General features: G+C 51.6%; 1 protein-coding gene and 1 non-coding gene across 16 annotated transcripts; both read left to right on the top strand.

Annotated features, from left to right (window-relative positions):
• The first annotated feature begins 12,331 nt into the window (after window positions 1-12,331).
• On the top strand, window positions 12,332-69,158 carry CARS1 (cysteinyl-tRNA synthetase 1). Of its 15 annotated transcripts, none has more exons than XM_074012907.1 (25): window positions 12,332-12,407; window positions 14,834-14,936; window positions 16,973-17,187; window positions 21,651-21,899; window positions 27,984-28,075; window positions 29,258-29,346; window positions 30,317-30,413; window positions 30,955-31,053; window positions 32,161-32,310; window positions 41,441-41,581; window positions 41,798-41,886; window positions 43,071-43,192; window positions 49,828-49,940; window positions 50,887-51,015; window positions 51,396-51,525; window positions 51,631-51,734; window positions 52,199-52,296; window positions 52,869-53,058; window positions 54,279-54,347; window positions 57,705-57,786; window positions 63,213-63,293; window positions 65,078-65,145; window positions 67,482-67,541; window positions 68,033-68,116; window positions 68,841-69,158. In XM_074012907.1, exons 6-25 carry the CDS (start codon window positions 29,333-29,335, stop codon window positions 68,973-68,975), a joined length of 2,055 nt encoding a protein of 684 aa, XP_073869008.1. In that variant the 5' UTR covers window positions 12,332-12,407; window positions 14,834-14,936; window positions 16,973-17,187; window positions 21,651-21,899; window positions 27,984-28,075; window positions 29,258-29,332; the 3' UTR covers window positions 68,976-69,158. The 15 variants fall into 15 exon arrangements, 10 of the variants coding, with proteins under 10 accessions (XP_073869008.1, XP_073869006.1, XP_005576976.3 ...); XM_074012905.1 differs by having other exon boundaries at window positions 29,211-29,346; XR_012422910.1 differs by lacking the exons at window positions 14,834-14,936; window positions 16,973-17,187 and adding an exon at window positions 57,252-57,294.
• LOC123568978 (U1 spliceosomal RNA) lies at window positions 21,129-21,291 on the top strand. The gene has a single exon (XR_006692520.1). It is a non-coding gene; the product is annotated as a U1 spliceosomal RNA (small nuclear RNA).
• Window positions 69,159-69,703: the final 545 nt, after the last annotated feature.

The following is a 69,703-nucleotide window of genomic DNA, read 5'->3' as shown; positions in this document are numbered from 1 at the left end:
CATCTGTTTTTGTGTGTGTGAAATTCCTGGCCTTCATGTGTTTTTACTTCAAGTGCATTCATGCACAACAGCTCCTGAGAAGTGTGCTCAGCTCTCCGGGCTGCTTGCTTCTGAATGTGTACTTGCTGGATTACCGCTTTCAAGGTAGAACCGGAGGAACTTATTGAATCACAGTGGAAAACACAACTACTTAGCCTAATTAAGGAGAGAGGGGTACTGTCTACTTCCATGGTAACTGGACATGGGAAAAGGGCCAATATCTGTCATCTCTTTAGGGACCTGTTTTGCATGCCCACCCCTGTCCCCATCTTATTGTTTGTTTGTTTGTTTGTTTTGAAATGGAGTCTCACTCTGTCACCCAGGCTGGAGTGCAATGGTGCGATCTCACCTCACTGCAACCTCTGCCCATTGGGTTCAAGTGATTCTCGTGCCTCAGCCTCCGAAGTAGCTGGTATTACAGGTGCCTGCCACTGTGCCCGGCTAATTTTTGTACTTTTAGTAGAGACGGGGTTTCACCATCTTGTCCAGACTGGTCTTGAACTCCTGACCTCGTGATCCACCTGCTTGGCCTCCCAAAGTGCTGGGATTACAGGCGTGAGCCACTGCAGCCCAGCCTTATTTATTTATTTATTTATTTGAATGTACAAAAAATAAATAAATAAACAAAACAAAACAAAACAAAACTAAGGTTGTAGAATTATAAAATTGCTTCAGCCTCAGAACCTTAAGTAGGATGCCCTCGAATTGACTTATGTTAGTCCTTAGGGAGTCAACATGTGTGCTGCTGCTTACTTAAATACAGTTTAGTTGGAGCCCGAGATGCAATGTCTTCCCCAGGCTTCTTAGACGCCTTCCTCTTCCCGAATCCTAGAAGAGGTGGGCACCTGAGTGGGGAATCTCAGGTGACTTAATTGAGTTTGCCAGGGCCTACTCTATTGAAGAACTGGGTTTTCATTCTTGAGAAGAAACTCATGGAAGGGCGTGTTTCCTATCAAGGTTCACATACTAATTTTGTTGTTGTTGTTTAGTGCTCTGTTGCCCAGACTGGAGTGCAGTGGCAGGATCTTGGCTCACTGCAACCTCTACCTCCCGGTTCAAGCAACTTTCCTGCCTCAGCCTCCCTAGTAGCTGGGATTACAGGCACACGCCACCACGCCTGGCTAATTTGTGTGTGTGTATGTGTGTGTGTGTGTGTGGTTTTTTGTTTTTTTTTTTTTTTTGAGATGGAGTCTTGCTCTGTTGCCCAGGCTGGAGTGCAGTGGCCGGATCTCAGCTCACTGCAAGCTCCGCCTCCCGGGTTCACGCCATTCTCCTGCCTCAGCCTCCCAAGTAGCTGGGACTACAGGCGCCCGCCACCTCGCCCGGCTAGTTTTTTGTATTTTTTAGTAGAGACGGGGTTTCACCGTGTTAGTTAGCCAGGATGGTCTCGATCTCCTGACCTCGTGATCCACCCGTCTCGGCCTCCCAAAGTGCTGGGATTACAGGCTTGAGCCACTGCGCCCGGCCGTGTGTGTGTTTTTAGTAGAGATGAGGTATCACTATGTTGGCCAGGCTGGTCTCCAACTCCTGACCTCAGGTGATCCACCCGCCTCATCCTCCCATAGTGCTGGGATGACAGGCGAGATCCACTGCGCCCAGCCAACATACTAATTTTTTTGTTGTTGAATTTCCTTGGTGCTACTTATGCCAAGCAATTATGAAGAATTTTCGCTTTTCTTACGGAATATTTCATGAAGGCAACAAAGTTAGAACAGGCAAGTCCAGAGTGGGAAAGCTTTATCTACCTCATTTATTTTTTATTTTTTGCAGCCATAGAATTTTCTATTCTAAGACTGCTGAAGTAGTCCCAGGTCCTATCTAAAACCTAAGAGTTGGCCAGGCATGGTGGCTAACACCTGTAATATCAGCCCTTTGGGAGGGTGAGGAAGGCAGATCACCTGAGGTCAGGAGTTCCAGACCAGCCTGGCCAACATAGCAACACCCCATCTCTACTAAAAATATAAAAATTAGGGCTGAGTGCGGTGACTCACACCTGTAATCTCAGCACTTTGGGAGGCTGAAGCAGGCGGATCAACTAAGGTCGAGTGTTCGAGACCAGCCTGACCAACATGGAGAAACCTCGACTCTACTAAAAATACAAAATTGGCCAGGCTTGGTGGCAGGCGCCTGCAGTCCCAGCTACTGGGGAGACTGAGGCAGGAGAATTGCCTGAACCTGGGAGATGGAGGTTGCAGTGAGCCGAGATCGCACCTTTGCACTCCAGCCTGGGCAACAAGAGCAAAACTCCATCTCAAAATAAATAAAATAAAATAAATAAAAATTAGCCAGGTGTGGTGGCACACTCCTGTAATCCCAGCTACTTGGGAGTCTCAGGCAGAAGAATTGCTTGAACCCAGGAGGCGGAGGTTGCAGTGAACTGAGATCAGGCCACTACACTCCAGCCTGGGCAACAGAGCGAGACTCCATCTTAAAAAAATAAATAAATAAAACCTAAGACTTGATGTATTGGTGGGAAGAGCTGAACGTTCAACATGGTTTTGTGAAGGCTTTTTTTTTGTAATCTCCTTTTGTAGGTGTAATAGTGAACAAGTGAAACATTGCTGTCACGGTTTAACAAGGAGAAAGAGCCCAGGTATGATGGCTCACGCCTGTAATTCCAATACTTTGGGAGGCCGAGGCCTGTGGATTGCTTGAGTCCAGGAGTTTGAGACCAGCCTGGGCAATATGGCAAAACCGCCATCTCTCCCAAAAAGACAAAAATTAGCCCAGTGTGGTGGCATGCACCTGTAATCCCAACTACTCAAGAGGCTGAGGTGGGAGGATCACTGGATCCTGGGAGATCAAGGCTGCAGTGAGCTGTGATCATGCTACTGCACTCAAGCCTAGGTGACAGAGTCAGACCCTGTTAAAAAAAAAAAAAAAAAAAAAAAGCACAACAATAAAGAAAACAAATTACCAATATCATTTTTCACAGAATGAGTAAAACTATTCTAAAATTCGTATGTAATCAAAAAAGAGCCCAAATTGCCAAAGTAATCCTAAGCAAAAAGAACAAAGCCAGAGGCATCACATTACCTGACTTCAAACTATACTCTAAGGCTACAGTAACCAAAACATCATGGTACTGGTACAAAAATAGACACATAGACCAACAAACAGAAATAAAGCCACACACCTATAGCCATCTGATCTTGACAAAGTCAACAAAAATAAGCAATGGGAAAAAGACTCCCTAGTCAATAAATGCTACTGGGATAGCTGGCTAGTCATATGCAGAAGAATGAAACTGGACCCTTGTCTTTCACCATATACAAAAATTAACTCAAGATGGATTAAAGAGTTAAATGGAAGACCTCAAACTATAAGAATCCTAGAAGAAAACCTAGGAAACACCATTTTGGACATTAGCCTTGGGAAGGAATTTATGACTAAGTCCTCAAAAGCAATTGCAACAAAAACAAAAATTGACAAGTGGGACCTATTTAGACTAAAGAACTTCTGCACAGAAAAAGAAACTAGCAGCAGAGTATATAGAAAATCTACAGAATGGGAAAAAGTATTTGCAAACTATCTGTCTGACAAAGGTCTAATATCCAGACTCCATAAGGAACTTAAACAATTCAACAAGCAACAAACAAATAATCCCACTAAAAAGTGGTCCAAAGGCTGGGTGTGGTGGTTCACACCTCTAATCCTAGCACTTTGAGAGGCCAAGGTGGGTGGATCACGAGGTCAAGAGATTGAGACCATCCTGGCCAACATGGTGAAACCCCATCTCTACTGAAAATATAAAATTAGCCAGGCATGGTGGTATGTGTCTGCAGTCCCAGCTACTCAGGAGGCCGAGGCAGGAGAATTGCTTGAACCTCGGAGGTGGAGGTTGCAGTGAGCTGAGATCATGCCACTGCACTCCAGCCTGGTGACACAGCAAGACTCCAGCTCAAAAAAAAAAAAAAAAAAAAAAAAATACATGAACAAACATTTCTCAAAAGAAGACACACAAACAGCCAACAAACATGAAAAAATGCTCAACATCTGATAGGATCTGGCTGTGTCCCCACCCAAATATCATCTTGAATTGTACTCTCATAATTCCCACATGTTGTGAGAGGGACCCAGTGGGAGATAATTTCAATCATGGGGGTGTTTTCCCCCATACTGTTCTTGTGGTAGGAATAAGTCTCACAAGATCTGATGGTTTTATCAGGCGTTTCTGCTTTTCCATCTCTCGTCACTTTCTCTTGCCGCCGCCACGTAAGAAGTGCCTTTTGGGAGGTTGTAGTGAGTGGAGATCGAGCCACTGCACTCCAGCCTGGGCAACAAGAGTGAAACTCCATCTCAAAAAAAAAAGTGCCTTTTGTTTCCCGCCATGTTTCTGAGACTTCCCCAGCCATGTGGAACTGTAAGTTCAATTAAACCTCCTTTCCTTCCCAGTCTTGGGTATGTCTTTATCAGCAGCATGGAAACAGACTGATACAGAAATCGGTACCAGTAGGGTGAGGCATTGCTAAAAAGATACCTGAAAATGTGGAAGTGGCTTTGGAACTGGGTAACAGGCAGAGATTGAAACAGTTTGGAGGGCTCAGAAGGAGACAGGAAAATGTGGGAAAGTTTGGAACCTCCTAGAGACTTGTTGAATGGCTTTGACCAAAAGCCTGATAGCGATATGGGACAATAAGGTCCTCTGAGGTGGTCTCAGAGGGAGATGAGGAACTTGTTGGGAACTGGAGCAAAGGTGATTCTTGTTATATTTTAGCAAAGAGACTGGCAGCATTTTGCCCCTGTCCTAGAGATTTGTGGAAGTTTGAATTTGAGAGAGATGATTGAGGGTATCTGGCAGAAGAAATTTCTAAGCAGCAAAACATTGAAGAGGTGACTTGGGTACTGTTAAAGGCATTCAGTTTTATAAGGGAAGCAGAGCGTAAAAGTTTGGAAAATTTGCAGTCTGACAATGTGATAGAAAAGAAAAACCCATTTTCTGAGGAGAAATTCAAGCCAGCTGCAGAAATTTGCATGAGTAACGAGGAGAGCTGAATATTAATCCCCAAGACAATGAGGTAAATGTCTCCAGGGCATGTCAGAGGTCTTCACAGGCCTGGAGGCCTGGGAGAAAATGGTTTTGTGGGCTGGGCCCAGGGTCCTGCAATGTGTGCAGCCTAGGGACTTGGTGCTCTTCGTCCCAGCTGCTCCAGCCATGGCTAAAAGGGGCACTTCTTACATGGTGGCAGCAAGAGAAAATAAGGAAGATGCAAAAGCGGAAACCCCTGATAAAACCATCAGATCTCGTGAGACTGATTCACTACCACAAGAACCGTATGGGGGAAAACACCCCCATGATTCAAATTATCTCCCACCAGGTCTCCCCCACAACACGTGGGAATTATAAGAGTACAATTCAAGATGAGATCTGGGTGGGGACACGGCCAAACCATATCATTCCACTCCTGACCCCTCCAAATCTCAAGTCCTCACATTTCAAAATCAATCATGCCTTTCCTACAGTCTCCCAAAGTCTTAGCTTATTTCAGCATTAACCCAAAAGGCCACAGTCCAAAGTCTCATCTGAGACAAGGCAAGTCCCTTCTGCCTGTGAGCCTGTAAAATCAAAAGCAAGCTAGTTACTTCCCAGAAACAACGGGGGTACAGGCATTGGGTAAATACAGCTGTTTCAAATGGGAGAAACTGGTCAAAACAAAGGGGTTACAGGGTCCATGCAGGTCCAAAATCCAGAGGGGGAGTGGAATTTTAAAGCTCCAAAATGATCTCTTTTGACTCCAGGTCACATAGATGCAAAAGGTAGGTTCGCATGGTCTTGGGCAGCTCTGGCCCTGTGGCTTTTCAGGGTACAACCTCCCTCCTGGCTGCTTTCACAGGCTGGTGTTGAGTGTTTCCACTCACTGCAGCCTTGACTGCTGGGCTCAAGCGATCCTCCTGCCTCAGGCTCCCAAGCAGATGTCCACGACAGAGAAAGGGCTGTGAACAGCTGTGAGTTCCACAGCAGCACACTGCACAGCTGTGAGAGAGGACTGGGGGTCCCTGCACACCACGAGGGGTCCCACAGAGGTGAGGGCATGCCACAGGACGGTATGCACAGCATGACCCCCTTGATGTCAGCTCACGGGCATGTGCTGTTCGACACGTCTGCTCCAGGGCTGTTCAAGAGGGTGGTGTAATTATAGACAGAAGACGAAGGCTGACGTGGGATGTGAGCTGTGCATGGTCAAGTTCTTGGTATCAAGCCAGGAGAGACTGGTGCTACTTGAGCCAGGGAGGTCCTCGGGGGAGCTGGGGGCTTCCGGGCTGGGCACTGACAAAGCCCATCCACTCCGTGTTCTGCCAGATGTTCAGCAATGGGTTGACAAGTTTTTCAAATATAAGTAGATTTCTTGGTTATGAATTAAAAGCATTTTCATTCCTTCACAGAAGTCATGGTCCCAGTTAATAGAAATTCATTTCATGTCTCCTCTTTTTGCTTTCAGAAGAGGCAAATGAGCCCGGCAGCCCTGGAAGGACCGTGCTGGTGTTTGGGCACATCCTCCTGGAAATGCCTGACGGTGTCTCAGAGCCCCGGCACAGAGCTGGGCGTTTAGGCCTTCACATGGGCAAAGCAAAGTCCCCAAAAGTTCCAGGAGTGGGTGTGGGGCAGCCCCAGGCCTTCCCGCCTGCACCCCCAGTTTTAGCCTGTGTCATGGTGTTTGCATTCACCTTATTGTAGCCCCAGGTGTCTGTGCTGGAAGACTGAAATTCTGGTTGTTTAGACCACTGAGTGGAAACTGAGGCACAGGGAGGAAAAGGGCTTCATCCAAACGTCCCAGAGCTGCAGTAATAAATGACAACAAACTGGGGTGTTCAAACCATCAGGATTTACACACCCACCATGCACTCACAACAATTAAACATTAAAATCAGGAACAATAGGAATTCACACATCAACCATGTACATTCCCACAACAATTAAATATTAAAACTAAAAACAGAAACAATCGGGATTTACACAACCACCAAGCACCCACAACAATTAAACATTAAATATAGGCCGGGTGCAGTGGCTCAAGCCTGTAATCCCAGCACTTTGGGAGGCCGAGACGGGCGGATCACGAGGTCAGGAGATCGAGACCATCCTGGCTAACACGGTGAAACCCTGTCTCTACTAAAAAATACAAAAAACTAGTCGGGCGAGGTGGCGGGCGCCTGTAGTCCCAGCTACTCGGGAGGCTGAGGCAGGAGAATGGCGAGAACCCGGGAGACGGAGCTTGCAGTGAGCTGAGATCCGGCCACTGCACTCCAGCCTGGGTGACAGAGCAAGACTCCGTCTCAAAAAAAAAAAAAAAAAAAAAAAGCAAAAAACCAATAGGGATTTACGTGCCTGCCTACCACATACCCACAACAATTAAACAGTAAAAACAAAAACAGAAACAACAGGGATTGATTATTTCACAGCTATAGAGGCCAGAAGTTCCAAATCAAGGCGTCCGCGGGTGGGTTCCTTCAGGGCCTCTCCAGGAGGTCCTTCCTTGCCTCTCTCCTGGCTTCCGGTGGCCACTTCGTGGCTCCATCACTGGCTTCTGGTTTCTGGTGGCCACTTCGTGGCTCCATCCTGGCTTCTGGTGGCCACTTCTGGTTTCTGGTGGCCACTTCCTGGCTTCTGGTGGCCACTTCGTGGCTCCATCACTCCAACTGCTTCCCCCTTCACATCTATCTCTGTATCTCTGAATCTCTCTTCCCATAAAGACACCAGGCATTGGCTTAGGGCTCATTCTAATCCAGATGACCTCATTTTAACTTGATTATATCTGCAAGGACCCCTGTTTCAAATAAAGCCAGCCAGGTACAGGGGCTCATGCCTGCAGTCCTCTCACTTTGGGAGGGCAAGGTGGGAGGATCGCTTGAGCCCTGGAGTTCAAGACCAGCCTGAGCAACATAATGAAACCCCACCTCTACAAAAATATAAAAAATTAGCCAGGTATGGTGGTGCACATCTGCAGTCCCAGCTACTCAGGAGGCTGAGGTGGGAAGATCACCTGAGCCCAGGAGGCTGAGGCAGGAGCTGTGACTGCACCACTGCACTCCAGCCAGGGTGACAGAGTGAGATCCTGCTTCCATAAATAAATAAATAAATAAATAAATAAATAAAAATAAGTAAAAAGCAAGTCACAGTCACAGGTACCAGGGGCTAGAACATGGGCATAATCATTTTGGGGGGAACACAGCTCAACCCACAACAGGCTTGTCTTGGGACCCCCCAGGAGTTGGTAGCAGAGCTGGGAGCTCACCCATGTGTGTTCATCTCTAACCCTGTGCTGCCCCGGCTTGCAGGCCATGCGGCATTTCTTTCCCTAAAAGTGGTTTGGGTAGGACCTGAGCTGCTGGCTGTGCCAGCAAAGAAATGACTCTGCTTTAGTCACCTCAAAGCGGTGGGCCCAGCGACATCCTCCTGCCCATGGACACTGAGGGGGACCATCCATCCTCTGGCATGGAAAGAGCAGTGTTCTTGGAGAAGAACTTGGCCTTGGCCCTTAGGACACTCAAGGGAGAGCCCTGCATGGTGGCCACTGGTGGCCGAGAAAAGCCCAGCTGCCCAGGGAAGGTGCTGTTCACTCACCCACTGCCTGTGGCCCAGGGCCAGACCAAGGCATCAGCCCCTCAGCCATTCAGAACAGGCCAATGAAGCTTCAGGATGGGTCTGCACTTGTGGAATATTTAGTAGGCAGGGTTCTGTGTTACGTCCTTACCCTACGTGCTCTTGTGAAATCCTCATTATTAGTTTGCTGGGGCTGCCACGCTTGGGGGCTTCAATAAGGATTTTTTTTTTTTTTGAGACGGAGTCTTGCTCTGTCACCCAGGCTGGAGTGCAGTGGCCGGATCTCAGCTCACTGCAAGCTCCGCCTCCTGGGTTTACGCCATTCTCCTGCCTCAGCCTCCCGAGTAGCTGGGACTACAGGCGCCCGCCACCTCGCCCGGCTATTTTTTTGTATTTTTTAGTAGAGACGGGGTTTCACCGTGTTAGCCGGGATCGTCTCTCGATCTCCTGACCTCGTGATCCGCCCGTCTCGGCCTCCCAAAGTGCTGGGATTACAGGCTTGAGCCACCGCGCCCGGCCTCAATAAGGATTTATTGTCTCACAGTTCTGCAGGCTGGAAGTCTCAGGTCAGGGCATCAGCAGGGTGGGCTCCTTCTGGGGCTGTGACGGAGAATCTGTCCCAGGTTCTCCCCTGACTTCTGGTGAGTTGCTGACAATGCTTGGTGCCCTTTGGCTTGTAGAAGCATCGCCCTGATTTCTGCCTTTATCTTAACATGGCACCCTCCCTGCTTGTCAGTGTCCAAATTTCCTCCACTTAAAATTTTTAATTAATTGGCCAGGCACAGTGGCTCACGCTTATAATCCCAGCACTTTGGGAGGCCGAGGCGGGCAGATCACCTGAGGTTGGGAGTTCGAGACCAGCCTGACCAACATGGAGAAACCCGTCTCTACTAAAAACACAAAATTAGCTGGGTGTGGTGGCACATGCCTGTAATCCCAGCTATTCGGGAGGCTGAGGCGGGAGAATCTCTTGAACCCGGGAGGCGGTGAGCCAAGATTGTGCCACTGCACTCTAGCCTGGGCAACACGAGTGAAACTCCACCTCAAAAAAATTTTTTTTAATTAATTTATATATGTGTATTTATTTATTTATTTATTTATTTATTTATTTATTTATTTTAGAGACAGGGTCTCACTCTGCACCCAGGCTGGAGTGCAGTGGCACAATCATAGCTCACTGCAACTTGAAACTCCGGGGCTCAAGCCATCCTCCCTCTTCAGCCTCCCAGAGTGCTGGGATTACAGGCGTGAGCCACCATGCCCAGCTGAAATTTTCCGTTTTTTTTTTTTCTTTTTTAGAGAGAGTCTCGGTCTGTCGCCCAGGCTGGAGTGCAGTGGCGCGATCTCGGCTCACTGCAAGCTCCGCCACCTCCCGGGTTCACGCCATTCTCCTGCCTCAGCCTCCTGAGAAGCTGGGACTACAGGCGCCCGCCACCACGCCTGGCTAATTTTTTTGTGTTTTCAGTAGAGACGGGGTTTCATCGTGTTAGCCAGGATGGTCTCGATCTCCTGACCTCGTGATCCGCCCACCTCGGCCTCCCAAAGTGCTGGGATTACAAGCATGAGCCACCGCGCCCGGCCAATTTTCCCTTTTTACAAGGGTATCAGTTATGCTGGATTAAGGTCCACCCTAATGACCTCATCTTACGACTTTATCATCTGCAAAGACCCTATTTCCATATAAGGTCACATCCACAGGTCCTGGTGGTTATAGGACTTCCACATCTTTTGAGAGAGACACAATTCAACCCATAAGAACCTGTGACCCAATGTGCTGCCCCAACGAACTACAACACCAGAGGGATGCTGAGGTTCAGAGAGTGTCCTCGCCCTGGTGGTAGGGCTGGGACGCAGCAGGACCGAGGAGGCGGGACCCACTGCTGCTGGACACTGCAGCACTCTTAGACACAGCTTGGCCACCTGAGCAGGTGATCATTTTCCAGTTCTGCTCTGCAGACCTTTTTTTTTTTTTTTCCAGTAGAGATGGGGTTTCACTATGTTGGCCAGGCTGGTTTCGCACTCCTGACCTCAAATGATCTGGCTGCCTCGGTCTCCCAAAGTGTTGGGATTACAGGCATGAGCCACCGCACCCGTCCCCCCTTTGCAGATTTAAAAACAAGACATCTGGAAGCTCAGAGAAGTTAAACTCACCCCAGGTCTCACAGCCAAACTCTGGTTTGCCTGACCTGATGTCAGGAGGCCTTCTCAGTGCGAGAAAGGAAGGGCGGGGCAAACCTTAGCCGACTGTTTACCTCCAAGAGGCTTCTGACTCTCCTGGGCGCCTCTGGTTCCTTCTCCAAGGAAGGCGTGTGGCCGAGCCGGGCTTGGGTGATTCATGGTCCTAGAGTGATGAGTGAGCAACAGGCACCATGAGAGTCATGGTAGGACCTGGCCAGACCTTCATCCCCTAAGTCCTGGACCTGGCCCCTTCTTTGGGATCAGTTGGGATCTCACAGAGCCTCCCACATCCTGGGCAACAGTTACGGCACATGCTACAGGGGCTTCGCAGAAATGTAAACGAACTCTTCCCTCGTTTTTTGTTTGTTTGTTTGTTTGTTTTTTGCCACCAATAGAATTTAGAATTAATTTATTATTTATTTATTTTTTATTTTTTTATTTTTTTGAGACAGAGTCTCGCTCTGTTGCCAGGCTGGAGTGCAATGGCGCAGTCTGGGCTCACTGCAACCTCCGCCTCCCGGGTTCAAGCGACTCTCCTGCCTCAGCCTCCTGAGTAGCTGGGATTACAGGCAAGCGCCACCGCGCCCAGCTAATTTTTGCATTTTTAGTAGAGACGGGGTTTCACCATGTTGGCCAGGATGGTCTCGATCTCTTGACCTTGTGATCCGCCCGCCTTGGCCTCCCAAAGTGCTGGGATTACAGGTGTGAGCCACAGCGCCCGGCCTCAGAATTTATTATGAAATTAGACATGAGGTTCCAAAAAGTAACTAGAAGATTTTTGATTTTTTTATTTTTCGAGAAAGGGTCTCACTCTGTCGCCTAGGCTGGAATGCAGTGGCAATCATAGCTCACTGCAGCTTCAAAATCCTGGACTCAATGATCCTCCTGCTTTGGCCTTCCAAGGTGCTGGGATTACAGGCATGAGCCACTACTCCTGGCTAATAATTTTTATTGACATACTAAAATTCTGTTTCTCAAATAGCATTTCCTCTCATTTTGGGTGGGTGCACGAACCTTGGGAGGGATATCCTTGGGAGATGACATCATGCACACTGAGGAGCCCTAACGGGGTTGGAGATGGCTCCAGAATGGGGTCTGAGAAGGAGATGGAGAAGCCTGTTCACGGAACACTTCATAATGGCTTGCTTTCCGCAGGGTCACTGGCAGGACGGTCCCTAGGCCTGGAGCGCGCTTCCCGTCCATCCCCAGGCCCTGCTCCAGGTCGGCCTCCTGGGAACCATCCCGTCTCACACCCAGCCCCGAGGCCGCCTCTGACCTCCAGGCTGGGCCTGGTCCTCACGGCGCTTAGTGCAATGGTGACTTAAACACCTATTACAGGACACTCAGTCTTTAGTGCCTGTCTCCCCGCGGCTGGGCTGACTACTCCCAGCACGGACACCGAACGCTTTGCCGCGCGATGCTCCAGAGAGCGGGTCGCCGGGGGTTGAACTACAGCTCCCAGCATGCTCCGGGCCAGCGACATCCTGAGCCGCTGGTGGTTGCCTAGCGACCGGGCGTGTCCCGGAAGACGGGCCCGGCGCGGGGCGGGACTTCCGGGGCGGTGATTGCATCAGATTCTGGGAAGTGTCTGTAGCCGCAGCTGTGGGTCCGGGATTCCCAGCCATGGCAGGTTCCTCCGGGCAGCAGGGTGAGCGGCGCGGCCGGGCCGGGCTGAGGGCGGCTGGGGTGCTCGGCTCGAAGGGCGGCGAGTCCTTATGTCTGAGGGGCCTGGGTGCCTGGGGTCTGAGGGGCGTCAGTGCCCGGGGTCTTAGGGACGGCACGTCCTTGGGTCTGAGGGGCGGCAGTGCCCGGGGTCTGAGGGACACAGCAAGTCGTCGGGTCCAAGGGGCGGCGGGTCCTGAGGTTCGAGGGGTGGCACGTCCTAGGATCCGAATGACAACGGGTGCCCGGCTCCGAGGGACGGCCACTGGGACCTCTGCGTGAGGGTCTGCCCGACCCGTGGCTGGAGCACAGACCCGCGGTGACCCGAGCCCGGCCGGGGAGCTGCCCAAACCACCCAGCCTCAGTTTCCTCACTTGGTTCCTGCAGAGGTCCCCTTGCATCCTCACCCCGGGAGGTGGCCCTGCATCAAACAGCCTCTCCCCAGCCGGTGCCTGGGCGGGCCCTCGCCCCCTCTTGCCCCAGCTGAACTTTGGGGGGGAGACAAAGGCCCAAGGGTTGTTTTGGTTTTCTGCCCAGACCTGGCAGCTTCCGGGAGGTGGGCGGAGGGCACCTGAGGTTGGTACTTAGGGAAATGGGGCAGAGGACGCCAGGGGTACGCGTACACACAGTAAAAGGGCTTGGGGCTTTACGAAGGCTTTCATCTCCAGTTCCGCAGGCAGTCCACTGCAAGCTGATTGTGAGAGCATTACTGACCCACTTTATTGCCAACCTGGGAGGTTCCCCAGGGACACAGCTGTGTCAGCTCCCCCAGTCACTCATGTCACCAGCGGGTAGACCTCGAGAGACCAGTGGGTCTTCTCTCACTGTCCCTCCAGCAAAATTTTAGGTGCTGGAAAGGCAAGAGACTGAATCAGAAAGCCCAGATTCCTAACAATCTGGAGCAGGCTTTCCAAAGGAAACATTCTCAGTGTCTAGTTTTTAATTCTCTTGGCTGCAAAAATTAGATGCAAGCTCTTTTAAGACACCTCCAGGCCCCATCGTCAGTTTAGATTGCACCAGGATTTCCTTGGCATCCGGTGGTGCCCTTTGCCCCTGAGGGTTTATTGGGTTATAGATAGGTAGTTCTGACAACCTGGGTAATCTGGCAGCGTGGGGACACCCAGATGACAGGGCTACACTCTTGTGCCTAGTGGCAGGAGGTAGTCACCTTCCAGGCACGCCACCTACCACCCTACCTGTGTGCCTGGATTCCAGCACCATCTCCACCCGTCCCACAGCCGGGCAGTCCTCAGAAATCACCCAGATTCCTGTAAAACAGCATCATGGTTAACAGCACCAACTCTGGAACCACGTTGACAGGGCCAGGGTCCCAGCTCTGCGCCCCCCTCACAGCAAACCATGGGTAATGGCTCCTACCTTGGAGCATGGAGCGTAGATGAGTTAATAGATGGGAAGGACTTAGAACAGTGCCTGGCACTCAGTAAGTGCTGTGTCCATGCTGAAAACTAGAGCTTTTTTGTTTTCAAAGTAAAAATGTGTTTTTGTTCATTTGTGAACATAAATGACATATTAGTAGTGTTTTATATCTTGTTTTTAAAAATAGCTTCAGAATTTTAGGTTTTCAGAGCCTTGTAAGAATTGCCTTCTTTTTGGAGCTTGCCAGGTAGCTTGGGATTGCCCACTCCTGGCTCTCAGGGCAGCAGGCAGATTGCCCAGTCCTCAGCCTGCTCACAACATCTCCAGCCGGTGTTCTTCTGCCCCAGGGCATGGCCCACCTGCCCTTTACTATCAGCTCCTCCCATCACACACACACTCTCAAAGATGAGAACAGGAAATAAAATCCAATCGTAAATGCTTTCAGTGATCATCTTCCTAGATTTTTCAAAGAGGCCCTCATTTTTGTACCATCTTCCCTAAGTTGACTCAGAACGTCTGTTTCTTCTTCATGATCTCATTGGGTGTACAGCTTCTCCTTTGTAGTCTTGAAGGTGCATAGGCTTGGTGCCCGTCCAAGGGCCCGATTATTTCAGAAGGATGAGTTTCATTTCTGAGATTTCTGGGGTAGACGAAGCCTACCTCAGGGCCTTTCCATACAGACTTGGGATACCACTTGGGTGACTGCTCATTAGGTCAGACTTATAGTTTAATTTTTATACAGTTTAATTCAAGGGTCTTCATAATAACACAGCCAGCATTTTTTCAGCATGAGTCTGTGCCAGGCATTGCTCTAAATGCTTTACCTCTGTTATCTCCTGCCACCCTTGGAGGAACCCCTTTGAGGAAGATCCTGCCGGCATCTTGTACAGATGAGAACCCTGAGGTTCAGAGAAGTCAAGCAATCTGTCCACCATCATGACTAGCCAGAGGCACAGCCAGGCTCCCAACCTGGGCAGCCTGACTCAATAGGGACTTTAACTACTGTGCTGTGCTGCCTTTGATGATTCTCTTCAGACTCAGAGTAACTCAACCGAGTTAAGGCAGATGAGAATGAAGCTGATGCCCTTCGATGTGTTCCCCAGAGCCACGTGAAATGTTTGCTCCTCTATGAACTCAGGTACCATATTTCCAGATATTCGAAGAGTCTTAGGCAGTACCCTTGGGATAGAGATCAAGCCATTTCCAGTGTGGGTGCTCTGGGTGGCAATATGGCTGTCTGATCGCCCCACAGGCTCACTGTGAGGGATGTTGGATTTCCCTAATAATGAATAACCTCCCTGCCAGTAAGGAGGAAGATGGAGGTGCCATTCTTGGGGGTGAGAGAGGATGCCTGGGGGCCAGCTTTGTGAACGAGTGACAGCTGGACCTCTGGGGCTGGTGATCAGGAGAGATGGAGGCAGGGCGGGTGAGTGAGCCCTCACCTGTGAGAGGAGGCTCTGGTCTCTGGGAGTGGATGGTGTTGGCTCCTAGTTGGTGAGAGCAGGGGTGCATGCGCCTCTCTCCTCCCCACGATTCATGTCTGGGGCTTTTTCCAGTCCTCTTTCTGAGCACTTCTTTTTTTTTTTTTTTTTTTTTTTTTTGAGACAGAGTCTCGCTCTGCCGCCCAGGCTAGAGTGCAGTGGCCGGATCTCAGCTCACTGCAAGCTCCGCCTCCCGGGTTTACGCCATTCTCCTGCCTCAGCCTCCCGAGTAGCTGGGATTACAGGCGCCCGCCACCTCGCCCGGCTAGTTTTTTGTATTTTTTAGTAGAGACGGGGTTTCACCGTGTCAGCCAGGATGGTCTCGATCTCCTGACCTCGTGATCCGCCCGTCTCGGCCTCCCAAAGTGCTGGGATTACAGGCTTGAGCCACCGCGCCCGGCCTCTGAGCACTTCTTGGGTAGGGAGTGGGTCACTGGGAAGGACCCAAGAGGAGCCACTGTAGAGGGTGGGGGGCGGGGTGGGATCAGGGAAACATTTGTAGAAAGGGCGTAACCTGCAGGGTGAGGTGTTGCCTGGACACCCACAAGATGAGGACCCTGGTGGGACCGTAGAAGTAGCAGATTCAGAGGGCAAAGGGTCAGGGTGAGTGTGGGGTGCAGACCCCACCAAACCGAGGCACTTCTTAGGAGCTCAGACCTGCTGTAAAAGGGTCTGCGTTTTAGCGAGCTGCCCACCCATAGGGAAGGTAGTTTAAACCTTACTTGCTGGGCCCACCCCAGAGATTCTGATTTGGCAGGTCTCTGGTGGGTGCAAGAAGGTGACTTCTATGGAGCCCCCAGATTCTGCTACTGATGGCAGACCAGGACTATGCCTGGAGTGGAGCTGGGAGAACCTCAAGGGAAGGCAGGAAGAGAAACAGGGCAGCCGGGAGAGGTTTAAATGCCGATAGGAGGCCAGGCGCGGTGGCTCACACCTGCAATCCCAGCACTTTGGGAGGCCAAGGTGGGTGGATCACCTGAGGTCAGGAGTTCGAGACCAGCCTAGCTAATATGGTGAAACCCCGTCTCTACTAAAGATACAAAAATTAGCTAGGTGTGGTGGCAGGCGCCTGTAATCCCAGCTACTGGGGAGGCTGAGGCAGGAGAATCGCTTGAACCCGGGAGACAGAGGTTGTGGTCAGCCGAGATCATGCCACTGCACTCCAGCCTGGGTGGCAAGAGCAAGACTCCGTCTCAAAAATAAAATAAAATAAAATAAATAAATAAATGCTGATAGGAAAGAGCCAGAGAGAGGGAGAGGTCGCACTGGCACGGTTGTTCGACGTGTCTGGGATGTGGTTCATTTGGTGTAGATTTGTTTTGGTATCTGTGCTGAGTGATTGCTTGGTACTTGCACTTTATTTCAATAAATGTTCTGTAGAGACTCCACCTTTGTAGCCAGTGATAACCGCCCTCCACCTTTGGGACATTGCCATGTCCTTCAATGTGTTGATGAACTGAACTGCAAGGTCACCCGGTAGTGGACATTCCTTCCCATGGGGGCAGAGCAGGAGTTTCAGCACGGAGTGTGCAGGCTCTACAGTGAGGGCCAGTGTCGAGGAACAGGTCCCTGGGAGGTTTTCCATCTGCTCAGAAGTGTTCTCATCTGATCTCAGCATCAGACTGATAGACCACAGCCTGGCTCAAACCCATGACCACTTGATAGCTAATCTATTTTTATTTGTTTCCTCGAGACACACTTAAATGCAGCTACCACAATTACCCAAATGACTGACTGCGTCCATCTCGTGGAAGCCTGTTGTTCTCCTCTGCTTCCCTGGGCACCAGCACCTTTCTGCTCTGAGAGGATCCTTCTCAAGCGTGGACTTGGTTCCCTTTTGATGAGTAGTCTAGGCTGCTCTAGACGGTACATTTAAGAATGATGTGGTCCAAGATCAAGGCAGATTTGGTAATAAACTTTTAAAATAATAAAATTAATTAAATAAAAATGAGTGCATGATCCCCAGGAAAACTCCAGGAAATTCTCTATGTGTAGCATGCGGCTATTACCATAACTCTAATAATACCAGAGCGATTATGATAATAATGATGGCAAATGGGGCCCCTGACTCTGTGCCAGGCAGCTTTTAAACATTTTACAAGTGTAATTTGACTTAATGGCCTGCAGCTTTACAAGGCGGACGTTCTGAGTGTGTTTTACCATGAGGAAATGCTGCTGTGGGTGTGAGTGTAGGCACTCAGCCCTGGAGGGCGTCAGGGCCGCCCCTCGGGTCTCCAGAGAGCGGATCTGCAGCAGCTTCAGTTCCCAGACTGCTTCCTCAGCACTCAAAAGCCACTGCAACCGTTAGGACATATTATGTTTTTCTCATTTTAAAAATAGCAGATGCTTACCGCAGAAAATGTGAGCAATGAGGAAAAAGGGGGAATTAAAATCACCTGTAACCCCCTCTCATCAACCACCATCACTGTCAGTGTTCAGGCCGTTGCTGGTGGTCTGTTCATCAGAATCGATTCTGAGTGTGAGAGGCGCATGCCTGTCAGCTCGCTGTCGGAGCTGGAAGCCGACGCTGTGTCACTGTTTCTCAGGGTGCTGCTGTTGTCTAGCCCAACCCAGGCATGAGCAGTTGCAGAAGACCAAGGCTCAGCGAGGGGACAGGAGAGGAGTGGGGGGGGTCAGCATCGGGGAACAGCTTTCGAACTGTGGCCTGACCTGTGAGGGTCACCTTCCGGCTCTGTCCATCCCTCTGGCAGGTTCTCTAATCTTTAGTGAACTTCATTTTCTTTATCATGAAATGGGACCGCTGCTGGCGGCTGCAGAGCTGTTGGAGGGAAATGTCCAGCTAAACTAGAAGTCTCCCGGTTGGAAGTTGCTCTGCAAAAGAGTTTGTAGGAGTCTGATATTTATTTAGAGTTAGTTTTCCAGGACCTCGCTTTGGGGTGCTTGGAGCTGCCATGGTGGGTCTGCCTCCGCCTCCGTCCTCCCTGATCTCATCTCCAGCTGGGAGGAGAGCGCATTTCCGTGTGAGCAGCCTCCTTCCTTTCTCAGAGGGAAGCCCCGGCAGTGCCAGTGCTGACACCGGGCCTGTAACTGTGGGGATGGGGCAGGTGAGCTCACAGGCCCTCAAGGGCTCCCAGCACCCCCCTGGCATCTTCAGCAGGGCCGGAGTCCGCCCCTGTGTTTCTCTTTCCTTGGACTGTTGGAAGAGCTGAAGTGAAAAGTGACTTGTTCTTGTGTCTCTGGTGTCTTCGGGCAGCAGGGCTCCTGCTAAGCAAGCCCTTGGGGGCTCAAAGCAGCAGAGGCTGTGGCCGGTTCCCAGCACTGGTCCTTGTGCAAGTGTCCTTCTGAGAAGGGTGCGTGAGGCCCAGTGCCATAGGGGAACGCCAGCCCACCACCGGTGGCAGGCACTCTGTGGTGCCATTCTGCTGTCCACTCATCTGTTCCCTCAGCAACTTTCGCTGGTATCTGGAATGTCACACGCTCAGTTGTAGATGCTGAAGATCGAGCAGTGACTAAGGTAGATGGAGCAGTGGGGCAGATGGTGAAGGAAAGAAATGCGTGCATATGTTAGACGGGGGTGCTGCGGAGAGAAACAGCAGCCAGACTCGGGGTCTAGAGGCGGGCACCATATGGACCAGGAGTCCTTGAAGACCTGGTGGGGAAGCCAGCACCCAGCAGAGCTGTGAAGGATTAAGGGGCCTACTGGTGTCTGGGGAGCATTCCCCCTAAAAAAGGAGCAGCAGGTGGAAGGGCCCTGTGACCAGGGTATGGAGAGCCAGGTGGGGGTCCATGGCCAGCATGAGGACAGGCTTGTGTTGCTGGCGAGGTGGGTGTTAGGGGACAGTAATGTGAACTTTCTCTTTTCAGCAAAGCTGCAGGAGCCCTGTGGCTGTGAGGGGAGAGCCATGCTCTCCAGGTGGCGGTGTCTGGCTTACAGGAATCCAGGTGACAAAGGCTGGCTCTCAAGTCCAAAGCCTCTTGAGTTAGTGGCCCTGGATCCTCCCATGGGTTGGCTATCAGTGCTCATAAGGATAACTCATAAAGGGGTGTGATTCCAGCTTTGGCTAGAGAGCGTGCCCAGAGCTTTGCTTCTGGGTGCCTCTGGCTGCTTGGAGTGGGTGGCCATCTTATTGGGGTCAGATGGGACGGTGGCTCCGTGCAGGGGGAGGGAAGCAGGGCAAGTTAGAGGGACACTGCACTCATCATCCCACCAGCGAGAGTCATCCCAGGAAGTCATTTTAAGCCCTGCATCCATGTTGAGACTTCAGGAAGGCTTTCTCACACAGTGCCCACCCCTTTACTGCAGGTGGCTTCAGGATATCCTCTCCGGCGGCCACGGAGGCCGGGCCCTGGGGCATCACGTGGCTCCGTGGGCTCCCTGGCGGGTGAAGAACTCGACCCAGGGGGGCATTCTTGCTGCTGCAGCTATGCACTCCGTTCTGACTCATCTTTGCTGACACCACAGCGTTGTGGGAAATGCCAGTTATTGGCCTGACACTAAGGGTTTTCCCCACCCTAGGCAAAGCAGGAAAGGCATTTGTGTGCAGTTACCCCCACAACACACTCTGCTCTCCGTTTTCAGAAGCTGCGTGGGTCTGGTTGGGGTGACTGGCTCTGTGCCAGGGAGTAAACACAGAGATGGGGGACAAAAGGAAATGGGAGAGGGCAGAGAGGGGGACTGTGACGTGCAGGTCATCCACCCCCATGGCGGTGATGTCGGGCAGCTTGTGCCCAGGAAGGGGTGGCCAGACATGTGCTTTCCCACCCTGAGTGAACTCGGGTGGGAGGGTGTCTGCGTGGAAGGAGCAAGCACTGGGCCTTTTCCCGCAGTCCTCTCAGCAAGCACAGTCTCTGGTTCAAGGTTTGGATGCACTTGTGCTCATGGGCTCAGGGACCAGACTCCCTCCCCTGGCCGGAAACCTGGTACCATCTGCCTGCTCTGCCCCCACTTTAGGGAGGCAGGCTGTGGACACAGCACCTGGTCCCCAACTCTCATGTCGGAGGTAATTGCAGGCAGATATTCCTTAGAATGGTGAGACAGATTTTATTCCCTAATTCCTGGCAGTAAGGGAAGGAGCTACGTTCCCTGCTGACTCAGCAGAGGTGACTTTTGAATTTAAAGGGAGAATAATTAGCTGGGCCTGGTGGCATGTGCCTGTAGTCCCAGCTACTCGGGAGGCTTAGGCTGGAAGGTCACTTGAGCCCAGCATTTTGAGGATGTGATGAGCCTTGATTGCACCACTGCACTCCAGCCTGGGCAGTAGAGTCAGACCCAGTCTCTAAAAAATAAAAATAAATAAATAAAAATAAAAAATAGAGGGAGAATGAAGGAGGAGAAGGAGGGTGAGCAGGGGCTCAAGTGCACAATGCCATGGGGCTGGTCAGCGTGCATGTGCCAAGGTAGCTTTGTCTACAGCTGGCAGTGGTAAAAGTTAGGGTTCTGCTGATCCTCCCAATGGTGACATGCGGAACAGCGGCTCTTGGGTCCTTGAGTGACACACCTGAGTGGTGGAGGTGCATGCTTACTACTTTGAAGGCTCTAAGGAAGGAGGCTGGGGCCTGGAGCCAGGGGCCAGGGGCCAGGGGCCAGGTGAGGCTGGCTGGAGCAGCCACGTTATCCTGGCAGCCCTGTGCTTTCTTGGGCTGGTCCTTTGAGGGGGCTCAGTCCTCCTGAGGCTGTGGCCTTGACCTGCAGAAGGCACGCTAGAGTCCAGCTGTCTCTTGGTACAGGGGTGTAAATGGCACACATTGTCAATGTGGGGTTCTCCCTACCCCTCATCCCCCAGCACCCAGAGGGAGAGGGTGCCACTGCGGCAAAGAGACTTGAAGTTGGTTTGGTTTGGGAGATTTTTGTTGTGAGTTTTAAAACATTGAGGTAAAGTTCACGTAACATACTTACCTGGCAGGAGGGATACCACGATGGTGTAGGCAGCTCTCCCAAGGCGAGGCTTATCCTTTACACTCCAGATGGGCTGACCCCGGTGATTTCCACAAATGTCAGAAACTGAACTGCACAATTTGTGATAGTGTGGAACTGTGTTTGTGCTTTCCCTGATAGAAAAAATAAATTAAAAACTTAAAAACTAATTTCTATGACATAAAATGAAAAGTGCACAATTCCGTGGTATTTGGTGCACCATGTTGTCATGCAGCCTAGTTCTGTCTAGTTCCAAAGCATTTCATCACTCAAGAGGAAACCCGTCCATACCTGTTAGGTAGTCACTCCCCCGACCCCAGTGGACGCGCTGCCCCGTCCCTTTGCCTGTTCTGGATGTTTGGCGTCCAGGGAAGGGCTTGAGCACCTTTTTCCTTGGTTCTGCGCCATCCCCTGGTCCCTGTCTTTCTGAGTTCTGCCTGGCGGCCTCTGGGCTGCCTACCTGCTGCCTGACGCCGTGTGCCCTCTGTCTTTGCAGCTCCTGACTACAGGTCCATTCTGAGCATTAGTGACGAGGCAGCCAGGGCACAAGCCCTGAACGAGCACCTCAGCACGCGTAGCTATGTCCAGGGGTACTCACTGTCCCAGGCAGACGTGGACGCGTTCAGGCAGCTCTCGACCCCGCCTGCTGACCCCCAGCTCTTCCACGTGGCTCGGTGGTTCAGGCACATAGAAGCGCTCCTGGGTAGCCCCTGTGGCAAAGGCCAGCCCTGCAGGCTCCAAGCAAGTGAGTAACAGAGTGGGTTCCCTGGCCATTAGAACCTCTCCCCGCAAGGTCAAGGGCTTTCTCCATCACCCTGGTGCTTACCTGGCACCTGTGGATACCTCAGAGGGAGCCTCGCCCAAGTGTGTCTCGAGCAAGTGGCCTGGATGGGCAGATCCAGCGCTCGCTGGGTGGAGGTTGGGATAAAGTCATACCCTGTGGAGTTGGGTATTCAGGAGCAAGATGTTCACATCACTGTTGTGGCAGAATTGCCTGAGGTGGTGGGGTGCAGAGCTGCTGCGGCTCTGGGGTTCCATGTAGCATGCCCAGGCCACGGGCCCTAGCCTTGTGATTTTTAGCTAAGACTGTGCCTGGCTCTGGTTGACTCAGTTCTTTCTCTTTATTTTTTCCATAAGATTGCAGCGTGTCTATCCTCCAGCTTTAAAATCGTTGAATCCTAAAGTTTTTTTGTTTTTGTTTTTGTTTTTTTGAGGCGGAGTCTCGCTCTGTCACCCAGGCTGGAGTGCAATGGCGTGGTCTCGGCTCACTGCACCCTCCGCCTCATGGGTCCATACCATTCTCCTGCCTCAGCCTCCCAAGTAGCTGGGACTACAGGCGCCCGCCACCACGCCCAGCTAATTTTTTTGTATTTTTAGTGGAGACGGGGTTTCCCCATGTTAGCCAGGATGATCTGGATCTTCTGACCTCGAGATCCACCCGCCTCGGCCTCCTGAAGTGCTGGGATTACAGCTGTGAGCCACCGCGCCCAGTGAATCCTAAAGTATTAATTGGCATTGAACTTTTAAAAAATCGGAAATAAGTCATTTTTTCTCTTTGAGATGATGTCTGTCCCATAGCTCCAGCCTGTGGTTGTTGGTTGTGTCTGGGAAACGTGGCTGTGGTTATCTGAGGGAGATACTCCTGGGGTACCTGCATGGCTTTGTCACTGTCTGTGGCAAATCTGAGGGGGCTCCATGTCATCATCACTGAAGTATGCCTTTGGGTGGCTCAGCTCCTCCTGTGGCTGTGGGCACTCCTCCACCTTCATGTGGGGGTAGGTTTTGTGCCCTGGTAGTCCTGGCTGTACCTGGTGGCCTCCTGGGGGCTTCTCTAAACTCATTTGGGGCCTGGGATTTGGAACATGCCACCCCGCCTCTGCCATGGGTCAGGCCTCTGCTAGACCACTGTTTGAACCAGGGTGGAGGTGGGGATGTCACATCTCCTAGGGGCCGTGTTTTCTGGATAACTCTGCAGCAGACACTCCTTCCCCAGCATAGGGTGGAGGCCATTGCTGTGCAGGTCATCTCCTTCCCCATGTAGCCATTCCTGCCTGAGCCTCCAGTGTGGTCACCCAGGTGACACCTGTGCTATGAGGTGCCTTCTCTCCAAGTGCTCGGGTGTCAGGTTGTTCCCCCTGCCATGTGCCGTTCCAAGACACAGGCAGAGGGGGGCGGGATTAGGGGGTGGAGTGGGCCTCGTACCTCTAGCTCAGCAGTGGCTTGTCCAGTTTTCCCTCATAGGGACTTGTTGAAAGAGCGGTACAGACACAAGCCTCCATCCACACTATGAGATGAAGGAAGGGTTTTGCAAACACCTTTTAACCTACAGAGAGGAAGCAAAGCCATGTTGTTGTGTAACAGAATGGACTGTGGATAGCACTAATGGAGTTGTTATGCCCTCCCCAGGTTCCAAATCCCCTCATCACCCAGGCTGCCCAAGAGGCTGCCAGGGACTGCTTGTGCCAGGAATGATGGACATTATGTCAGGCAACCCTCACTCAAGCTTGGTGTACACCAGCAGGGGCTGAAGAGGGAGGTGGGAACTGGAGCCTGGGACTGCTAGAGCATCCAGTGACCTCTAGTGGGTCCGAGGCGCCATGGAGTCCAGTGGAGTGTCCTCACTCATGTCCCCAGGATGACGGTAGCCGTGGATCTCCCTCCATGTAGCTGTGAGAATCAGAGCCGCTGCCCTCACTGAGTGGGAACGCCCTCCATTTCCATTGCTCATACTCCCCAAGTATGCACCTTCCCTCCTGGCACGGTAGGCCACGTGCCCCTCCTCCTGCTCGCCCTTCCACCTCTGCTGGCCATCCCAGCAGCATCAAATGTGCCCGTGTCCGGCCCTCAGCATGCCCGCCTGTCACCAGCCCCTCCCATGTGCCTTCTGTGTCCTTTCTCTGAGACCATGGGCCTCAGCAGCCCAAGGGATCTTCTCAGACATGGAAAGGCTGTGCTTGGCCAGGCGCGGTGGCTCACGCCTATAATCCCAGCACTTTGGGAGGCCTAGGCGGGCGGAGCATGAGGTCAGGAGATTGAGACCATGCTCGCTAACTCAGTGAAACCCCATTGCTATCAAAAATACAAAAAATTAGCCAGGCGTGGTGGTGGGGGCCTGTAGTCCCAGCTGCTCGGGAAGCTGAGGCAGGAGAATGGCGTGAACCTGGGAGGCGGAGCTTGCAGTGAGCCGAGATCGTGCCGTTGCACTCCAACCTGGGCGACAGAGCGAGACTCTGTCTCAGGGGGGGAAAAAAAAAAGGAAAGGCTCTGCGTAACCCCCAGGGCCCTATTCCTGTGAAGCCAGACCCCTTCCAGGGGAATCCCTTCCCTGGATCGCCGGCCTCCAGCATGGAGGTCCACTGGATATCAGGACGCTGAACTTGTTGGGCACTTCTCACCCACAGTGGAGGCTCAGCCCTTGCAGCCTGCCGGCCTCTGCCTGCCCCCGGGAAAGAGTGTCAGGCACACCCTTCACTGAGGAAGGTGTGGGTCTGTCAGACGAGGCCGTGGTTTTACGAACATGAAGGTTTGGTGTTGCTCTCTCCCCTCGGATGGAGGACCCTTAACTTCCTGATGAAGAATTTCTCTCCATGAACCCCTCGCTTGGGTCCTGATTTCTCTCCATGAACCCCTTGCTTGGGTCCTGATTTCTCTCCCTGAACCCCTTGCTTGGGTCCTGATTTCTGTCTGTGAGCCCCTTGCTTGGTCCTGATTTCTCTCCATGAACCCCTTGCTTTGTCCTGATTTATCTCCGTGAACCCCTTGCTTGGTCCTGATTTCTCTCCGTGAACCCCTTGCTTGGTCCTGACTTCTCTCCGTGAACCCCTTGCTTGGTCCTGACTTCTCTCCGTGAAACCCTTGCTTGGTCCTGATTTCTCTCCATGAACCCCTTGCTTGGGTCCTGATTTCTCTCCATGAACCCCTTGCTTGGTCCTGACTTCTCTCCATGAACCCCTTGCTTGGGTCCTGATTTCTCTCCATGAACCCCTTGCTTGGTCCTGATTTCTCTCCATGAACCCCTTGCTTGGGTCCTGATTTCTCTCCGTGAACCCCTTGCTTGGTCCTGACTTCTCTCCATGAACCCCTTGCTTGGGTCCTGATTTCTCTCCATGAACCCCTTGCTTGGGTCCTGTCTGCATCTGATGTGATGTAGGCAGACACTGCTTGCCACTTCCTGGCTTCTCTCTCCATCGTTTTATCGTCAGCCTCCCACATCCCTGTTTCGAAGGCATGTCTCTCATGAGCGGTTCATAGTTGTTCTGTTGTTGGATCTCTCAGGTCAGGGTGGGACTGTGGAATCAATGAATGTATCTTCATTTTTCCCAAAAAAACAAAAGCACAGGCCGGGTGCGGTGGCTCACGCCTGTAATCCCAGCACTTTAGGAGGCCGAGGCAGGCAGATCACAAAGTCAGGAGTCCGAGACCAGCCTGGCCAATATGGTGCAACTCCATCTCTACTAAAAATACAAAAACTAGTGGGGCGTGGTGGTGGGCACCTGTAGTCCCAGCTACTCGGGAGGCTGAGGCAGGATAATTGCTTGAACTCGGGAGGCGGAGGTTGCAGTGAGCTGTGATTGTGCCACTGCACTCCAACCTGGGTGACAGAGCGAGATTTTGTCTTGAAAAAAAAAAAAAAAAAAAAAAAGCCGGGGGGACAAGGGTCCTTATGTAGTATCTCTCAGTTCTTTCCTTTTGCAAATCTGAATTTGTATATCTGGGCCTCGTAACCCGTTTCCTGGGGAGCCCATCGCCAGCTGTATGGAGGTAGCAGCCTTAGGGGAGCTGGAACGCTGGCTGTGGCCAGGCTTCTTGGACGAACTTTCAGTCCTGTGAACCCTGGGCCCTTTCCTCATAGCAGGGCAAGTGTGATGATCCCGTGGCCTCATGGCTGTGTTTCTGGGCAGTGTCTCCAGCTGTCTGAGATGGCAGCAGTGTCCTATGGAAGGAGCTCCAGGGTCTTAGTGAGGGAGGAGAGTGAGGGATCCTAGAGTGACCGGATCCTAGAGTGACCGGTTGAATGCCTCCAGGCATTGAGTGAGATTCTCCTTCAAGGGCTTGTGAGGCATTTAACGTAAACTGAGGCCCAGCTACACTTGGCCTCAATAAGCACATGATGTTTGATTAGGATTGGGAATTTCCTATGCTTTAGAATCTGACCACCTGTGACTGCTGGAACTCACCTAGAGTGGGGGCTTCTGCTGAGCACTGGACCTGTCTCCGTCTCCTGCCCCATCTCCTATCTGCCCACACTTCCCTCCCTGCCCAGACACACACACTGCAGCCGCCCTCCTTCCTGCCCTTGGCCTGTTTGTCATCACCGTCTGCCGTCCTGGCTCTTGTGGCCCAAGCAAGAGCCAGGAGGCCAGGAGATGGCTGCTGCCCAGGACCAACTTCCCCGTGATCACTGTGTGGCGATTTGCTGGCCATGCTGCCAGACTGTCTGGCACAGAAACCAAGGACAGGAGGAGGCAGGATGCGAGCACCCTGGTGAGCTGCCAGGCGGCCTGCTGGGGTGGGCACAGGTCAGTGCCAGGAGTATCCATCTTGTAGGCCTTCCTGGTGCCACTCAGCAGCGATATGTGAAGCCCTTCCCAGGGCCAGGCACCAGCTGAGGTCAGAGGTGTCCAGCAGAGCATAACGCAGAACCTGGACCTGTAGGCGACAACTGTGGAGGAAAGTGGGGATCTGCTGAGGGGGCAGGGCAGGCAGGAGCCGGCCGAGGACAATGGCAGAGTCACCAGGTACCGTCCTCCACACCCAGCTTTGCAGGATTGACGTTTCAGAGGATGAATAATCACCCTGTGACTGCCCCTGGCCCCAGGGACAGAGCTCTGCCCCTTCAGGGGTCCCAGATGTAGGTTGTGTAAGGACAGCCTCATGCCAGGTTGGAAGCCAGACCTGGAAGCAGTGTGGTCAGAGCAGCCCAGGCAGCCCACAGGCGAGTGGAGGGGAACAACTGGGGAAGTCTGGCTAGGAGGAGGTGACTGCACTGAGGGGCTAGCTGGCAAGGGTCTCTGCCTGGGGGCTGAGAGGAGCTCAGGTTATTTCTGAAGGCAGTATAGACCTGTGTGGAGCTTGAAGCCCAGTGTCTGGATCAGAGTCTGCTGGGCTGCGGGCCCAGAGCTGGGAGCCAGCCGCTGGCTTCTGCAGTGTCCGAAGTGGTGAGGAGGAGCTGGGCTGGAGCCAGTCTTGCCTGCTGGCAGTGGCCACGGTGGGGTCCTTTCTGCCCTGACTCCTGGCCTCTGTTGCCAGGGCTTGGAGGCTTGGAGGTGGCCTCTGTCCCAAGAAGAGTCCCCAAAATCCTCACTTAGTCCAGTGAGGGATTCTGGGCGGGGGAGGTTCCCAGGACTGCGGCGGCACAGACCATACCTTGTCAGTGTTGAGCCCTGACTGACCCAGGAGTGCCAGGTGGTGGTGTGCTCGCTGCCAGCAAGGGGCCAGTATTTGAAGAGCAGTGGAGTGTGCTGAGCACGCTGTGTAGGCGTTCCTCAGCCCTTCTGGGTTCCAAGGGTGTTGTTGGGGTACGCTGCCATACAGAATATGAGAAAGCAAAAGAAACACACGGTTGTCAGGAGGCGGAGCTTGCAGTGAGCCGAGATCACGCCACTGCACTCCGGCCTGGGCCACAGAGCGAGACTCCGTCTAAAAAAAAAAGAAAGACACGGTTGTCTTTGACCTGCGTGATGTTGACCGAGGTTCGCGTGGTTTCACGTTGTGTAAATTTCATGGAAAACTATAGTCCCGTTGTAAAAACCAAGTCTCCAGACGAAGAGGCGACTTGCACTTTCTGGTGCTGCCCCTGGACCCTGACCCCGCTCTCTTCGCCTCCCAGGTAAAGGCCGGCGTGTCCAGCCCCAGTGGTCCCCTCCTGCTGGGACCCAGCCATGCAGACTCCACCTTTACAACAGCCTCACCAGGAACAAGGTAAGGAGGACACAGATGCTGTGGTACATGCACACGATGGGAGGCAGGACGGCCCCTGTGCCTTGTCACACAACAGACTTCTCCGTTCCTTGTGTTGGGCTCTGGAGTTCCATAAATCCAGGTTTAAGATCCTTCAGTCACTTCCATGTTAGAATCTCTGTGGCCCAGGGGCAGAGCTGTCCTCTGAAACTCAGACACATGAAGGATCATGCCTCATGTGGCAGCCTGCGCATGGCTTCTGGGCATGGATCACCCTGGCTTGTCTCTCGGACTCTGCCCAACCGTGAATACTTGAGGTCATCCACAGCCAGGCCTTTCAGGAGGACATGTGGTTGCAGCAGGTGTCACCGTGTGAGCCAAGCAGGATGGGCAAAACTGTAAACCGGCTGGATGTTGCTGGGAGCACAGCAGGTTTTGAGAAGAAGGCAGGATTGGTTCCTAACAGAATGGGGTTTGCATGGTTTGCTTGGCTCAGGGCATGGCCAGTGACTCCAGAGATTTCAGACCAGACTCTGGCCGGGGGTGCTTGGATTTCCATCAGGGAGCACGTTTGGCAGACAGAGAGTCAGGTGTGAGGGAGTTCATGGCCTTCCTCGGGAAACTGGTTGAGGATACTGCCCCCAGAGAGGTCTGAGGATGCTGGGAGGTTGAGGGGTGGTGCCAGAACAGTGGTGAGCAGCACCACGATTCAGGGGTCCTGACCTCCAAGCCGGGCTCCTCCGACAGGGACTGACCCTGGCCAAGTGCTGTCTGCCTCAGTTTCTTTATCTGTTAAAAGAAAATGACATAACCTACATCCTAGAGTGTACTACGTATTGAGTATTTAACTCAGGGCCTAGCACATGGTAGGTACTCAGTAAATATTAGCTGTGTTATTGTTAAATAAGCAGCATTTCAGCAATAAATAAGATCATGGATTCCCTTTATAGCGTCCCTCCATAGGTGAGTAGAAGGCCAGGGAGGAAGAGGCTCCACCCACCCAGGGCTCAGTTGGTGGGAGGTGCCGTACATCTCACTGGACTCCCACTGAGACTGTGACTTTTCACAGTAAAACAAAATGGTCTCTGTTGAATTGTTTGCACAAAACACAAGCCACACTGTGATGTTTGTTGCTGTTTTTGGTAATCCTGTGCAGTGTTTCTTGCATTTCTTGTGATCGTCATTCCTTCATTCCTAACAAAGGAAGTGTTCATACCTCAAGATGGGAAAAAGGTGACGTGGTATTGCTGTGGGCCAACCGTCTATGACGCATCTCACATGGGGCACGCCAGGTAGGTCCACTGCGGAGTGTCCCTGCGGCTTCTGCAGTTGTACGCAGAAGTCAGAGCCACTGGGATCCACAGCGGGAATCTTAGGTCCACAGAAATCTTAGATCTGCTACAGAGACCTGAGATTTGAGGAATCAAGCCTGAATTTCTTCTCTTGTTTTTATGATGAAAATTTTAATTCCATAAGTAATCCATATTCGCTGCAGAAAGACTACAGATCACCAAAAACAAAATGTCCATAGCCCCACTGCTAACATGCTGGACTCGACCTAGGCACTTTTTCTCACGTACCTTAAAGTTTTCTCTCATCCCTCAGGCTCTGGTGGGGGTCCCCAGATGCTGAGTTCCCGTGACACTCAGACCTGACAGGCCTGAGGCTGAGTTGGCTGTGACTCCCCTGACCACTGGATGGTCATGGCTGTAGCTCCTGATGAGTAGCTGGCTGTAGATGCCACAGAGTCCTTTTATTTGTTCATGTTTTAGTTGCAGTGCCAAGGACATGTATAGTCAACCCTTGAACAACCTGGAGGGTAGAGGGCGTGACCCTCTGCACATTTGAAAACCCACACATAACTTTTGATTCCCCAAAAACTTCACTACCAAAATAGCCTCCTGTTGACCAGAAGCCATACCAATAGCATGCCAGTCAGTGAACACGTATTTTGTATATACATTACATACTGTATTCCTAACGATAAAGAAAGCCAGAGAAAAGAAAATATTATGAAGAAAATCTTCAGGGAGAGGACATATATTTACTATTCGTTAGGTGGAAGTGGATCATCATGAAGGTCATCTTCCTTGCCATCTTCATGTTGAGTAGGCTGAGGAGGAGAAGAGGGGGTTCTTGCTGTTTCAGGGGTGGCAGCGAAAATCATGTATAAGTGGGCCCGTGCAGTTGAAACCTGTGTTGTTGGAGGTTCAGCTGTACATATCGTCTGGTCTGGAAATGTTTGTTTTTTCGTTGCTTTAGGTCCTACATCTCTTTTGATATCTTGAGAAGAGTGTTGAAAGATTACTTCAAATTTGATGTCTTTTATTGCATGAACATTACGGATATTGACGACAAGGTAAAGGGAATTTGTAAGATTAAATTTTAAATGCAATTGGATGGTGTGAAAGGAGATAGGACTTTTGCATAAGTAAATAAAATAATGTAGGCTTGAGCTAGCTTGTGTTTTGACCTGATAAACATCATTTTAATCCCCTCGATGAGTTAATATTACCACTTATGCTGCTGATATCATTTCTATGATGCTCAGACAGGTTAGAAACCTGCATGTTGCTCAGGGGTCAGTAGCCCCTGTTGTTGTGCAGAAGGAAGGCGTCCCATAGCATGCACTTCAACGTGTGGCTTGCAGGGGAAGCTGGGGCCCCCCGGGCTCATTTCGTTAAGTGTCACAAAGATCACATTAGGCCTTGGGCACTAGGGCAGGTGGGAGATGGAGGGTGGTGTTTCTATTTGATGATGGTATGCATGTCTGGGGCCCACAGTTGTCTGCCACCACCCTCACCCTCACTTAGGGTTGGCCAAGGGAGAGAGTGGCCTGCTGCAGAGGGATGCAGCTGGGTTCCAAGCTTCACTCCCCAATGTCTGTCTTCCCTCCCTAGATCATCAAGAGGGCCCGGCAGAACCACCTGTTCGAGCAGTATCTGGAGAAGAGGCCTGAAGCGGCACAGCTCTTGGAGGATGTTCAGGCTGCCCTGAAGGTGGTCCTCTTGCTGTCTGCTCTAGAAACCAAACCCTTTGCTTCTTTTCTCGGTCCTTTGTAGGTTACTGTCCTAGGGTAGTGTCAGTCTCACAGGCTTTCACAAAGTGTATGTTACTCAAGCCAGTTCCATCAGGGGCACTGAAGTCTCGATAGGTAAGGTCCCCTGGCCTGTGACAAAGTCACCAGGAAAGATGCACTGGGGTGGAGTGGAGAGTAGGTGACCTTCCTACCACTTACAGGAAAACAACTGAATTCATCACGGTGCCACTAATTACACCTATAAAAACGCTTGCCAATATTGCTATCTAATTTTCAATGCCAAGGTCACAAGTAAATCAGAAACTTCTGCCTGAGATACAAAAGCTGTACTAAGCTTTTTAATTTGGTAATACTGTAAATTTCCAGAATCTTTTGAAGAAGTTAGTTCTCTCTAGTATTTTCATTCTGAGTAACCATTATTATATAGTTATTTTTATGACAATAGTAAGAATAGGTGACTTTACTCTCTACTAATTATCTTTAGTAATTACAGTAATCATTACAGATATGTTTATGGCATTTTATCTCTGGAATTAAAAACAGGAATAAAATTAGAGCTTAGCAATCTTTTAGGTCAGTGAGGCCTGAGTGCCTTCTTTTTTTTTTTTTTTTTTTTTTTTTTTGAGATGGAGTCTCGCTCTGTCGCCCAGGCTGGAGTGCAGTGGCCGGATCTCAGCTCACTGCAAGCTCCGCGTCCCGGGTTCACACCGTTCTCCTGCCTCAGCCTCCCGAGTAGCTGGGAACTCACTGGGTGGCCCACTTTTCCTCACCCCAGAACAGCCCTAGAAATACTGCTCTCACACCCATTTTGCATTGGAGAAACTGAGGCACAGAGAGGTTAGGTGCCCTGTCCAGGGGCACACATGAGAGGGCAGTACCAGGAGCTCCTGAGTGGGGTGCTTCAGTCTCCCTTAGTTACTTACTGCCCTGCCACTTGGGGTGCAAACTTCTCTGTCTCTATGGGCCGTGGGAAAAACTGGTCTGTTTCCTACCTGGAATCACCTTTATGAACTCGGGGTTTTGCTGAGCAGTATCTAACAGGTTTGACATCTCTTTATGGTTGTAGCCATTTTCAGTAAAATTAAATGAGACGACGGATCCTGATAAAAAGCAGATGCTCGAACGGATTCAGCACGAAGTGCAGCTTGCCACAGAACCGCTTGAGAAAGCTGTGCAGTCCAGACTCACGGGAGAGGAAGTCAACAGCTGTGTGGAGGTGAGGCTTCACAGGTCTCCAGCCAGCCCTTTCGGGTCACATGTCGGGCCGTGCATAGATGGATCTGTGTGCGCGGATTGATTCCACAGTTTGTCTTAGTGGAAGACACGCTGTGTCTCCCGTAGCCCCACTGCGGCAGGTGGCCCTGTTCTGTGGTGGCAGAGTCAGTGCTCCTCCCCTCCCACACCCTCTTGCCCCATTTCCTGGGTGCAGAGCCTGTGCCGCTGGAAGGAGACTCGGGATCCACACCCTCCCAGCACTCCCATCGGATAGGCAGGAGGTGCACTTGGAATGTGGGGAGGCCGCCTTCTGTGGAAGCATTCCAGGATTCTCCAGTGGACTCTCCCCACACCCGCTGGAGAAGGAGGAGCAGGGATTACCACTGAATTGAGAATTGAGGCCTGTGGGTGCCTACTGAGCTTGGAGCCTTCACGTTGACCAGCTCTGCTGCCCCTGCCGAGATCTCCTTCAGACACAGGGGAGAGACCTGGGTGCAGAGGGGACCCTGCCCTCTTCCTCAGGCCTTCCCCCTGTGACTGGCACCCTGTCAGGAAGGCCTTCTCCTTTGTGCCAGCGCCACCTGCTGGTCACCCTTTAAGAACTCGATGGAAAAGAGAAGAGATGGCTGCAGCTGTGCGTGGAAAAAAGCGGCCCCACTTAGGCGGCAGCCTTGCCTTCCCTCACCACTGCCCTGGCCCCACCTCAGTGATGGGGCAGGGAGTCCGCGTCTGCCCTTCGCCGGCATGTTTCTTTCTAGTTTGGTCTCTTCTGTGTCCTGACTCAGCAGATTGCTTCGTTGTGCCTGTTTCCAAACTTCATGGAAACGCGCCCCGTGTATGTAGTCATGAGTATGCTTTCACCCAAGCTGTGCTTCTGGGACGGACCCGCATGTGGTCACTGTCACTCCCTCAGTGCCCACCTGGGGGCCGAGCTGTTTGTCTGTTCTCCTGGGACAGGCAGTTAGGTTTCCTTGTTACCAACAATGCTGCTGTAATTGTTTTCCCAGTTGTTCCACTAATATATATATTTTTAAATTGTGGTAAAACACACATTATAAGAAATTCACCATCTTAGCCATTTTTAAAAGCTTTTTTTTTTTTTTTTTTTTTTTTTTGTAGAGACAGTGTCCTTTTGTGTCTGGTTTATTTTGCCCAGCGTAGTGTCCCCATGGTTGACCCATGCTGTAGCACGTGTCAGACTCTGCTTCCTTCCTGTGACTGAACGATGCTCTGTTGTATATAGATGGGCCACATTTTGCTCATCCTTTCACCTGCCCTTGGACACGTGGGTGGTTTCCACATTTTGACGATTGCGAGTAATGCTGCCGTAAACCTGGGTGTACAAATATCTGTTTGAGTTCTTGCTTTCACTTCTTTGGGGGACATACCCAGAAGTGGAATTGCTGGGTCATAGGATGATTCTATTTTTGATATTCCGCGTAACCACTGTATTGTTTCTGCAGTGGCTGCGCTATTACACATTCCCACCCATAGTGCACTGGGGTTCTGTTTTCTCCGTATCCTTGCCAAAGCTTGTTATTCTTCATTTTTTCCATTCTAGTAGGTGTGAGGTGGTATATCCTGTGGTTTTGGTTTGCATTTCCCTAATAACTAGTGACGTGGAGCGTCTTTTCCTGAACCATGAGTTGTTCTGTGTTGTCTCTAGGTAGACATTTGCAAGTTTCTTAAGGCCATATACCTGCAAGTGGAATTGCTGGGTTGTATAGGATATATGTGGGTGACTGTGTCGGGGTTCCCAACACTGCCCACACATTCTGGGGTCCTCTAGAAGGACTCATGAGACTTGGCATTGACTTATCATCTCGTCTAAGGTTTATAACAGTGACACAGCGAGGGTGCAGAATCTCAGGCAGAGTCTTCAGTCATCCACGGACAGGCTGCTGAAGCTTCCTCCCTCCCTCCCATGAGGGGACACAGCACACTTTCCCCCACCAGGAAACAATGCAGCCATATGTGTGAAATGTCCCTCCCTAGGGAAGCCCATCACATAGGCCCCCTCTGCCTGGCACATGCCACAATTCCCGACTCCCCAGAAGGAAAGCTGGGGTTCCACCTGCATAAGCCACAGTGTTTGTTCAACAGCCCACGGGGCTGCTGCCGCAGAGCTGGGTTTCCCGGCCTCTTAGCACAGGGGACATTTCAGCTCCTGGATGACAGCCAATGGCCAGCTCTACAGGCAGGCCTTTCTCAGGTGGCAGACACAGACCTGCTAGGCTCATTCTTATCTTCACAGTAGCCATATCAGAAATGTCTATGTGGCCAGGCACAGTGGCTCACACCTATAATCCCAGCACTTTGGGAAGCCAGGGCAAGAGGATCACTTGAGCCCAGGAGCTCCAGACCAGCCTAGGCAATATAGTGAGACTATTTCTACAAAAAATTTAAAAACCAGCCAAGCATGGTGACGCATGCCTGTGGTTCCAGCTACTGGGGAGGCTGAGGTGAGACAATTACCTGAGCCCAGGAGTTTGAGGCTGCAGTGAGCCATGATCGCACCACTGCACTCCAGCCTGGGCAGCAGAATGAGACCCAGACTCTTAAAAAAAAAAGAAATAGGCCGGGCGCGGTGGCTCAAGCCTGTAATCCCAGCACTTTGGGAGGCCGAGACGGGCGGATCACGAGGTCAGGAGATCGAGACCATCCTGGCGAACACCGTGAAACCCCGTCTCTACTAAAAAATACAAAAAAACTAGCCGGGCGAGGTGGCGGGCGCCTGTAGTCCCAGCTACTCGGGAGGCTGAGGCAGGAGAATGGCATAAACCCGGGAGGCGGAGCTTGCAGTGAGCTGAGATCCGGCCACTGCACTCCAGCCCAGGCGACAGAGCGAGACTCCGTCTCAAAAAAAAAAAAATAAAAAAAATAAAGAAATGTCTATGCAAATTTCTTCTTCCTCTACCACATTTCGGGTATGCTGTGTATTTGCACATACACCCACCCCACATTTGTATTGTCAGATTCTTCCCTTTCAACAATGCCATGAATGCAAAGTGCTGATTTCTTTGGTTTCAATGTCCCTTTTTCCAACCTTTCCTGAGACTGAGCATTTTGTCACATGCTTGCTTCCAGCTGTGATTCTGTGCCCCCATATGTCCCCCTTTCCCATGCGGTTATTGGTCCTTTTCTTACTGTTTTGTATCATTCTTATGTCTTCCGATACTGATTTCTATGATTTGAATGTTTGTTCCCTCCAAAGCTCATGTTGAAACTTACTCCCTAGTGTAACAGTGTTAAGAGGTAAGGCCTTTTAGAGGTGACTGGGTCATGAGAGCTCTGCCCTCATGAATGGGTTAATGGATTAATGGGTTATCACAGGAGTTGGGTAGTTATCATGAGAGTGAGGCTGTTACAGAAGCCAGTTTGGCCTTCATGAGGCCCCGGCCATATGATGCTCCACGCCACCCTGGGACTCTGCGGAGAGTCCCCACCAGCAAGAAGGCCCAGAACAGATGTGGCCCCTTGACCTTGAACTTCCCAGCCTACAGAATTGTAAGAAACAAATTTTCTTTTAAAATTACCCATTCCCAGGCCGGGCATGGTGGCTCACGCCTGTAATCCAGCACTTTGGGATGCCGAGGTGGGCAGATCGAGAGGTCAGGAGATCGAGACCATCCTGGCCAACATGATGAAACCCCATCTCTACTAAAAACACAAAAAATTAGCTGGGCATGGTGGTGCGCATCTGTAATTCCAGCTACTCGGGAGGCTGAGGTGGGAGAATCCCTTGAACCAGGAAGTCAGAGGTTGCAGTGAGCCAAGATCGTGCCATTGCACTCCAGCCTGGCGACAGACCAAGAGTCTGTCTCAAAAAGAAAAAAAAAAAAAAAATTACCCATTCCCAGCCAGACGCAATGGGTCGCACCTATAATCCTAGCATTTTGGGAGGCTGAGGTGGGCGGATCACCTGAGGTCGGGGGTTTGAGACCAGCCTGACCAACATGGCAAAACACCATCTCTACTAAAAATACAAAAATTAGCCAGGTGTGGTGGCGGGCGCCTGTAATCCCAGCTACTCTGGAGGCTGAGGCAGGAGAATAGCTTGAACCCAGGAGGTGGAGGTTGTAGTGAGCCGAGATCACGCCACTGCATTCCAGCCTGGGCAACAGAGTGAGACTGTCTCAAAAACAAAACAAAACAAAAACAGACTAAGACACAAATTATCTCCGTTACATGTTGGGTCTCCATGTGTTTGTGTCTCTTAGTTCCGTTCTGTTGGTCAAATTGTCCAGCCCAGACCAGGTGCAGTGGCTCGTGCCTGTGATCATAGCACCTTGGGAGGCCAAGGCAAGAGGATCCCTTGAGCCCAGGAGCTTGAGATCAACCAGGACAACATAGTGAGACTCTTATCTCTACAGAACATTTAAGAATTTAAAATTTTAAAAATTTATAAAAATTGTCCCGTCCTGCAGGAGTGTCATGCTGTCTCTCACACGTAGCTGGCGGGTAAGAGGCCCCGTCTTGGTTTTGTCGTTAGGTGTGTTTTGAAGCCTCAGCTTGTCAAGTTCCATGTAAGACACTGGTGGGATTTTGCATGTTGTATCTAAGAACCAGTATCTCGGCCGGGCGCGGTGGCTCAAGCCTATAATCCCAGCACTTTGGGAGGCCGAGACGGGCGGATCACGAGGTCAGGAGATCGAGACCATCCTGGCTAACCCGGTGAAACCCCGTCTCTACTGAAAAATACAAAACACTAGCCGGGCGAGGTGGCGGGCGCCTGTAGTCCCAGCTACTCGCGAGGCTGAGGCAGGAGAATGGCGGGAACCCGGGAGGCGGAGCTTGCAGTGAGCTGAGATCCGGCCACTGCACTCCAGCCTGGGCAACAGAGTGAGACTCCGTGTCAAAAAAAAAAAAAAAAAAAGAACCGGTATCTCAGATCCAGTTTTGTTGTGTCGATGCTCTCTAGTCTTTTTGTTTTTATCAGTTTTTGTCCATTCTTTATTACTTCTTTTCTTCTTTTTTTCTTTGGATTTATTCTGTTTTTCATTGTCTCACTTAGCAGTTTAGCTCATTTTCTGATTTAAGAATTTAAGGCTATACATTTTCCTCTGAGTGTTTTTGCTGCAAAATTTGACATCATGTACTTGTGAACAATTTCTAATACCATTTTGGATTTTTTAGCCCAGGAATGATCTAGATGTAATTATCTAAAAGTTAATTATCTAAAATTACCTAGAAGTTTGAAATTTCCAAATGGATGGTATTTTTTCATACTAACTTATTGTTATTCCCTTATAACTTAATTACCCAGTGGTTGGAGAGTATGGTCTGTCCCGAGCTGGATCTGAACAGAGACTTGTGTTGTGGCCCCTGTGTGTGCTGGCTTCTGAATGTTCTCTTGTGTTTGAGAAGATTTTGTCTGATCACCTACTGCACAGTCCCACATGCCATCCACTTAGCTGTACCTGTTGGCCATGTTGTTAATATTTTGTGTGTCTTTGCTAATTCTTCCTGCTGGCTTAGCCTATTCATACAGTTGCCTAAAAAACAAAAACAAGAACCAAAACAAAACTCCTCCTGTGACGGTGAATTTGTCTGTTTCTCCTTATTTTTTCACTTTTTAGAAAAAAAAAAGTTCTTTTTTTAAGAGTAGATTCTGGTTCACATCAGAAGTGAGAGGTCATATGTATATCCCCTACCCACCTCACCGTCACCTCCCCCGGTGTCCGCACCCACCAGAGGGTATGTTTGTTACAGTCAGTGAACCTGCACTGAACGTCATGACCCTGAGTCTGTGGTTTACATTAGGATTCACTCTCAGGATTGTACATCCTGTGGGTTTGGACAAATACTATCTCGTATCCCCCATTACAGTATCACACAGAGTAGTTTCACTGCCCTGAACGTCCTCTGTGCTCCAGCCATTATCCCTCCCTCCCCACCCCAACTCCTGACAACAGCTAGTCTTTTTACTGTCTCCATAGTTTTGCCTTTTCCAGAATGTCACATACTTGGAATCCTACAGTGTGTAGCTGTTTCATATTGGCTTCTGTTTGAGGTAGGGGGGAAACAATGTTTAAATTATGTAGGGATTTCTCCCTCACCCAACCCACCTCTGCCCCAACAACCTGTCAGTTCTCTAGCAAGCATCAGCTGGGAGTCCTGTAATTTATTTCATTTCCAACACAATCTGCCAGGAGGCAGTGTCAGATCGGACAGGTTGAAGGCTTAGTCCCGTAAGACTGTCCCCAATTCAGATGTCAATTGAAAGTAGTAGTTTGTTACCTGTACTTCTGACCTACCAGTTATTGGCCGGGTGCGGTGGCTCATGCCTGAAATCCCAGCACTTTGGGAGGCCCAAATGGGCAGGTCACAAGGTCAGGAGATTGAGACCATCCTGGCCAACATGGTGAAACCCCATCTCTATTGAAAATGCAAAAATTAGTTGGGCGTGGCGTCACGTGCTTGTAATCCCTTCTACTCAGGAGGCTGAGTTAGGAGAATTGCTTGAACCCAGGAGGCGGAGGTTGCAGTGAGCCGAGATTGCACCACTGCACTCCAGCCTGGCGACAGAGCTAGACTCTGTCTCAAAAAAGAAAGAAAGAAAGAAGGAAAGAGAGAGAGAGAGAGAAAGAGGAAGAGAAGAAAAGAAAAGAACAGAGTGCACTGGTGTATTTTGGAATGCTTCCTTTCCCTTCTTGCTATTGGAAACACAAGGGGATTTTTCTCCAGTATTCACTGTGAGAGCCTGGTCAGGTTCCTAGAGGTAAAACTCACAAAAGTGTTGGGTCACCTTTGACTGGGTCCCTGGAGTTTTCAGCTGTCTGACTTGCCTACACCAAGCGTACAGCAATCTCTCAGTTACAGTCCTGGTTTTCCTCCCCCAGCAGTGGTTCCCCCAATAAGTTTTCAGCTTATGAGTCTCTGCTCTGGTAAGTTGTGATTCTCTGTCTTCTCCTGTTGGTCTCTCCAGTTTGGGGGGCAGTGGTTTGCCCTATGACCTTACTTCTCTTATGGATCTAAGAAGAGTTGGCTTTTCAGTTTGTTCAGCTTTTTACCTATTGTTAGGTAGAGTGACAACTTCCAAGCTCCTGACCACGTGAAACTGAAACCAGAAGTCTCTTATCTTTTTGTATTTGTACATTTTGATAGTTAATCTGTATGACCAGCAGCGTTGAGTATTCCAATCCTATCACCAGGCAAGTTTTAGAAACATCATCTTAGAAGTATTGGTGGGAAGCAGCTTTTGTCTATCTCGAAGTGTGTATATCTCCCTGTTTGTTCGAGGTGGTTGCCGTCCTCTGGCTTCCATTGTTGGCTGTTGTTGAAAACATCGGTTGCCCTTCAAATCACTTTTCTTTGATCGGTAAATATGCCTTTTCTATCAGGCACCTTATCAAAATATTCTCTCTTTTCAGTTTTCTGCTATTTGACTAAGACATTATAAGAGATTTGTTTTTACTTATCCTATTGGATATTTTGTGTGCTTCCTGGGTCTGGATTGTTGCCTGGGTTTCGAGAAATTCTCAGACACGTCTTCGAGTATCACTTTTACTCAATTCCCTCCCTCTTCTCCTCTGGGATGCCAATTAGATGTGGGTCTCATCATTTCATCTCATCCTTCTCCGTGTCTCCTAACCTGTCTTTCATATTTTCCTTCTTGTCTCTATTCCATTTTGGATGACTTCTTCAGTTCTGTCTTCCTGTTCACAAATTCTCCTTCAGACAGGAAGTGAAACACAGTCACTCAGTAGGATACGTAAGACTCTTTCGCCGGTTAATAGATTTCATCTCTGCAGGTTCCGTTCGCCTCTATTTTCAGATCTACCTGGGCCATTTTGCTGGCCTCTCCCTGCTTGCTGTTGCGTATCTGTGTCTCCTTATTTCTTTAAGCATGTCATACTTAGTGGATTGTATTATGTATCTGATAACTCTTGCATCTGAAGCGTCCATCTGTTTGTCGTTTCTGCTGACTCCCATTCACAGTTGCTCATGTGCTTGGGCGTTTGGTGACCTTGATTAGGACATCAGTTTGTGCTGGGTCATGGCCTTGGTGACCCTGAGGGCCAGGATGCATGTGTCCCTGTTCTTGGGACAGTCCCAGAGTTTGCTTTCCAGGCAGCAGACTTGGCAGCCTTTGCTCCCCAGGGCGCACACCCTGCTTTTGGTGCTTGTCTACGCACTGGATGCCCCGCCGTGATGGGAGGGTGTGCTCACTCCTGTAGACGTGCCTTGCCACTCGCAGGCCTGCAATACATTAGCACATCTGTTTGATTCAGGAGCTGTAGGCAGGGACTGCGTCAAGAGCCTGGCCCACATGGGCCCTGTTCCCCTTCTCTGTCTGTGTTGTGGCTTCTCTGTCCACCCTGTGTCCTCACTGTCTGCCAGGCCATTTTCCTACACTTTTTCCCTCTATCCTTGGTTCTCTGCCTCCCATCCCCATAGTAGGCCACAGACCATCCGCTTGGTGCCACGCCCTGTCCTAGGTCCAGGTCAGTACACTGTGAGCGCTAGGTCCCTCCAAGGTAGGCGGAGGGTGGACATTTCTCTCTTCTGACATGAGTGCATTTGGGACATGTCTCATGCCTAGAGTGTGTGTGGTCAGTACCTGGGTCACACGGATGCAATGTTGTTCTGGGATTGGTGGTTTTTCCTCCCATTCCATGGTGTGTCAAGTGGGGATGGCATCTTCAATCAATGGCATCAGGGAGATGGGGCTTTTGAGACCTCTGGGACCAGTGCCTTGGCTGTCTCTGCTAACCTCTGGCTGTCCCTGTCATGAATCTTCCTGAACGCACCAAGTGGTTGTGTGTAGATGACACACTGTGTACTCCTGCCCAGCCTCTGCCCATGACCCTGCCCTGCACGGCCCAGGTAGGCTGCACACGCTCACCAGGCTCACCGTGGCGCTCCCACCTCTTTGTGCCTCTGCACCCACAGTCCCCTCGGCTCTGCTCTTCTGAGTTCATGTGAGACCCGCCTGTTTGTGGAGTCTTGTGTTTGTCCCAGCCAAGCCAGTTGTGTAAACATCGCTGTCTCCCTGGGAGACGGTGACTCCTCACAGATCAAGGCCAGCACCTTTGAATTCAGGGCACTGATGGGCTCACACCAACTGCACGAGATGTGCTCACGCGAAGTATGTGCCCACTCCTGGGTTTTTGTTTCTTTCTCTTCAGGTGTTGCTGGAAGAGGCCAAGGATTTGCTCTCTGACTGGCTGGATTCTACACTTGGCAGTGACGTGACTGACAATTCCATCTTCTCCAAGCTGCCCAAGTTCTGGGAAGGGGAGTTCCACAGAGACATGGAGGCTCTAAACGTAAGTGTCACGATTGTCTCATGCTGGCTCTCTTGCACTGAGGGCCCTGGTTTCTGAATTCCTGTTTTGGCAAAGCTGGCTCAATTAAGTGGCCAAGTCAACATTGAACTTGAGTTGGGGGCATAATGGGCTTTTTGTTTTATGAACTGGGGACGTTTTTATGGAGCGTGTGGTTTTCAGAAGGAAAATCCCAGGGCTTTCTCATATCTTGCACAGGTTCTCCCTCCAGATGTCTTAACCCGGGTTAGTGAGTATGTGCCCGAAATCGTGAACTTCGTCCAGAAGATTGTGGACAACGGTTACGGGTAAGCACAAGGGCCCTCCCTAGGGAGGGGGGCTGCAGAACATCGCTCAGGGAGGAGCTCCCCAGCTCTGAGTCTGAGTTCGGGAAGCAGAGGAGCAGGTGTTCTGGGGCTGCGTAGCTAGAAGTCCCCAGCAGACCCTCCTGAAACTCTGGGCCCCACCCAGGGGCTGAGGAGGACGGGTCTGCACTGCCCTGGGGGCCATGGTGAGAACCTAACCCAAAATCTGCTGGGAAGCTCGGCAGCCAAGACCATTGGTCATGGGGCCCCAGAGCTGCATAATGGTGAGTGTGAATACTGCTGGGCCTTCACAGACATCAGCGCCATTGCACAGACATTTTGAGAGCGCTAGTCCTGGTGTCATATCCCGAGGGAGAGTGCGTTTCATCAGCATCTATTGCTTGGCTATGATTTTAGTGACTTTTTGTTGGCGAGTCCATTGCACACTTCCCTGGCCCGTATTGTCTCAATCTCCAAAGTAAGCATTTTCAGAAATGGCCAACAAATGGGAATGCAAACAGGAACCCGGTTATCTGTCTGTAGCGCTCAGTGCTGTACCGTGCCCCTGCTCCCGGAGACCCACTGTGTCCAGCCTCAGATTGCTTCCCTCCCACAGGAGCTACACTGGCTGGATGAAAGAGAAACGAGAGGTTGTGGCAGTGCCAGGAACGGGGAGACTCGTTAGCATTAACGCTGCTTCTCTCCCCACTTAACACAGACTACTGTGAGGCAGCATAAGAGGCTGTGCCAAACTGAGAGGCACGGGCAAGCCGAAGTTCAGAGAGGACGGGTCATTCCAGACTGGAGTAATCTGGAGTGCTTCATGGAGGCCAAGAGCCTCAGCTGGGCCAAGCTGAGGGTGTGTGGACATTCAGGGAAGGCAAGGCCACACAGGAGTGAGGATGGCAGCAGGCCTGAGCAAGGCAGGGTGGGAGCTGCATGGGTCACAGGACGCCAGGCAGAGGGGTGAGCTGCCCAGGGCAAGCAGGCCGCCTCCTCAGCGGGATGGGCCCTCGTGTCCCACTCAGTCCAAACAGCTGATACCGTTTTCAGTGGCCACCACAGAGAGTAGATAGGCCACAGATTTCGCAGTTTTATAGCCCTGCTTTATTTTGTTATTGTCATCCTGCTGAAACACTTTTGGGTCTATTAGATTCCCCCCACCCAATTCCTCTTTTGTTTTCCAGCTATGTCTCCAATGGGTCTGTCTACTTTGATACAGCGAAGTTTGCTTCTAGCGAGAAGCACTCCTATGGGAAGCTGGTGCCTGAGGCCGTTGGTGATCAGAAAGCCCTTCAGGAAGGGGAAGGTGAGGAGGGCATGCCTGAGAGCGCTGTGGGCTCTCCCTCCTGGCACAGCTTGGGTTGTGTTTATTCTGCATGGCCACGGAGGCTGCGCTGAGCCCACCCCTCAGTCTCTTGGGAACAGTGGTTTTTCACCTGAAGGAATTAGGAGTTTTCTACACTCACCGTTATGCAGCTCTAAGACCATGGAATGTGTTTTTTTAATTGATACATAATAATTGTGCAATTTACGGGGTACATGTGATGTTTTAATACATGCACACAATGTGTAATGATCAGGGTAATTAGGATGCTCATCATCTTAGACATTTATCTTTTCTTTGCATTGGGAATGTTCCAGATCTAGCTATTTTGAAATATACAACAAATTTTTTGGTAACTGTAGTCACACTACTGTGCTGTTGAACACAAGAACTTATTCCTTCTATCTGTGTGTTTGTGCCTAGAAACCAACTTCTCTTCACTCCCTCGCCCTGACCTGACCCTTCTCAGCCTCTGGTGACCACTGTTCTACTCTATATCTCCTTGAGGTCCACCGTTTTTTAGCTCCCACATAAGAGAGAGAACATGTGATACTTGTCTTTCTCTGCCTGGCTTATTTCACTTAACAGAACATCTTCCAGTTCCATCCATGTTGCTGTAAAAGACAGGATTTCATTTTTTTATGGTGCGTTATTTTTTAAGAAACAAAAGACAGTAAATACAGCGCTGTCTTGAGAAACATAGTGGCCCCTGGGGCCTGGATTCTCAGGCTGGTGTTTGCTGGCTGAGCATGTGAGGTTTAGGGGTATTGTGGGGTGCCGGGATGTGTGCTGAGTGATGCATATTTGACAACAGCCTCTGCACCCATCTGGATCCAAATGCTTCAAACACAGATATCGGGCTTTTTATAGACCAGGCAGAATTATATTGGGAACCCTTTCATTGGCGTTTTCTTCATGTTTATTCCTTAAGTGAATCTGGGGACACATCCACAAGAGGCAAGGTGGGAAGCCTCCCTGCAGAGTGGGAATTCCCTCAGTGTGCCAGGGCACGTTCTGTACCCCCACCTGCCTGCTCTCGTGTTTCTGGAAGACAAATTTGGCCATAAAAATGTTCATACTTTTTGATCTAATTTTAGGTCTCTATCCTAAAGAAATATCAGAACCTAAAATAAAGGTGCAGTGGCTCATGCCTATAATCCCAGCACTTTGGGAGGCTGAGGTGGGCAGATCACCTGAGGGTTGGGAGTTCGAGACCAGCCTGGCCAACATGGTGAAACCCCATATCTACTAAAAATACACAAATTAGCTGGGTGTGGTGGTGCATGCCTGTAATCCCAGCTACTCAAGAGGCTGAGGCATGAGAATCACTTGAACCCGGGAGGCAGAGGTTATAGTGAGCCAAGATAGTGCCACTGCGCTCCAGCCTGGGTGACAGAATGAGACTCTGCTTCAAAAAAAATAATAATAAAATAAAACCACACAACACAGACTGAGAAAAGATAGAGGTAGCCAGGTTAACATGTGGGTATCAGACCCATGGCATTTTAGGCTCCAGGTTTGTGAGTAGAGGGGCGGGTTTGTGATGATAAAATGCCTCAGCTCTGAGAGGACACAGCTTGGGCCTCTGTGAACCAGAAGCCTCCACAATCCTAGAACCAGAGCGGACACACCCACATTTCACACACTTCCCCGGAGTTGACAGATCAAGTAGGCCAAGAATTAATATGGGTGTGGAAGGTTTGAAATACAGTTAACAGGCTTGGTTTGAGAGCTGGGAACTTCGCACTCAGGAATTACAGAACATCCTTTCCTTCCAAGAACACAGAACCATACGCCGGGCCGCAGAAAGAGATTTCCGGAAATCCCAAAGAACCGTTTTCAAGGAGACCTCATTCTCTGACCACGGAGCAATTGTATTAGATAACTATACTTGGCCGGATATGGCGATCCACACCTGTAATCCCGGCACTTTGGGAGGCCGAGGCAGGAGGATCGCTTGAGTCCAGGAGTTCAAGACCAGCCTGGGCAACATAGGGAGACCCCCTTTCTACAAAAAGTTTAAAAATGAGCTGGATGTGGTGGCATGTGCCTATAGTCCCAGCTACTTAAGAGCCTGAGGCAGGAGGATCACTTGAGCCCAAGAGGTCGAGGCTGCAGTGAGCCCTGATTGTGCCGTTGCACTCCAGCCTGGGCAACAGAGCAAGACTGTCTCAAAGACATTAAAAAAAATTTTTTTAATAGAAAAGATACCAACACTAACAGGACATCTGAAGTGTACAAACTTGTCTGGGCGGTTGAAATCATGCTCCTGGATAACTCCTAGGAAAGAAAACCACGATGGGAAATAAGGGGTGTTTAAGCAGAGTAGGAGCAAAGCTGCCACACACCGAATCTGGAGAATGCCTCTAAAGCACCAATTAGAGGAAATTGATGTTTTTAAATGTAGTTATTAAAAAACAAAGATTAAAAATGAGTGAGCCGCCGGGCACAGTGGCTCACTCCTGTAATCCCAGCACTTTGGGAGGCCAAGGCAGGCGGATCACAAGGTCAGGAGTTCGTGACCAGCCTGGCCAATGTGATGAAACCCCATCTCTACTAAAAATACAAAAATTAGCCGGGCGTGGTGGTGCTTGCCTGTAGTCCCAGCTGCTTGGGGGGCCGAGGCAGAAGAATCGCTTGAACCCCAGAGGTGGAGGTTGCAGTGAGCTGAGATCGTGCCACTGCACTCCAACCTGGGTGACAGAGAGACTCCATCTCAAATTTAAAAAAAGGAAATAAGTGAGCTAAGCAGTGAGTCAAAAAGTCGAGAAAGGAACAAGAAGAAGTGGAAAGAAATAGGAGGACATAAAGTAAAATCAGAGATTAAAGAAACAAATAATTGTAAAAGCCAAAAGCTGATTCTTCTCAAAAAATAATATAGAAAAACCCTTAGCAAGTTTTTTTTTTTTTTTTTTTGGGACAGAGTCTCGCTCTGTCGCCTAGGCTGGAGTGCAGTGGTGCGATCTCGGCTGCACTGCAAGCTCCGCCTCCCGGGTTCACGCCATTTTCCTGCCTCAGCCTCCTGAGTAGCTGGGACTACAGGCACCCGCCACCGCACCCGGCTAATTTTTGTATTTTTAGTAGAGACGGGGTTTCACGGTGGTCTCGATCTCCTGACCTTGTGATCCGCCCTCCTCGGCCTCCCAAAGTGCTGGGATTATAGGCGTGAGCCACCGCGCCCGGCCAGCAAGTTTAATTAATGAAAGTAGAAGATCGAAAAACATATTAGGGCTGAATTATAGCTCATGCCTGTAATTCAGCACTTTGGGAGGCCGAGGCAGGAGGATTGCTTGAGGCCAGGAAATCGAGACCAGCATGGGCAACGTAATGAGACCCCATCTCTAAAAAAAATTTAAAAATTAACTGAGCGTGGTATCGTGCACCTGTAGTCCCAGCTACTCAGGGGGCTGATGTGACAGGGTTGCTTGAGGCAGGGAGGTCGAGGCTGTAGCAAGCTGTGATTGCACCCTTTCTCTCCAGCTGGGGTGACAGAGCAAGATCCTGTGTGTGTGTGTGTATGTATGTATGTATGTATGTATGTTTGAATAACAAGACAAAAACGGAATGTAACTATGGATATAGTCGAGCGTTTCTTAAAGTCCTTAGAGGAAGCCGTGAATAACTCACACTGCATTTGACACTTAGATGCCAGGAGGAAACCCGAAGCGCATGGGAAAAATGGGAGTGGTAAGTGGAGCAGTGCCCTCAGGTCACGTGGTGAAGGAATGTTCCGGAGGCAGCTAGAGCACACTGACTCACCACTTTATGAAGAATTTTGCTATGGGCCCCATCTAGGCTCTTTTTCTTAAGTATCATTTATTCTTGGGCCCATTTTCTTCCAGAATGACTTCAGCATTGGTTTAAGTTCCAGGAAACAGGAGTAGAATCTAACAGCAAATATGCAGGACGGAAGAGGGACATGGATTTCCACCCCTCCACAGTCAGTGATCAGACCTGAGCACATGACCACCCCCACAACCTTCCCCCACCGTAGGGAGTCATAAGGAGTGTAGCCTCAGCTCTGTGCAGTCACATGCCTCTAGTCATGGGGACTCTAATGGTAGAGGAAAAGGGGAGAGGTGATGCTGGGGCCCGAGTGGTCCTAGATGATGACAGCTCCTCCCTCCGTCAAGTAAGATGGCCCACCAGAGGCCGATGGGCCCTGCAGACCACTTGGGAAGGCATGTGGCAGGAAGGCCTAGTGCAGGGAGGAAGCTCCCTCGATGGGAGAGAACAGGACCCTGTTGTGCTGGTATGGACATGCTTGTAGGGTCAAAGCTAGAAACACTCACTCTGCCTCTGGGGAGAGAGACAGGAAGTGAAACCAAGAAGGAAAACTTGAACGAGATTGTGTTGTAACCGTAATAGGTCTGTTGCCCAATGCACAGTGAGTCAAAATACCGGGATACCAGGGGTTGCCACAGAAAAAGTGTAGTAATTGCGTGGTGGACAAATGGAGATGGGAGGAAACCTCAGACCCGCCTCCCTGAGAGATTTGTGGAGGGGTTTTTAATTGGCCTGGACAGGTGATGGGGATTGCTGGTTGCTGGGGAAGTGAGGGGTGAAGTCATGGGACAGGGAGGTAAACCGCATTTCTGCGACGAGTCAGTTCCTTGGTGCAGGTCTTCAGACCAGTTGGCAGCAGCTGTCCTCCCGGAATTCAGAATCTGAAAAATACCTTAAGTAATTCTTGGTAAAAAGGTCCAGGGTCAGAGAGTCTATTTCTAGGAACAGTGGTGGAGCAGGTGGTCAGTGGGTTGTGTGACTCTCAGTTAGTTAGAGCTGCAGGGAAGCGGGTGGACATGCGCTACACCTGGCCGGTGACCGGCCTCGTCATTCTGCCTGTAACCTGGCTCGGAATTCTCATTAACCCTATGAGGGCAGTTGCAGTGTGACATTTGCTGGAGGATAGGGTATTTGTGGGGAGGGTCCTGTGTTCTCTGTTGTAAATTTTTTCAAAGTGTATTTTTTAAAAATCAGATATAAACTTTCATGAGTAACTTCATAATAATGAAAAATTAAAAACGTAAATGTACATTTTCTATCAAAGAGCATCTAAAAGAGAATGTCATGAGCCATATCAAATTGTGCTTTCGCAAAATTGTCGATGGCAGAACGGTGAGGGGGTAGAAGGAAACTAGGACAGAGTCCTTCCATGTTGGTGGATAAATCTGGTGGATAAATCAGAGGTTTTCTGTTTTTGTTTTTGTTTTTGTTTTTTAAATCTGGGATTCAGTGCTCCAAAATGTTAACAGTAGTAATTCCTAGGTTAAATGATTATGGCAATTTTTTTCCTAGTTTTCTTTTTTTCTAATCTTCCAAATATTTTACATTTAGTACATACTTTATAATCATGAAGTTGGTGTTTTAAAAAATATATTTAACAGTACTTTTCCTCTTGACTCTGTTTCTCAGGGCAGCTTAGGTCTGTTCCCTGATTAGGTACCTGAAAAGTGGATTTGTTACCTGGAAAACTCTCACTGCAGCCTCTTCAAGGTCACCTGAGTTAGAACCCTAGGTGGAGTCTGTTCTTCCTCCACAAGGGGGTGACAGCACCTAAGGCAGCCCTTCGACCAGGGACCAGGGAAGGCTGCAGCAGCCGGGCAAGACCTGGAGTGGGTCCTGGCAACCTTGCGCCGGCAGGGAAGGCCTCTGCTCTGCCCATTGGTCGAACAAAGGGTGATTCTCTGCGTGGCCTTTGGACTGGCTCACAGGTTTCTATGTTCACAGCAGCTACTCTCTTCCATTGGTCCTGCATGTATCGTTGAGAGAAATCTGCAGTGATGGTGCATTCCTTTTCTGGGGACTCAGACCATCTTGTACCCTGAGTATCAGGTGGCTGAGTGTCACCAAGTCAATGCATGGAATTCACCAAGGGCTTATTTCTCACCCCTCCGGCAAGGCCTAGACTGTCTCATTTTTTGTTGGCCGGGTGATCATTGGCTTTGTCTAGGAAGTAGAATTTGTGCCAAGAGTAGTACTCCCCTTTTCTTATGGCCTTCCTGGACTCTTCTTTAGTTTCCTTCACCTTTTTTCCCCTTACAAATACGCAGGGACAGCAAGTGTCCTCTTCACCACTGCACTGCCGCCAGGTTCCCTGCAGTAGTACACGGCAGCTTAGCTGCGTCCTTGTATCCCCCGGAACCCGTAAGCAAGTAGTCGTGCAGGCCCTTGACATATTGGCCCCGCCTGCGTGAGCCAGGCAGGATCCCTGAGCCATGCCCCAGTGGGCTGTACCACTACGTCACCTCCTAGCTTTAGCCCAGAGTGCTATCACCTGTCCTAGACACTGGTGGGCTGATGCTGTGAGAAGGCAGCAGGAAGGAGAATGTCTTATGGAGACCCCAAATGTGGCCTCAGGTCAGCCAGGTCTGCTTGGACACTGGTGTATACGCTGGTAACTTTGGGGCTTATGAACCATTTTGTAAATCTAGACACTGGGTCAACACCAGAATCTGGTAATACATAGTAAACTTGAAGCAGTGCTTGAGCCAAGTTAATAAACAGAAGTTAATCAGAAGGACTGACCGTTAGGCACCCAGGATGGCCTTGAAGTGAGACACCTGGATCTGTGGGTGCTGCTGAGTGACCTTGCCTGGCATCCCTCGTGTTTGCAGGGGACCTGAGCATCTCTGCAGACCGCCTGAGCGAGAAGCGCTCTCCCAACGACTTTGCTCTATGGAAGGCCTCTAAGCCCGGAGAACCATCCTGGCCATGCCCTTGGGGAAAGGTGAGCGAGTGGCCTAGAAGGTGTGGGGCTTGGGCAGGGGCACTGGCACCAGCCGCACTCTCAGGCCCCCAGCAGGGGCCGCTTTATGTGTGAAGGATGTTGTCACTGGGCCAGAACCTGGTGTGTGTGCAGCACACTGGCCCGAGGGACCTGGACATCATGGAAACTCCCTGAGTCTCTGGACAAATCACTTCCCTCCGGGGATTTCTGTTTCCTGGCCTGTAAGTGGAGACGTGATCAGAGTAGACCCCCATGGAGGCTTCTTGGTTCTCATGTTGTGTGACTCTGAGTATTCCAGGCCCCAGGGTGTAGGATGCCTTCTGATACTCCCGGTGACAGCAGTTCTCGACTGCAGGGTAACCTAGGAAGGGGCGTGACCATCTGCAGCTGTCCAGGGCTCAGAGGTCTGGATGTAATTCACTAACTTCACCTAAGCCTCAGCTCATACAGGACTGGTTTATGAACTTCACCAAAGAAGGCTATCCATAGTCTTTTTTTTTTTTTTTTTTTTTTTTTTGAGATAGAGTCTCGCTCTGTCACCAGGCTGGAGTGCAGTGGTGCGATCTCACCTCACTGCAGCCTCTCCCTCCTGGTCCTGGTTCAAGCGATTCTCCTGCCTCAGCCTCCGGAGTAGCTGGGATTACAGGCACATGCCACCATGCTCAGCTAATTTTTGTATTTTTAGTAGAGACGGGGTTTCACCATGTCGGCCAGGCTTCTCTTGAACCCCTGACCTCGTGATCTGCCGCCTCGGCCTCCCAAAGTGCTGGGATTATAGGTGTGAGCCACCTTGCCCGGCCTTCCCTTGGTCTTTTCATGTGTGGGATTTAACGCTTATTCCAATAAAGTTCAGAGGGTTTAAGGGCCATCAACTTGGAGTGATAAATGATAAAGGCCTGGACACGCGGATAGGCCAGTCGGTCACTGTGTGTTCGACTTTCTCCAGGGTCGTCCGGGCTGGCATATCGAGTGCTCGGCCATGGCAGGCACCCTCCTAGGGGCTTCGATGGACATTCACGGAGGTGGGTTCGACCTCCGATTCCCCCACCATGACAACGAGCTGGCGCAGTCGGAGGTAGGCGGAGACAGGGTCCCCTTGTCAGCTGCAAGAGCACTGCAGTGGAGGAAAAGTCAGCCCGGGCCTCGCCTCAGGAGGGCCTCTCTCACTAGCACTTGACAGCTTCCTCAGGGCTTGTGGAATCTGAACCCTGATCGTTTAGTGTGGTTGCCTGCATTGACAGCCTGGCCTTTGGCAACAGACTGGCCTGGATTTGAACCAGTTGTGGTACCTGCTGGCTTATTAACCTGGGCTCTCCTTCCAAGCCCTGCCTGCACCACCTGGGAAGTGCAGCTCCTGCCTGTGGACAGCACCCACAAGGCAGCAGACAGTGCAGGTGGCAGGAGGCGGCCCCAGTGACACATGACTGTTGACGTCCTATGTCTCTTTCCGCACAGGCCTACTTTGAAAACGACTGCTGGGTCAGGTACTTCCTACATACAGGCCACCTGACCATTGCAGGCTGCAAAATGTCAAAGTCACTGAAAAACTTCATCACCATTAAAGATGCCTTGAAGAAGCATTCAGGTATACACTGGCTTCTCCCACAGACCCTACCCACCTTCTCATAGATGTGTAATGGCTGTAGCACTCGGGAAGATAAGGGCGTCGCTGTCTTGTGTCCCCCTGCAGCACGGCAGTTGCGGCTGGCCTTCCTCATGCACTCGTGGAAGGACACCCTGGACTACTCCAGCAACACCATGGAGTCAGCGCTTCAGTATGAGAAGTTCTTGAATGTGAGTTCCCAGCCCCTTCGTGGAGGTTGGCAGAGCAGCCTCCCCTGCACAGTGAGCTCCTTGTGGAGTGGTCATAGGTGCAGCAGCCTCCCGATGCCTCTAATGGAGACCAGCACATTGGTGAAAGCACCTCCATGCTAGTGGGGAAAGCAGGCTCGGGACCGCTCCTGAAATGGCCGATGGCTCAGCAGAACGGACGGAGGCCTCATCCTCCTCGTCACTGCAGTGCACGTCCTTCTGACTTGTACTTCCCACCAAATGAGCATCCGTGAACCTAAAGCAAAAACATGTTTCTGTCAAAGAAATATCTTTTCCTTTCTTTCTGACCACTTGCATAATGTCAGTGTATTCTGATCTTTCAGGTTTTTACCAAAAGTAAAATCACAGCAGTAGAACAGTTTTATCAGATATTTCAGGATAGAAAAGTTGTCTAAATGCTGTTAAACTGATTTTTCTAACTTCAGGAGTTTTTCTTAAATGTGAAAGATATCCTTCGAGCTCCTGTTGACATCACTGGTCAGTTTGAAAAGTGGGGAGAAGAAGAAGCGGAACTGAATAAGAAGTAAGGTGGTGCCTTTTCTTTGGGGTTTTCCAGCATGCCCATGTTCTATGCCTAGCCTCGCTTCTTGGCCACCATGTGTCCTGGACTGTCGAGGAAGGGCTGGGGACACTGTCGTACATTGTGCAGAATTCATTCAGGATAGGTGGCTCCGCTAATGGGAGCTGCTCTGATTGTTGAAGTGCATGGAGAATTTATTTTTTGTTTTTTTTCCTTTTGAGATGGAGTTTCACCCTTGTTGCCCAGGCTGGAGTGCAATGGCCTAATCTCGGCTCACCGAAACCTCCACCTCGCGGGTTCAAGTGATTCTCCTGCCTCAGCCTCCTGAGTAGCTGGGATTACAGGCGCCTGCCACCATGCCCAGCTAATTTCATATTTTTAGTAGAGATGGGGGTTTCTCCATGATTGTCAGGCTGGTCTTGAACTCCCGACCTCAGGTGATCCACCCACCTCAGCCTCCCAGAGTGCTGGGATTACAGGTGCTGTAATCCCTGTAATCTGCACCTGGCCACATGGAGAATTTCTATGATGTGTTATCAGGTCTGACTTCACATTCCTTCCTCTTTGTTGCTCAGCTTTTATGACAAGAAGACAGCAATTCATGAAGCCCTCTGTGACAACGTTGACACCCGCACAGTCATGGAAGAGATGCGGGCCTTGGTCAGTCAGTGCAACCTCTATATGGCAGCCCGGAAAGCCATGAGGAAGAGGCCCAACCGGGCTCTGCTGGAGAACATCGCCCTCTACCTCACCCATATGTTGAAGGTAACCCAGGCCCCAGGTAGGCATATCCCTCAGCCTGTGCAGACACAGGAGCCAGGCCCCAGGACTGGGAGAACAGAGGCCTCTGGTGCCCCCCAAAGCTGTGCCTGGTGCCCAGCACCTCTGAGTCGTGGAGACGTGCTTCTATCCACGTGTTTGGTTCCCGGTGTACTTTTCACGCGTTAGAGATGACACCCATAAGCACAGCACAGCTATAACCTATAACCTATAACACTTTGGGAGTTATAACCACCTGTAACCCCAACACTTTGGGAGGCAGGTGAGTGTATCACTTGAGCCCAGGAGTTCAAAACCAGCGTGGGCAACATAGTGAGACCCCATGTCTATAAAATACATTAAAAATTAGCCAGGTATGGTGGCACACACTTGTTACCCAGCTGCTTGGGAGGCTGAGGTGAGGGGCTCGCTTGAGCCCAGGAGGTTAAGGCCATAGTGAGGCGTGATTGTACTACTGCACTCCACCCTGGGCAGTAGAGGGGAGACCCTGTCTTAAAAGCAGACAAAAAGAAGTAACACCCATATAGTTTGAAAAGCAAAACCAGGCCAGGCGCGGTGGCTCATGCCTGTAATCCCAGCGCTTTGGGAGACCCAGACAGGCAGATCACGAGGTCAGGAGATCGAGACCATCCTGGCTAACATGGTGAAACCCCGTCTCTACTAAAAAAAATACAAAAAATTAGCCAGGCGTGGTTGCGGGCTCCTGTAGTCCCAGCTACTTGGGAGGCTGAGGCAGGAGAATGGCGTGAACCCGGGAAGCGGAGCTTGCAGTGAGCCGAGATTGCGCCACTGCACTCCAGCCTGGGCGACGGAGTGAGACTGCATCTCAAAAAAAAAAAAAAAGAGAGAAGGAAAACCAGGAACAAGGCCTCCTCTCTGAAGACATCCTCCTCCGCAGTGCACGTTGAAAGGCCAGCAGGGCCTGGCCTCACTCCCCTGCCCTCTCCTCCTCTTTCCTTGTTGTCGGGCTCCAGTGGCTTCTGGCTGAAACAGAGCTGCAGAGGGTAGCTGTGAGTCAGGGCCATCCTGGAACAGTGAGGGCACCCTCAGGCTCGTGTTTCTGGGGCTCCTGGAGCTGCTGCTTCCGTCTCTTTCCTGGTTTTGGGGCACCCCCTCCCGTGAATGAGGAACACAGCTCATGGCTGCTCACCACATGCGGGCTTCATTTCCCCACAGCTTCAGGTCCCATCTGTTTCTTTTCCTAGATCTTTGGGGCCATAGAAGAGGAGAGCTCCCTGGGGTTCCCGGTTGGAGGGTCTGGAACCAGCCTCAATGTGAGTAGCATACAGGGTCCTGCCTTCTGCACCTGCTCCCTCCCCACGCCCTACCGCTCTGTGTCCTTCTGAACTGCCCCTCCTCTTCTAGCCACCCACACCAGACCCTTCCGGGTGGCGCCTCGGGCTGAAAGGCAGATCTGGCTCTGAGAGTGCTAAGTGTGGTCAGCTGCCCTGCCAGTGTGGAGGGTCTGTCTCGGTTGTGACTGTTGGTTCGGGGCACTTTGCCATTGTGCTGTCCCATGAGCTTAGTCTTGGACCCCAACTACATAGGCCACTGCTTATTTGCATTTTGCTGTGGCCACTTGGCATCATGAACTCTCACGTGACTTTGTCACATATGCTGACCTGTATTCAGTAACGCTTCATCGAAAGGCTGCAGAGTTCACAAACAGCACAGAGTTTACACTGATGGGGAGATACACCACTGTCTGCCTCAGTCCCCATGGGGCTGGGCAGATGCCCTGCCAGGCCCAGTCCTGACCCTGAGCCCAGGTCGGTCCACATGGCCTGAACCAGAACCCCCTGCCCCTAGAACTGTGGCCCACAGGTCAGGGGGAGGTCTTCCTATAGAGCCCCCTGTCTAGTGGGTCTGTGCAGTGAGAAAATCTATCCGGAACACCCTGACTGTCCATTGCTGGCTTCCATTTGCAGTCGGCATGTGAGCAGACACTGTCAGTCATATCCCTCTGCTGTAGAACCCCGACCCCTCTGACATGACCACAGTCTGGCTTCTTCAAATGGACTTCCACCCCCTCCCGGGTCAAGAATGCTCTTTAATATTCGATTAGAATGCAGATCTGAATATTTAAATATAACAACGGTAATTTTAATTAAAACAGGAGCTTAGTACAAAGTGAAAATGCAAAACCTTTTTAAAATCCTGTTTCCTAATGACAAGTGGTGTGAAGAGCCCCCACGCAGATGGAGCTTACAGATGCTCCCCCAGGAACCAACTTGCAAAGAGAAAACAGTCCGTGTCGTAAGAAGTCCTGCCAGAGCGCCTAGCCTGTGTATCTGGTGCCTTTTGCCAGCCTTAGCACTAGCTAGCTGTTGGTGTGGTATTTTTGAGACTTCCTGATATGAACCTTCTTTGGTTCTTTTAAGAAAACCCACATAGCTTCTTTGTTCTCTTGCGCAAATGATACTAAGATATTTATTTTCTTTAAAAACAAAAAACCAAAACATACCTCCTGGGTTAAAGTCAGCCTGCCTTTGAACTGCAGGGTTTTTCCTCTTAATGGCTGCTGTGGTTGGTGGGGGGTGCCTTCAGTGTGCTGTGTACATGCATCTGCATCCCCCAAGCAGCCTCGTTTGGCCTTTGCAGTCAGCTGATTGGGAAGAAGCAGCTGCGGCAAATGGTGAGCCTGCTGGCAAAACGTCCTCTGCCCACACATCATGGCCATTTGACATTCATGGATTAACTTCCAAATCCAAATGGTTTTAGGAGCAAGCGAGGCAGCTCCTACATCTTGTACCATCTCAGTGTTGCCACACAGCCACCTGCTAGTGTGCTCAGGTAGGGGTTGCAGCCCCAGGCATCCTTGAGACAGACCCCTGCAGCCATTCTGAGAGCTTCCCTCCAGTGCCCCTAAGGCTGGGGCTGAGCCTGGCAGTGGGGTCCTTCCCTGAGGCTTGTCTGGGTTGGCTGTGTGATGGGTGGAGATACAGATCTAAAACCCCCAAGAAGTCCAAAGTTCAGATGCAGAATTGGATGTAAGGGAGCTTGGCTTAGACTCAAGGGCTTGTTAACCTGCCTGACTTTTGCACTTGCTAAATTTGTGTGTTTTTGTTTTTGAGATGGAGTCTCACTCTGTCGCCCAGGCTGGAGTGCAGTGGCGCCATCTCCGGTCACTGCAACCTCCGCCTCCTGAGTTCAAGTGATTCTCCTGCCTCAGCCTCCCAAGTAGCTGGGACTATAGGCGTGCACCACCATGCCTGGCTAATTTTTTTTGTATTTTAGTAGAGACTGGGTTTCACTATGTTGGCCAGGCTAGTCTCGAACTCCTGACCTCATGATCCACCCGCCTCGCCCTCCCAAAGTGCTGGGATTACAGTCGTGAGTCAATGTGCCCAACTAGCACTTGCTAATGTTTTTGTTTTGGTTATTGAGCTGCTGAATCAGCTAAGGGGCAGGGAGCAACCTTGCTCAAAAGCCTAAAACCTTTTCTGTCCTGTTAAAAAAAAAAGGGAAATGCTAGCCCAGCGTGGTGGCTCACACCTGTAATCCCAGCACTTTGGGAGGCTGAGGTGGGTGGATCACCTGAGGTCGGGAGTTTGAGACCAGCCTGACCAACATGGAGAAACCCTGTCTCTACTAAAAATACAAAATTAGCCAGGCGTGGTGGCACATGCCTATAATCCCAGCTACTTGGGAGGCTGAGGCAGGAGAATTGCTTGAACCTGGAAGGCGGAGGTTGCGGTGAGTCAAGATCGCCATTGCATGCCAGCCTGGGCAACAAGAGCGAAACTCTGTCTCAAAAATAAAAAGGGGGAAATGCTTTGGGAGGCCGAGGTGGGCGGATCACGAGGTCAGGAGATTGAGAACATCCTGGCCGACATGGTGAAACCCTGTCTCTACTAAAAATACAAAAAATTGGTTGGGCGTGGTGGTGCGTGCCTGTAATCCCAGCCACTCGGGAGGCTGAGGCAGGTGAATCTCTTGAACCTGGGAGGCGGAGGTTGTAGTGAGCTGAGATCACACCACTTCACTGCAGCCTGGTGACAGAGCAAGACTCCGTCTCAAAAAAAAAGGGAAATGTAGTAGAAAGGTTTTTCTATCCTGTGGCCGCCTCCCCAGTGTTACTGTGGGTAGTGAATCTTAGTGTAGCTGCTATTGTGCATGTAGATAGTAGGTACTTAATGGAGTTCATTAATCTTAAACAAGTGTATGTGTGACCACAGATCAGACGAAAGCACGGCCCGGGAGCCGCCAGCCTCAGCATAGGTAAGGCCCCAGCCTGGGGAGTGATGTCCTTGGGCCCCTTAGGAAATAGTCCCTCCCAGAGATGGCCCCTCTGCAACCATAAAGACAAGCTGTTTCACAGCAGCGTGTCTGACCTGAGAAAAGCAGGGCCTGTCAGCAGCTGGGCAGAGCGGCTGCAGAGCCCACCTGCTGCAGTAGAAAGGAGGCTACTGCTGTCTGACCTGAGAGTCTGTGTGACCTGCACACCTAGCAGGGACCGCGCGTCGGGGACGAGAGCATCCAGGCTCTGGGATGCCGGTCACAGCTGTAGTGTGCACAGCAGCACTGCCCATGGCAGTCCCTGCCCTGTGTCATGGCCGCTGAGTTATTACTCAGTTATGAATATAAGAGTGTGAGCAGCTCTCAGCGAACCAAAATTGTTCTTTCCACAGCTCGAGTCCACAGTCATGCCCTACCTTCAGGTGTTATCAGAATTCCGAGAAGGAGTGCGGAAGATTGCCCGAGAGCAAAAAGGTGAGGACCAGTTGCTGGAAAGAGTGTGGGAGCCGTTCCCCTCACTGGGCTCCCTGGACTCGGGCGTCTCCCCCTAGGCACTATGGCGTTCGGGCCGGATCACCCTCTGTGAAGGCTGCCCTGTGCACCACAGGGTGTTGAACGGCGTCCCGGGCCTGGACCCACCAGGTCCATTAGCACCACACACCCCAGTCACCACAGCCCTGCCTGTCCCTGCAGGGCAGACTCCTTGAGTGAGTGCAGCTGAGTGGGCACTGGGGACCAAGGATGTGATACGATGGGCCAGGGTTGATTTGCCTCTTCTTCTCTGAGCTGAGACAGAATGGAGGGCCTTCTGACCAGCCCAGTCACCACCTGCCCTTTGGCTCACGCTGCGGCTTATTTTTGCTCCTGGTGACCTGGTAGGCTGGGTGCGCTGAGGTGTGGCTCGTTCCTGCTGCAGAGTGGAGCTGAGGTGGAGCTTCCGGAGTTCCCTTTTCTGCTCAGGCATGCCAGATGAATGCTTGAACTTGGGGTTCACACCGTGGCCCCTCACTGTCCATAAGCAGCCATTCCCTCACCTTTTGACATTTCTGAGATGTGTGTGGTTTAAGACTTAGAAAGTGCTGGATCTGAGCATTCATTTTGAGGGCCAGTTTTTAAAAAGTGTTAAACCCAGCAACAAGCAGCATCAGTCAGGCCTTTGCTTCTCACTGAGTAGTTCTGATTGGTGAGTAACAGCACAGCTGGGAACACACACTGAGGACTTAGGATGTGCTGGGCCCTGCCTACTGCTTTCTGCACATTGCCTCATTTACCCCCATGATCCTCCAAAAGAGGAAAGCAGAGCCCCAGCCAGGTCACACTGACCTTGAATGCTACTCCATCACCTGCTGTGCTATGCTTCCTCCCCAGGGGGCCTCTATGTTGTGGGAAGTCAGACCTAGGATCCATCTGGTCCCCATCTGTGCATAGCCCATCATGGAGGGTCACAGTGGGGCAGCATCCCGGCAGGGCACGCTGAAGATAGAGCAGACAGAGACCCAGCAAGCCTCTAGGAGAAGCTGCACCTTGAGGAAGGTCAGGAAGCCTGGGCAGGTGGAGGGGCTGAGGTGGAGGAGCCGAATCCGGGCCTGTTTCAGGCAGGAGACAGCGGAGCAGGAGGCGGGAGGGCAGGAAGGAGTTTCAGGAGCTCAGAGCTCCACAGGCTGCAGGACAGAGTGCAGGACACTGGGTGAAAGGAGAGGCTGGCTGGGCTGCTGGGCTGCCACAAGTGGTCTGTGGAGAGGGGCCTGGGCCTGACCGAGCCCCTAAGAGGCCACGGTGGGTGCACTTGACCTGACCAGGTAAGCACCATCGCCTCTCTCCAACACCTGATGCCCTCAGCATTTCAAAGCACTTGAATCAAACGGAACCAAGCCTGGACCAGCCCATTCAGGACCAGCGCAGGGCTCTCCAGCGATCTTGGCAGCATTGACTTAGCGACATTGCTGGGGTCATGGGCTTGGGAAGACCATTCTTGGAGGCAGCCTGGGCATTTCCATCTGCCTTCTGGGGAACATCGAAGGCCGAGCCCGGGCCCCAGGAACCTGGGTCACACAAGACTGTGCGTGTGGCCTTGGCTTCTCTGGCATGCCACAGCCCCAGGAGGACGCTGAAGGAGGACTGGCCAGGCACAAGCTCGTGCTCGGTGGCACTGTCCAGGACAGGGCTTGCTCAGGCCTGGAGAGTGGCACCAGCCAGCCAGCATTGGAAGTGGTTTGGTTTTGCTTTCGGTTTGCTTTTCACTTTTGTTTTGTTTTGTTGCTTGGAGCAGGTAGATGGATGATGTGGCCCCAGGTTAAGATGGGGGTGACCCCTACCCTGTACATCATCCCATATGTGCCTTGTGAGCCAGAGACCCTGGGGATCCAGGGGCTCAGACCTTCCGATGGGGCAGCGTGTTAGAGGTGGCTCTGGTGCAATCACCCTGTCTCCCCAGCAGCAGCAAATAGTGACGTTTTTGTTATTCACTGTTATCTCATGGCTGGCCGAGGAGAAAGTGAGTGTATAACAGACTCAGGGGTGGCCCTCAGATCAGCTGGGATCTGCTTGGCCCAAGCCAGGTGCTCCACAGACGAGAAAGAAACCGTTTCCCCTGGAAACGCCTCCATGGTCTAGTCAGCTAGAGAGCACAGGCCTGGCAAGGAGGGTCGTGGGTTCGGGGTTTGACCAGGAGAGAGGCATTGAAGTGAGAAAGCCAGGGGCTAAGCCAGGGTCCGCTGCACTGGCGAGATGATGCCATTTCCCCATTGCCAGTTTTTTGTTTTCATTGTGTTAAAATACACAGCTCAGTGCCATTAGGGACGTTCACAGTGTTGTGCAGCTGCCACCATCCGTCTCCGCAACTCTTCCCTTTTCCCAAACTGGAACTCTGTCCCCGTGGAACAGCAACTCCACATCCCCTCCCTCAGCCCCTGGTGCCCACCCTCTACTTCTGTCTCTGTGGATTTGACTACTCCAGGACCTCACATGAGTGGAGTCACACAGTGTTTGTCCTGTGTCTGGCTTATTTCGCTGAGCACAGTGTCCTCAGGTCTACCCATGTCGCAGCCTGTGTCAGGACCTCCTGCCTTTTTAGTGGCCGAATCATATTCCGTCAGTGGATGGACCCTGATCTGTCTGTTCTTCCATGGATGAATTCTCATCACCTTTGCGTTATCTTTGTAGCCCACGTTTCTCTTCAGTAAATCCCTGATGATGATGTCACTGTCTGCTCCTCTGCCCCAGCTCTGCTAACAGAAGCCGCAGAGGCTAGCAATGGGTGACCATCGGAGCAGGCACCAGGAAGCCTCCCAGGCCACACTCCCTGTGGGAAAGGGATGCACGCCATACCCCTCAGGCCCACACCGGCCTCTGGGTCTGGATTCTGAGGAGCTGAGGAAGAAGCCTCGTAGCCACTATGGCACCCAGCAAAGGAAAATGTAGTCCCTGGGTCAGGGGCCACTCACGAGGGCACCTGCGCCAGCTGCCCAGCCTCACAGGGTCAGGGGCCGCTCACGAGGGTACCTGCGCCAGCTGCCACACCAGAAGAGGTGTGCCCGTGCCTGGCATCTGCACTTAAGCTCTGTGAACACAGGTTCCTGGAGCACCAGGGAATGCCCACCACGGGCTGGGCCGGGGGCAGGAGGCAGGACACTTGCTGGGGAGGCAGCAGTTACACTGTAGGTGTTCAGGCGCTGTGGGTTCCCCTGATGCTTCTGAGGAGCTGCTCACTGGCAGGTGGCCCCGATGCACCTTCTCCTTCTCAAATGTCACGGAGACAGCCTCCTACATTCGACAGGACTGTGAGGCTGGGCAGCTGGCACAGGTGCCCTTGTGAGTGGCCCCCGACCCAGGGACTACATTTTCCTTTGCTAGGTGCTGTAGTGGCTACGAGGCTTCTTCCTCAGCTCCTCAGAATCCAGACCCAGAGGCCGGTGTGGGCCTCAGGGGTACGACGTGTGTCCCTTTCCCCCAGGGAGTGTGACCCAGGAGGTTTCTTGGTGCCTGCTCTGATGATCACCCATGGTGGGTGGGCTGGGGTGCTGGCCTTGTGGCCTCCCATGACACCCATGACAGTAACCACAGGTGCTGGCTTGCCTGCCTTCTAATGAGGGTGCTGTCCAGCGATGGCTTTCAAAGACTGAAAGGCAGGCACCTACCTCAGCTCATGCCCCAGTCAGTCCTTCCTCAGATGACTGAGGAGGGCCCATTCCCAGGAATGATACTGCGGACAAATATAAAGGCCATCGTTCCCCTAGGTCCCTGCCTGGGGAGGTTGAAACTCAGGAAGCTGCCCAAGGTGGCTGTGCTTGTGGGCAGGTCCTTGAAACCCAAGGATATGCATTTTTTTTTTTTTTTTTGAGACAGAGCCCATCGCCAGGCTGGAGTGCGGTGGTGGTGTCATCTTGGCTCACTGCAACCTCTGACTCCCTGGTTCGAGCGATTCTTCTGCCTCAGCGTCCCCAGTAGCTGGGATTACAGGCACGTTATACCACACCCAGAGAGTTTTTGTATTTTTAGTAGAGATGGGATGTCACCATGTTGGCCAGGATGGTCTCGATCTCCTGACCTCGTGATCCACTCGACTCAGCCTCCCAAAGTGCTGGGATTACAGTCATGAGTCACCATGCCTGGCTGGATATGTAAATGTTCTATCTAGCAGTGAATGAAGGTGTGGGGCGCCCAGCAAGGAGCTGTAGGGGGTCTCAGTCATGAGGACACAGCAGGAAAAGGACAGATGAGAATGGCAGCATGCGTGTGGTCAGTGCCGCCCAAAGTCAGGGCAGGCAGGAGGATGGGGTGGGATGGCGGGGGTCCCAGCAGGCTGCGGGCAGGGCACCTGCCCACCTAGCACAGTTGGGTGCAGCAAGCTGAGGGGCCAGAAGAAAACTAAAGGGTGTGGTGATTCCAGCAAACCCAAGGTCAGATTTCAGAGCAGAAAGTTGTCACTTGGAGAGCAGCAAGCATCCATCCTGTCGATGTAGTCTAGCAGATGCTGTTGCATCACCCAATACTCAGGAGTCTTTCTGAGATAGGTTGGCATCCCATTTACCCTGCAACACCCAAAACTCCTTATGTCCTGTTCCCCACCTGGGCGTTGTGCGTGGGCTGGGGACAGGGAAAACTTGGGCAGAGCAGAGGCACAGGGGGGCGTCTGGTAGAGACTGCATGAGGAGCCCCTCAGGAGAACCGTGGGATGCCGGGCAAGTCTGCAGTGCTGTGCTCTGAAGCCAGTCAGCCACAGACGTGTGGGTTTCCAAGTGAAGCTCCCTCCCCATGTGATGGAGGTCATAGCCGCTCTCCCTGTCATGCTTCCCTTCACCCTCCCAGCTGGGCTTGGTCCCCAGTCAGAGGCAGAGGTGAGCACAGTCTTGGGAAGCAACCTGTGGTCCAGCCCCACTGCTCACCCCTGCCTTTCCAGCTGCATGTGCTTCAGCCCTGGGAGGCCTGATTCTCATAGAGCCAGAGCTCTTTAGTGGTCCTGGGACTTAGCTCTCCTGGGTCCCGGTCAGGACCCCCGTCCCAGTCCTGTGTGCACTTGGGAACCAAGTCCTTAGGGGTTTGAGTCTAAACGGTCCTTCCGTAAGAAAACTGATTGTAGCACCAACAGAGAAACTGCCTCAGATGAAGAGCGTTAGCACCCGTAGGGACCCCCAGGCCTGTCCTGACCCTCCCGCCCCTGCTATTGGCCCAACTTGTGTCCCTTTCCTGGAAGAACCGCTTCCAGCAGCCATTGTGCTATGCTTCCTCCTGGCTCTGTCCTGCACCCCCAGAACAGCCCCTGGGTTTACGGGGGACACTAGTCTCTGGGCTTCTGCAGCCGGTCAAGCTGCTGGCCCCTCCCTCCCAAGCACTGGAGGAGGCACCCGTTCTGTGGGCCCCAGCCCCTCATGTCTGATGGAACTGCTCTGCTTTCCCTGCAGTCCCTGAGGTTCTGCAGCTCAGCGATGCCCTGCGGGACGACATCCTGCCCGAGCTTGGGGTGCGGTTTGAAGACCACGAAGGTGGGTGAGCCCTTGCTGTTTGCTATGAAGTTACCAGGAGCTTGGAGAGGTGTCACAGGGAGAGCTCCCGGGGCTGGGCCGAGGCTCCTGCATCATAATTGTTGATGCAGAATCCCAAAGTGGCAGCCCCATGGGTCCCCCGGCACCATTCCTACACTGGCCAGCCTGGCAGGGGCAGGGGAGCACCCCGTAGCTCCATCCCACTGCAGCGTGTGGTGGCGTCACCTCCCCTGCGTGTCATCTCCCTTTGGGGCCTGGCTGCCCACTGCCCCTGTTGCTGCTGCCTCTGATGCTCTCAGCTAAGGAAACCAGCCTGTATCCTGTACACTGTCAACAAATTTCATGCTGTCCTCCCACTTGGTAGAGGTTTTTTTGTTCTACAGAAAATTAATTTTTTTGTTTTTTATTTTTAATTTTAATTTTCATTTTTTTATTTTATTTTATTTTATTTTTTTTTGAGGCGGAGTCTCGCTTTGTCGCCCAGGCTGGAGTGCAGTGGCCGGATCTCAGCTCACTGCAAGCTCCGCCTCCCGGATTTACGCCATTCTCCTGCCTCAGCCTCCCGAGTAGCTGGGACTACAGGCGCCGCCACCTCGCCCGGCTAGTTTTTTGTATTTTTTAGTAGAGACGGGGTTTCACTGTGTTAGCCAGGATGGTCTCAATCTCCTGACCTCGTGATCAGCCCGTCTCGGCCTCCCAAAGTGCTGGGATTACAGGCTTGAGCCACCGCGCCCGGCCTTTAATTTTTATTTATTTGTTGAGACGGAGTTTCGCTCTGTTGCCCAGGCTGGAGTACAGTGGCGCGATCTCGGCTCATTGCAACCTCTGCCTCTCGAGTTCAAGCAATTCTCTTGCCTCAGCCTCCCGAGTAGCTGGGATTACAGACGCCCACCACCATACACGGATAATTTTCATATTTTTAGTAGAGATAGGGTTTCACTGTGTTGGCCAGGCTGGTCTTGAACTCCTGACCTCAAGTGATCTGCCCACCTCGGCCTCCTAAAGTGGCATGAGCCACCATGCCCGGCCTTATTTTCAGTTTTTGTGGATACATAATAGTTGTACAAATTTATCGGCTATATGTGATATTTTGATACATGCATATGATGTATTATGATCAAATCTAGGTAACTGAGATTTCCATCATCTCAAGCATTTATCATTTCTTGTGTTATGAACCCTCCAATTCCACTCTTCCACTCTGCCCCTGGTAATTTTAAATCTCAGATGACATGTCATATTTTCCTACTCCTGGCTGGCAAGACCTTCCTATCTTCCAATTACAAAATGTTCTCGCCAGGTATGGTGGCTCATACCTGTATCCTAGCACTTTGGGAGACTGAGGTCGGCGGATTACCTGAGGTCAGGAGTTCGAGACCAGCCTAGGCAACATGGTGGAACCCTGTCTCCACTAAAATATAAAACATTAGCTGGGTGTGGTAATGCGTGTCTGTAGTCCCAGCTACTCGTGAAGCTGAGGCACGAGAATTGCTTGAACCTGATAGGCAAAGGTTGCAGTGAGCTGACATCATGTCACTGCACTCCAGCCTGGATGACAGAGCAAGACTGTCTCAAAAAAAAAAAAAAAAATCACACACAAACCAAAATGTTCTCTTGTGCTACACTGCTGCTATGGAGGTTCTTGTTTGTTTTTCTCCAGTGGGCCCTCGCTCTGACTGGGCAGCACGGCATGGTCTGGGCAGGGCAGGGCAGGGCAGGGCTGGCCCAGCAGTGGGGATGGCCCACAGAGCCCAGCCTCTTCTCACACGCTGTTTATTTTGCAGGACTGCCCACGGTGGTGAAACTGGTAGACAGAAACACCTTATTAAAAGAGAGAGAAGAAAAGAGACAGGTGAGTGAAGTGAAAATGACTTAAGCTTGATATTTTTTGAAAATGTAAAAACCACTGCAGTTATTACATAGTTTACTTTTTAAGCATTGATGTTTACACTTTTTTTAAAATCCCAGTATTTATAAATGTCAGAAAGAAAAATTAACTAGTATCTTCTAATGAAGCACCTCTTTTAAAAAGATTATTCCCTCAGTTTAAGTGAAAACCAGTCACTTTTAGCAAACTGTGAAGCTGACATGTTAAGATCCCAGTCACACCTTGCCCTCACCTGGGTGGTGCGTGTCACTGATGCATCTCCACCTCCTATGCCCAGCATACTCCCCACTTGCGCCCCACAACACTCCCAGGATTAGGGATGGTCCAAGTTCCTCAGTGCCTGATAGGAGAGAAGAACAGGAACAAAAACGCAGTGTCAGAACCTCTGGGCACAGTGTGTGGGGCACCCTGGGATGCAGGCAGCAGGATGAGAGGCACGTGGGCCCCCAGTGCACACTATGGGAGGTGGGCCTTGGGTGCTGTTGCCACCAGCAGGTGGGTCCCCAAGAGGCTTAAAGCAGGAGACCGCCGTGGAGGGCGAGTTTGGATGTCACAGTTCTCAGGAAGGAGGCTCTGGGAAGAACTGAGGAAGGAGAATCGACAGGGTGGGTGATTGACAGATGAGATGTGCAAGGTCAGGGAAGGCATCTGTGCCCAGCCCTGGACTGGCCCAAGGCACAAGGGGAGAGCTGATGCCAGATGCAAATGTGGGTGGCTGGAGTTTGCAGTGCTTTGGAGGAATGACAAACTGGAACTCTGGGGAAAGCTCCAGTGGTGAGTGGTCTGCAGGTCCATCCTGGTTGGCAGGTTGGGAGGAGTTGGGCTTGCCCTGTGAGGTTGGCTGGTGTGACTGCCTCATCAGGGCCCCTCCTCATTCCATCACAGTCACTCACCTAGCCTTGGGTCTCGCCTGCCATGCTGTGCTGTGAGGCGGCCTGGTGCTGGCTGTACAAACACCCTGGCTTGCTGCACTCCCTGGCAGAGTGCTCAGAAGCAGGAAGCAGACAAGAGGAGCGCCAGGGCGGCCCGACCAGAGCCTTGCAGGCCCTGTACTCTTTGTGCTGGCCTTTCCACTGGCCACCTTGGCTGTGGCTTGTGACTTCTAGTAGCTCCTGTTTCCCAACCAAGGGACTCTTACCTCACCACACTGCCGCGAGAAGGCATCCCCAGGCCCGAGGCACCACGGGGGAGGGATCCTGCCTCCCTGTGCCATTCCCACCAGCACATAAACATACCCTAACTTTTAAAGGGAAAAAGCAGAAATCCTGAGCACTGCCTCTCTGGTTCCTCCAAGCTCAGTGCCCAGCTCCTTCCTCCCCCACCTCAGCCCCTTCCCCTTGGCCGGCCCTGCCCTCCCTCCATCTACCTCGAAAGAGCTCGATCCTGTTGGCCCAGCCCCTTCCTGAGTCTCTGAGATCTTTGTGCCTTCCTGGTTTCTTTTCCCCAGCTCTGTGTGTGGAGCTCCAGGAGACCTTACCTGGTCCTGCGGCTTCTCCACCATCTATCATGTAGCCGATGGCCCAAAAACACTTGTGCCCAGCTGCCTACCTGATAGCTCCACTGGGCCGGGAAGCACCTGAAACCTAGGCTGTCCAAAGGAAATGTGAAAATGTGATTTTCAACTCCCCAAACTTGTTCCTTTTCCGTCAGTGGAGGGCATGTCTATTCGTGCAGTGGCTCAGGCCAGAACCTCCCAAAGCAACGGAGGGCCTCCCTCACCAGCACACAGCCTGCTGGCTCCACTAATAAGCTCTCCCTGCAGCATCAGGCTGCGCTCGCCCCTGCCCGGGTACTGCCTGCTGGTTGGAGTGGGCTCTGGTCTCCTCACCCAACCCCCAAGGCTGGCCTCCACCCTCCTCTCCCCATCCTGCCCTGGGGCTCTTGCTCCTTCCCAAGTATCCCAAGACCCGCTCAGGGTAACCCTCGCAGTGCTGTCCTGGTCATCACCTGACGGATCCTCTCTCCTTAGGCCAGGCTGACCATGCTGGTCCATTTCTTCATGTTAGTGGTGCCTGGATCTTTTAGCATTGGTTCTGTTTGTCTGCCTACTGCATACCTTTGCATCTAGGGCAGGGCCAGGCACCCAGGGGTGCCACTGAGGATCCCCAAAGGGAATGGAAGAGGGTGGGTGTGCTGCCCAGCACATGGACTTGCCTCCCCACAGTGGAGTGGGCCTGGTCAGAGTTCAGCCCTGCATGCCAGGCCCTGCGGGAGGGGCTTGTTTTGCGGGACCTCTCACTCTGAGAGACCCAGCAGCCTGAGGCAGCCCTGTCTCATCTGGCTGTGTGCTGCCCCTCTAGGTTGAAGAGGAGAAGAGGAAGAAGAAAGAGGAGGCGGCCCGGAGGAAACAGGAACAAGAAGTAATGCACTTTGTTTGTTTGGGGGTGGGGGCTCTCCTGGGCAGGAGTGCACCCTGACTCCATGCCCTGTGACTCTCTGTGCCTCCGTGGACCTTAGCCACGCCCCTGCAGACCCTCGCAGAAGGAGCTCCACTCTCTGCCTCCACCACCTAAGGCCTGCCAGGCCCTTCTCACATCGGGTGCAGGGAAGGCCTGGCCAAGGGGAAGGCTGTGCCATTTGGTCACAAGCTCCAAGACAGCATTTACAGACTTACTACTATTAGTGGTTCTAGCAAGCTTTCCACTATTGCTGTAGAAATAACATCTCGTTTAATTTTAAATTCCTTGTATGTTCCCTCCACCTTGGCTTTCCCCTTCCCGTCTTTCGTAGCACTCTGAATCTGAGGGCTGGGAAGCAAGTTGACGGCTGGAGGTATGAGCAGATGTCGTTCACAGTGTGGAGCCCCAGGTGCTGCTCAGTGGCAGTGACTGTGCTGTGTTGTGTGTTCCAGGCAGCAAAGCTGGCCAAGATGAAGATTCCTCCTAGTGAGATGTTCTTGTCAGAAACCGACAAATACTCCAAGTTTGATGAAAATGTAAGCATCCTTCTCTTCTTTTCGGAACTTTATTAGACCACATTAAATTGGGAGGACAGGAATTTTCAATCTTGGACAAGCAGATTTTCTGTCTGTAGAAAATTTGGAATCAAATCTGACACCTGCTTTAGGTCCAGGGCCTCCTGGCCGAACTACTGAGCTCCTTCCACAGCCCAGGCAGCTAGGCAAGCCCGTGCCAGGGCCACCCCTCCACTGGTGTGGCAAGCTCTGGTTCCTAGCCCTGGGAGTTGTGGCCCGGGCCGAGATCCACCCAGGCCCTCACAAGCTGGCTGAAGTGCAGTGGTGCAGATAGGCCTCCTGCCCCCAGGTCCTTCGTCATAGCGATTCACAGCCACTGCCTCCAAACCTCTAGGCCCCTCCCTGCTGGCATTTGGATGTGTTTGCTGTGTACCTTTGGGCCGGCTGTGTCAGAACTCAGCCATGGGTAGGCTCTGAGGGGCACAGTGCCTCTCACCTTAGTCAGGAAGCACCCCCAGACTCTGGCCGCCCCTCTCCCATTCTTAGCTGCTAGAGCTGGCACTGCCAGGTCAGTGTGCCAGCACCAGATCAGTGTGCTGGCTCCAGAGCAGTGTGGTGATGTCCAAGCAAGAAGACATGGCTGCATCAGGGAGATGCACACTTTGAGACGGGAGGGCCAAGAAAGGGGAGTCGGGCTTACCCAGGTGCAGAGGAGACCAACAGCCACTGTGCTCTGGCTTTTCAGGGTCTGCCCACACATGACGCGGAGGGCAAAGAGCTCAGCAAAGGGCAAGCCAAGAAGGTGAAGAAGCTCTTCGAGGCTCAGGAGAAGCTCTACAAGGAATATTTGCAGATGCCTCAGAATGGAAGCTTCCAGTGAGGGGCGCAGGACTGACTTTTTAAACCGTTGCGGACTAGCGGCTCCTGTCTGCCTCAGTGACAACGCTCCAATGCTCCAGTCATGCTTACAGTTGCCCTTGGGTCCTAAATTAAGAGTTGTGTTCATGTAGGTTCATGTCGTCATTGGCTCTGAGACATTATAATAAATTTTTCTGAACAGTGAGACCCTCTCTGCCTTGTTCTGCATGTTCAGCACTTGGCAGGGGGCCTGGTGGCCGGCCAGGGCCGCTTGGTCAGCAGGTCACAACCTAGGTGCTTGGGTCAGTTGAGCTGCTTCAGCTGGCCGAGGAATTTCTCGCCCATGCTGATGGCTATCGGCTAATCTCTGGTGTGTGGGCACATTTGGAGGTATTTGAGTAGGAAAAAGACAGGCTCAGACTGGCAGAGCCTGCTGAGCCCTAGACAAAGGCCACTCAGTCTGCCCTCGGGTTCTGATGAATAAACACACTGCAGGTTTTCCTAGAGCCATTCCATACTGGGCAGCAGCATAGCCAGTGGCTCAGCAGGCGGGCCCCTGGCGAGCTGCCCAGAACTGCCGTTGGAGACAGCAAGTCCAGGATGTGCATGGCTCATGGGTGAGATGTGGGGGTGTTCTCAACACAGCAGGGACCTTCTGTCCCCAGTGCCCAGTGTTGTCCTTGCCACCCTGCCCCTACACTTGGTTCACCTGGACTGAGAATCAGCACCCAGACGCGAAGGTGCTTACCC

This window comes from Macaca fascicularis, chromosome 14 (genome assembly GCF_037993035.2).
Source record: "Macaca fascicularis isolate 582-1 chromosome 14, T2T-MFA8v1.1".
Lineage (NCBI taxonomy): Eukaryota > Metazoa > Chordata > Mammalia > Primates > Cercopithecidae > Macaca > Macaca fascicularis.
Note: the sequence above shows the minus strand (reverse complement) of the source record. Positions and strands in the feature narration are given on the sequence as shown.

What these genes read in the sequence shown, in the direction of transcription:
- CARS1 (XM_005576918.4), top strand. Translation starts at nt 12,383, where the DNA reads ATGGCAGGTTCCTCCGGGCAGCAGG. An exon ending in ATTGTGGACAACGGTTACGG is followed by an intron (nt 41,887 to 43,070) that starts GTAAGCACAAGG and finishes TTTGTTTTCCAG; the next exon opens with CTATGTCTCCAATGGGTCTG. An exon ending in AGCCCTTCAGGAAGGGGAAG is followed by an intron (nt 43,193 to 49,827) that starts GTGAGGAGGGCA and finishes TCGTGTTTGCAG; the next exon opens with GGGACCTGAGCATCTCTGCA.